The 60,948-nt window shown below is 43.2% G+C and overlaps 1 protein-coding gene across 4 annotated transcripts; it reads right to left on the bottom strand.

Moving 5' to 3' along the window:
* Positions 1-895: 895 nt before the first annotated feature.
* On the bottom strand, positions 896-52,054 carry LOC120060576 (MAGUK p55 subfamily member 2-like). Of its 4 annotated transcripts, none has more exons than XM_039009945.1 (12): positions 51,956-52,054; positions 49,896-49,913; positions 39,538-39,690; positions 39,042-39,197; positions 38,608-38,835; positions 16,198-16,329; positions 15,964-16,066; positions 5,525-5,593; positions 5,156-5,317; positions 4,701-4,903; positions 4,153-4,281; positions 896-1,072 (listed from the first exon to the last, which is right to left on the bottom strand). In XM_039009945.1, the coding sequence occupies exons 1-12, from the start codon at positions 52,052-52,054 to the stop codon at positions 896-898; spliced, it is 1,629 nt and encodes a 542-aa protein (XP_038865873.1). The 4 variants fall into 4 exon arrangements, with proteins under 4 accessions (XP_038865873.1, XP_038865872.1, XP_038865875.1 ...); XM_039009944.1 differs by having other exon boundaries at positions 5,525-5,621; positions 15,974-16,066; XM_039009947.1 differs by lacking the exon at positions 49,896-49,913 and having other exon boundaries at positions 5,525-5,621; positions 15,974-16,066; positions 51,914-52,054.
* Positions 52,055-60,948: the final 8,894 nt, after the last annotated feature.

Genomic DNA, 60,948 nt, shown 5'->3' with positions numbered 1-60,948 from the left:
GAAAAGTCTCATTTGAACTACATCTCCTGCTGCTTTGACAGCATGCCGGAACATGCATGCTCTAGCCGAGAACTTACTCGTTTCGTCCTGCAAATTGGCATTTATATTTCGATTTATATTTAAAAAAAATACTTTTACTGTTTATTGATGCCAAGTTGTGGAAAGAACTGTAGCTTGGATCCCTTCATCAAACAAACCTAAACTATTCGGTTTCACCAACAAAAAAAACATTTCCCATCAACAAATGCAGATCAATAATGTCAAGGAACAAAACTTATGATATGTCGGGTTGAATGTGTCCCTCGCTATCAAATAAGCGTTTAAAAGACATTTTTATCCAGGGTCTTCCATGTTCCGGCTGTGGGCTGCCATTGTAAATCACGCAGTAGCTAACTCACAGTAAGAAACCGTTACTTACAGGCTGTTTGATGTGTTGTATATTAGATTACACTTTTTTTTTTTATGAACACTGCCAGCCGTTACTTTTTTTAAATGCAAAAAAAAATAACTGTAGACCTGGCGAGCTGCCGAAAGATTTGTAGTTCTAATGAAACGGATTTTCACTTTTCGGCTTCATGCTTCTTCTTGGCCATCAAATACATTGAAAACCAGCATATGGTAGAGTATACAATTTAATATATATCTTAAATGACCACGTTTTCGTGACTTTGACGATGCAAATTTTAGGCTCATTTTTAGCCTACAAAACAATGGAAAGGGAACTAAAATTGACATAACTTGCACATCGTATAGCGTCACACGCTGCTGAGGGAAACTCCACTCCTTTACAATTTACTCTCTCCTAATTGGTCACACTCAACCTGCCAACTCCTCAGACCTATGACCCCTATTCTGACCTCCTGACCGCTAGCTCTGACCTCTGATTGATTGGCCTTTAGAAGACCCAGCTGACAGGAACCCACTGCTGCTCTGAGCTCAGTCTCTCCAGTGCCGTCTTCAGGCCGCAGAAGGCCCCCTCCAGGCTGTCGTTGATGATGTTCAGGTCAAAGTAATGTCCGTAGGCACGCTGGATCTTCTCGCTCTCATCCAATGTCCTCTTCAGCTCAGAGTCCTGCATGGGAGGAACAACATGGTGATGATAGTGGTGATAAAGGTCTATGATAGAGGTCTATGCCCAAACAGTTTGAGCTTCTATTTAAAAAAAAATTCTCTCCAGAAATAAGTCTCTCACTGTTGCCGCCTGTCATAGACCCCCCTCAGCTCCCAGCTGTGCCCTGGACACCATATGTAAATTGATTGCCCCCCATCTAGCTTCAGAGTTAGTTCTGTTAGGTGACCAAAACTGTGATATGCTTAACACCCTGGCAGTCCTACAATCTAAGCTAGATGCCCTCAATCTCACACAAATTATCAAGGAACCCACCAGGTACAACCCCAAATCCGTAAACATGGGCACCCTCATAGATATTATCCTGACCACCAAATACACCTCTGCTGTTTTCAATCATAATCTCAGCGATCACTGCCTCATTGCCTGCATCCGCTATGAGTCCGCGGTCAAACAACCACCCCTCATCACTGTCAAACGCTCCCTAAAACACTTCTGCGAGCAGGCCTTTCTAATCGACCTGGCCCGGGTATCCTGGAAAGATATTGACCTCATCCCGTCAGTAGAGGACACCTGGTCGTTCTTTAAAAGTAATTTCCTCACCATCTTAAATAAGCATGCCCCATTCAAAAAATGTAGAACTAAGAACAGATATAGCCCATGGTTCACTCCAGACCTGACTGCCCTCGACCAGCACAAAAACATCCTGTGGCAGACTGCACTAGCATTGAATAGTCCCCGCGATACGCAACTCTTCAGGGAAGTCAGGAACCAATACACGCAGTCAGTTAGGAAAGCAAAGGCTAGCTTTTTCACACAGAAATTTGCATCCTGTAGCTCTAACTCCAAAATATTTTGGGACACTGTAAAGTCCATGGAGAATAAGAGCACCTCCTCCCAGCTGCCCACTGCACTGAGGCTAGGAAACACTGTCACCACCGATAAATCCACGATAATCGAGAATTTCAATAAGCATTTCTCTACGGCTGGCCATGCTTTCCTCCTGGCTACCCCAACCCCGGCCAACAGCTCCGCACCCCCCGCAGCTACTTGCCCAAGCCTTCCCAGCTTCTCCTTCACCCAAATCCAGTTAGCAGATGTTCTGAAAGAGCTGCAAAACCTGGACCCGTACAAATCAGCTGGGCTAGACAATCTGGACCCTCTCTTTCTAAAATTATCCGCCGCCATTGTTGCAACACCTATTACCAGTCTGTTCAACCTCTCTTTCGTATCGTCCGAGATCCCTAAAGATTGGAAAGCTGCCGCGATCATCCCCCTCTTCAAAGGGGGTGACACTCTAGACCCAAACTGTTATAGACCTATATCCATCCTGCCCTGCTTTCTAAAGTCTTTGAAAGCCAAGTTAACAAACAGATCACTGACCATTTCGAATACCACCGCACCTTCTCCGCTGTGCAATCCGGTTTCCGAGCTGGTCACGAGCGTGGCTGAGGGGCACCCAAGGAATTAAACGATATCATAACCACCATCGATAAAAGACAGTACTGTGCAGCCGCCTTCATCGACCTGGCCAAGGCTTTCGACTCTGTCAATCACCGTATTCTTATCGGCAGACTCAATAGCCTTGGTTTCTCAAATGACTGCCTCGCCTGGTTCACCAACTATTTCTCAGATAGAGTTCAGTGTGTCAAATCGGAGGGCCTGTTATCCGGACCTCTGGCAGTCTCTATGGGGGTGCCACAGGGTTCAATTCTCGGGCCGACTCTTTTCTCTGTATATATCAACAATGTCGCTCTTGCTGCGGGTGATTCCCTGATCCACCTCTACGCAGACGACACTATTCTGTATACATCTGGCCCTTCTTTGGACACTGTGTTAACTAACCTCCAAACAAGCTTCAATGCCATACAACACTCATTCCGTGGCCTCCAACTGCTCTTAAACGCTAGTAAACCTAAATGCATGCTTTTCAACCGTTCGCTGCCTGCACCCGCCTTCCCGAATAGCATCACTACTCTGGACGGTTCTGACCTAGAATATGTGGACAACTACAATAACTAGGTGTCTGGCTAGACTGTAAACTCTCCTTCCAGAGTCATATTAAACATCTCCAATCCAAAATTAAATCTAGAATCGGCTTCCTATTTCACAACAAAGTCTTCTTCACTCACGCTGCCAAACATACCCTCGTAAAACTGACTATCCTACCGATCCTCGACTTCGGCGATGTCATTTACAAAATAGCCTCCAACACTCTACTCAGCAAACTGGGTGCAGTCTATCACAGTGCCATCCGTTTTGTCACCAAAGCCCCATATACCACCCACCACTGCGACCTGTATGCTCTCGTCAGCTGGCCCTCGCTACATATTCGTCGCCAGACCCACTGGCTCCAGGTCATCTATAAGTCTTTGCTAGGTAAAGCTTCGCCTTATCTCAGCTCACTGGTCACTATAACAACACCCACCCGTAGCACGCGCTCCAGCAGGTATATCTCACTGGTCATTACCAAAGCCAACACCTCATTTGGCCGCCTTTCCTTCCAGTTCTCTGCTGCCAATGACTGGAACGAATTTCAAAAATCGCTGAAGTTGGAGACATATCTCCCTCACTAACTCACTATCTGAGCAGCTTGCCGATCGCTGCAGCTGTACACAGTCCATCTGTAAATGGCCCATCCAATCTACCTACCTCATCCCCATATTGTTTTTATTAACTTTTTTGCTCTTTTGCACACCAGTATTTCTACTTGCACATCATTATCTGCACATCTATCACTCCAGTGTTAATTTTTTAAATTGTAATTACTTTGCTACTATTGCCTATTGTGCCCATTCAAAAAGCATCTCAGAGTAGGAGTGCTGATGTAGGACTGTACATCAGGTCAAACTGATACTATGACATGACCGAGACGGTAACAAGGGGTGATGTAACACTGAGATTAGTGGTACACAGTCAGAAATGAATTGGTGTTAATGGGCTTATTAAATATGATGAATTGCTAGGGTTAATGCATTTTCAACATACCAGTCATACATTTCAACGCGTTTCAAACAACATATTCTGCTAACTGGAACAATGATGTAGCTATGATACAACTGTCCAGTCTGTCTGGGACTCACCGTTAACTGCTTAGTCATCACTCCGGCTTCTTTGGCAGACTTATTCATGGCTTTGAGGACCTCGTAATCTGGAGCCTCAATAAACACCACGTAGGGAAGGAACTCTGATGTCCGCAGAACCTTAAGTGCCTGCAGAAAGAAATGAAATAGTTCAAAAGCAGTTTTAATAATAGATTATTAATAGATGCTAATGCGGTAACGAGCTAATCAAATTAGCTATGAACCACTTGGGAATATTGAGTCTCATTAAAGTATTCCATTCCTTCCATTTCATCTCCGTAATGCAAACCTTGGCTTTGGTTAAAAAATAAGAACGTTCTATAATAATCCTTTTACTTCACTGTTCTATGTGCCAAAGTTTGGCGGTAATGTAGCCAACAATCTCAATAAAACAATAAAATACAAAGGGGAGACCGAATTCTGTTGTCCTTTCAAAAAGAAAGAAAAAGGTTAAGATTAACCTCTTCTCTGGACATTGATGCAGAGAAAATGTGTCTGGAGTATTATACCGATGAATGAATTAAAGATGCCCAGATGCTATAGTCTACCTGTGGGTTGACATCCAGGATGCAGATCTTTCCAGCATCCACCACCTCATGGATGGAGTTGATCTTCGTGCCGTAGAGGTTCCCGTCGTACTCGCCGTGCTCCAGGAAGCGTCCGTTCTTAATGTCCATATCCATCTCAGTGCGAGTCATGAACGAATACATCTGTCCATCCTTCTCATCCACCTTGGGCTTCCTCGAAGTAACTGGAAACAGGTAGTAAAGAGAGATTGATGGTTGTTGTTGGGTTTTGTACATAAAAATATAGCAACTGACAAACACAGTGCTGAGCAACGCACACAGAATTAAAAAAATGTAGTCCTTGTATCTCATACAAATGTGAATACAGTATTTGTATTTGTAAATTGTTTTTTAAATATTTATTTAATATGGCACAAATCACAGAGGGTCAATGTCAATGGCTTGTCAGTGTTAAATGCTACTGTAGTGCTACTCACAGGGGATGGTGGTCCCGTAGCGCAGGGGGTCTGACACCAACAGTTTGTTTTTTAGACTACGGCGGCCCACTCCCTGTGCTCCAATCAGAACCAACGTCTTCCGGCGAAACGGGGAAACCTTGGCCACCTCCTCGTAGATCCTCAGCTCGTGCCGATCAAACTCTGAACAGGAACATATTCATATCCACATAATCAGTATTACTATCAGTATTACTTTACCTAGTGTAATTCACACACATAATATAGCATACCACATTGACAACCGTTTACACTTTTTTCTAATAGAGTTTACAAGTAAAGAATACAATGGCAGCAGTTTCAAACATTGTTACGTATACAAATTGTCATTTTGGCACAAAGAAAACGTACCTGCATTTTTGGTTGTCAGATACATCATCTTTTTTTTCTTCTTCGCACCCATTCCAGAACAAAGAGGACCTGAGAAAGGCAACACACAAAATGTTGTCTTCATTCAGTACTTCTCAACCCACTTAAAATTAGTCTTTATCAATTCAATGGACAGTACCTGCCAGGCAGGGTCGGTTTGCCTTTTACAATGTTGCTGTTCTGTATCGTAAATCAAGTCTGCAATATGGAGCCTGTACCACCAGAGGGGAGTATGCCAATGCATTACAGCAGGGGCCTTCAATGTTACCCAGAAACCCCCTCCCAGGCAAACAGCAACCCAGGGACCCCCTTCATATATTTGCAAAAAATAAAAAAAATCCCACGTCTTATCATTAGGTGACAGATAATGGCAAGGAGGACTAATCAACATTTTATAATGAATGGATTTAGTAGATTGTTTTTAATTATTTTGACCTCCCCACATTGGATTTGTTAGAGGAAGTGTAACTCTAACATAGCCATAGAGGAGAGAGAGTGACGTATGACGTAAAGGTAACGTAAGGGTAATGGCGGACTGAAGGGATTTATGTAGAGCACCTCAAGATAAAACATAATATTCGAAATATCTGCTAAATTAGACTAAAATATTAGCACTACTTAATCTGGTGAGTGATAACCTTCAATCTGGACAATAACACAAAACAAATCCTAAAACTAGAGACATTTATCGACAAATATTACGAAAACAGGCAACAACCAAACATGACGGAGAGTAAGACAGGGGAACCGATTACAAAACGAAAACGTGACTCTTCTACAGACACTGATGATTTAATATTCTCACCACCCGGAATGGTAAAGGTCGAAACCGATCTGTTAAAATCAATAAATGACAAACTGGGTATACTTGAATTAGTTAGTAAGGATATAAAAGAGTTGAAGGCAAGCCTAGAGATGAGTGATGAAAAAGCTGCGACATTGGAGAAGCAAACACACGCGCTAAAAGGGACAGTCAATAAGATTGAAACCGAAATGAATGGAATTAAAAAGGAGAACACCGTTCTGAAGGAAACCTTACTAGACATACAAACTAGATCCATGAGAGAGAATTTGGTACTTACAGGTATCCAAGAAAAAGAAGGAGAAGTTCCTGAATCTATAGTTAGAGAGTTCCTCCTTACAGCGCTTCAGATTCCACGCGAAGTTATCGACAAAATCCAACTTGAACGCGTTCACCGCTTCGGACAGAGAGGGCAGAGGTACGAACGCCCAATCGTTGCCAAATTTGCTTCATTTAAAGATAAAATAATGGTTAAAAGCCTGGGTAAAAGACTTGCTGGGACCAAAATTGGCATGAATGATCAGTTTCCGAAGGAAATTGCAGAACGGCGCAAAGTTCTGTATCCAATTTTCAAAGAAAATAGATTAAAAGCGAAACGAGTAGCTCTCGTCGTTGATAAACTATATATTGATAACCAGTTGTTCAGAGACACAAAGACTACTCCATGGTTATTTTAAAAATTACAAAGTTCTCATAGACGAGGGAAATAAACACAATTCAAGCCCGGTTACTGATTGTAACAATACAATAAAAAATATAGCTTTTCTATAAATCTTCACATATAACTAATTGAACACACAAGCACTAATTCAACATAGTGAAGATAAAAACTAAGTAAACAGAAGGCACAGTATGTGTGGATGGTATGGTTTGTGTTTATTTTTTATTTTATTTGTTATGTTTGGAAAGTTGAGTGAGTGAGTAATGAAATGGTTGCATATCCCAGAGCCAATGTATTGCTGTGAGCCGGGTATGAGAGGGCTTTCAATGTTGTTCAGATGATGGATATACTTTTATAATGAATTATACGTCTTATTTATTTATTGTCCTATCATGGAGAACTACATTTTTTATTTATTTTTTTATAAATTATATCTAATTATTTATTATCCTATTTTAATGGTACGGTCCATGGCACTATACCCTAGACACCCACCTGAATGACCCAGATACTAAGGAGAAGTCCCTAACTGTTTTATGTGCCCGCTGTAAGCGGTCTGTATGCAGCTAAAATGAGGTCAGAGACCAAGAGCAGCACTGCCCCCTCAAGATTCTGAGCCTGCTTGGCAGGGTTGGTCCTGCAAAGCCAAAGCCCCATAAAGGGAGAGCATAATATACAAGGAAATTCTCAAAGCTGCTAATGAGAACCTTGACGACCTTGTACCTAGCCGGTGGGGATTCCGGTGGGGTGCCCCCACCCAGGCAGTGGCAGTGCTGGCAACACTAGCTGCAGTAACCCATGGGGAGGGGGTCACACTCGGACATTCAGAGAGGGGGTATATTATTGTGGCCCTGGCGGCACAAAATCAAAGTCGGACTGCATGGAGATGCGTGGGGACATGGTCATGACGGGTGGCCGTATTGTGGGTGTTTCAGGAATAAGGTGTACATTTGACCTCCATTATCTAGGATATGACAATGGTAAATAAATCTCTCAATTTTTGCTAATTTTTTGTGCGGTCTTGCAGGCCTTCTCATGCAGCTGCAACTGCAAGTGCATTTGTAAATCATGACCCATCTTGAGTTGGGCTCTGGGATGGTGCAATTGTTGAGAAAGTGAGCTTATGGTTGTGTGGGGGTAAGGGCTGAGTGTGTGTGGGTGTATGTGTGTATCCCACAACTGTTGCGAAGGAAGAAGTAAAAGATGTTAGGGACAATAGAGGATGATCCACAGATATATATAATACAAATCGAGGTGAGGGCAATGGAAATGCATATGGTAATTGATCTTCTTCAATTCGGTAAATGGCACTGTATGCTCTTTTCAAAGAATGGATCCCAGTCGGTTCAGGGCTATGGGATACAGGGGGTCGAGGGTGGTCTACCGGGCATTGGGATGACAAGCCATCTCGAGATGAGGCCTTTTAGCGGGTGGAATAGTAGGGACCAATTGGAGGTTTACTTAGTAGAAATGCAAATATCATGGTACAACTATATAGACACTCAATCATTATGTTACTTTTTAATAGTACGTTTACAAAAATATATTCTGATTAAAAGAATGAAAGGTGTGTCTCATTATGGTAAGTGGTGAAATAAGTATAGCCAGTTACAATTGTAATGGCTTAGCAGATAATAAGAAAAGACGATCAGTATTTACCTGGCTAAAAGAGAAGGATTATAATATCTATTGTTTACAGGAAACCCATTCAACAGTTTTAGATGAAGTTTTGTGGAAAAAGAACTGGGGGGGCAAAATATATTTCTCCCATGGGCAAAGAAATTCAAAAGGGGTGATGGTTTTAATTAACAATAATTTTGATCCAAATGTGCAAATTGTCCAAACAGATCCTCAAGGTAGATGGATTATTTTAAATATGTTATTGGACAATAAACAAATATGGCTTGTTAACCTATACGGTCCGAATAATGATGATCCAAGCTTCTTTGAAAATATATATAAGAATTTATCAACTCTACAAGCAACACTAGACTCTATTATTATAGTGGGAGATTTTAATACGGTCTTAAATACCTCTATAGACCGGAAAGGAAATCACACTACAAACTATCACCCTCAGGCACTTAAGGAAATCATGAATGTCATGGATATATTGGAATTAGTGGATATATGGAGACTTAAATACCCTGATTTAGTGAGATATACATGGCGGAGGCTGAATCAAGCTAGTCGTCTTGACTACTTTCTTATACCATTCTCTCTGGCACCAAAAGTTAAAAAAGTGTTGATAGGGGACAGAATGCGGTCGGATCATCACATAATTGGCATATATATTTCTCTTACAGAATTTCCACGTGGGCGAGGATATTGGAAATTTAATCAAAGTCTACTAGATGATAAATTGTTTAGAACTAGGACAGAAGATTTTATAACTGACTTTTTCAGACATAACATAGGTACAGCAGATCCCCTTATTGTATGGGACACTTTTAAGTGTGCCTTTAGAGGCCATGCAATTCAGTACTCATCTATAAAACAAAGGGAATTTAGATCAAAAGAGTCCATATTAACAAAGGAAATTGAAGGACTAACAGTACAGTTAGATAGCAATAAAAACGGTACCATAGAGGCACAGAATAAGTTAGAGGAAAAACAAAAAGAAATGGAGGAACTTATTCAAGAAAGATCCAGTGTAATATATTATAAAAATAAAGCGAACTGGATGGAATATGGGGAAAAATGCACCAAATTCTTTTTCAATCTTCAATATAGAAATGCTACCAAAAAAAATGTATTAAAACTTGTTACAAATGATGGAGTCACGCATGATTCACCAAATGATATTTTGAAAGAGGAAGTGAAGTACTTTAAGAATATGTTTTCGTTTCAGGCTCCTCCATCTCCACTAACTGAAACTAATTGTATGGATTTTTTTCCTATTAATAATGTAAAATTAACATCTGTACAGAAAGACTCATGTGAAGGCCAAATTACAGAGGAGGAACTGCTTGATGCAATTGGGGCCTTTAAGGATGGGAAAACTCCAGGGCTGGATGGCATACCAGTGGAAGTATACAAAACTTTTTTTGATATACTCAAAGGACCATTATTAGCTTGTTTTAACCACTCCTATATAAATGGTAGATTATCAGACACGCAACAAGAAGGTCTGATATCGTTATTACTGAAACAGGACCCAAGTGGTATATATAAAGATCCAGTCCAATTAAAAAATTGGAGACCTCTTACACTTCAGTGTTGTGATGCAAAAATCCTAGCAAAATGCTTGGCGCATAGAATAAAAAAAGTTTTGTCAGATATTATTCATCCTAATCAGACAGGTTTTTTACATGGACGATACATTGGAGATAATATAAGGCAAGTACTGGAAACAATAGAACACTATGAAATATCGGGGACACCAGGTCTGGTTTTCATAGCTGATTTTGAAAAGGCTTTTGATAAAGTACGACTGGAGTTTATATATAAATGCCTAGAATATTTCAATTTTGCGGAATCTCTTATAAAATGGGTTAAAATTATGTATAGTAACCCTAGGTGTAAAATAGTAAATAATGGCTACATCTCAGAAAGTTTTAAACTATCTAGAGGAGTAAAACAAGGTTGTCCACTATCGGCATATCTATTTATTATTGCCATCGAAATGTTAGCTGTTAAAATTAGATCAAACATTAATATTAATGGATTAGAAATCCGTGGCTTAAAAACTAAGGTGTCATTGTACGCTGATGATTCATGTTTTCTTTTAAAACCACAACTAGAGTCTCTCCACGGCCTCATAGAGGATCTAGATACCTTTGCTATCCTCTCTGGATTAAAACCAAATTATGATAAATGTACCATATTACGTATTGGATCACTAAAAAATACACATTTTATATTGCCATGTAGTTTACCAATTAAATGGTCTGACGGAGATGTGGATATACTCGGTATAAAAATCCCAAAAGAAAGAAATGATCTCACTCCAATAAATTTTTATAGAAAGTTAGCAAAAATAGATAAGATCTTGCTACCATGGAAAGGAAAATACTTGTCTATTTGTGGAAAAATCACCCTGATTAACTCTTTAGTCATATCACAGTTTACCTATTTGCTTATGGTTTTGCCTACACCTAGTGACCTGCTTTTTAAATTATATGAACAAAAAATATTCCATTTTATTTGGAACGGCAAGCCAGATAAAATTAAAAGGGCCTATTTATATAACGAATATGAATTCGGAGGGCAGAAATTATTAAATATTAAAGCATTAGACCTCTCACTAAAGGCATCAGTCATACAAAAGTTATACTTAAATCCAAACTGGTTCTCTAGTAAATTGGTACGAATGTCTCATCCTATGTTCAAGAAGGGCCTTTTTCCCTTTATTCAGATTACACCTGCTCACTTTCGGTTGTTTGAAAAGGAAATAATCTCCAAAATATCCTTATTTTTTAAACAAGCCTTAGAAAGTTGGTTGCAATTTCAGTTTAATCCACCTGAAAGGACGGAACAAATAGTACAACAAATATTGTGGTTAAATTCAAATATAGTAATTGATAAAAAAACTGTATTTATCGAAGAAATGTTTAAAAAAGGTATAATTTTTGTGAATGATATCATAAATAGGACTGGTGGAGTTATGTCACACATGCAGCTCACACAGACATATGGAAATGTCTGCTCTACCCAAAATTACAACCAATTAATTGCAGCATTACCACAAAAATGGAAGAGGCAAGTAGAAGGGGAAAAAAGTAAGGAACTTGTATGTCGGCCCTGTATTAAAGAACATAAATGGTTAAAGAAAAGTGTGATAAATAAAAACATATACCAATTTCATTTAAGGACCAAAAAACTGACAGCTGTGCCATATAAATTGCAAAATAGTTGGGAAGAGATGTTCGATGTACCCATTCCATGGCACATGGTTTATGAATTGATACGCAAAACAACGCCGGATTCAAAACTTCGAATTTTTCAATTTAAATTATTGTACAAAATTCTTGCAACTAATAGAATGTTATATATATGGGGTATACAATCTTCCCAGCTCTGTAGATTCTGCTGTGAGGAGGCAGAGTCATTAGACCATTTATTTTGGTATTGTCCATATGTAGCTCGTTTTTGGTCACAGGTCCAGGAATGGCTGAAGAATTGCAACATTTGCCTAGAACTAACGCTACAGATAGCAATACTGGGGGATTTGAAAAGCCATAGTCAATCAATCAATAATATAATAATTATTTTAGCAAAAATGTTTATTTTTAATTTACAATCTGTAGAAGCTATGAGAATAGGAAGGTTCAAATCTTTTGTGAAGCATCACAGCACAGTTGAAAAATATATGGCAAATAAAAATCCGAAATGGATGATGTTGGAAGATAGATGGGAAGGGTTGAGTAGAACTGAAGGGTGGGACTAATAACAAGATAAACAATGTAGGGCATACGGGATCTGTGAAATGTGTATAGGTGCGGAGCTTTTGTGAAATAGCACAGTTACAAGTGGAAATAAAATTGGATGGACAACAGAAATAGAGGAAGGACTAAGAACAAACAAGAGAGAACTATTATAAAGTAGTCTGTGTCTGTAAAATAGGTATAAGATGTATAAATTGAAGGTAAAAGCAGAAGTGTTTATTAGTTTACTCCAATTGGGGGAGCGGTGGTAGGGTTGCGGGGAATAATAATAAAGGTATATTCTTTAAAAAAGTATGTATGTCTATATAGGTATGTGTATGTATATATGTATATATGTATGCATGCGTGTATGGATATATATATTTACCCCAAAAAATATGGGGGATTGGAAATGATGCAGACAATTACATTGGAAGCAACATTCTTTCCGCAATATTAAGCTGATCCACCCCAAAAAAAAGAAAAAAAAAAAAAAAACTCTAACATAGCCTATTAGCTAGAAAGGTAACTCCAGCTGTTTAGCTGTATAAACAAAGTTTAGCTATGTGTTGGCAAAAATGTATGTTCAAGCCAAGAAAGCTTATCTACTGTAGATAAGTAATTTAAAATGTGTTTATTCTGCTGTTTCTAGTGATATACGTGAAAACTTGAATAAAAAAATGTTAACTTTTTTTTGTATATATATCTATAATTTAAAAAAATGAAGACTCCCGGTTGAATACCCCTGCATTACAGAAAGGATGGCAGTTCAATTTGATTACAACAGTACACCTGGGAATCTCTGTCACTGCCCAGTCGTCTCTTCAGTGTGGGCTTAAAGGACATTTGTTTGAAGCAGAGACAACAATGAGCATGACATAACCTTTTGATATGTCTCTTTGTTCATGGATACAATTATGACTGTGATATTGACGCAGTTTATATATTTGTTGATGGAATGCATTAAAGGGCCGGACCTTTGAGAATGGACCACTTCTGCTTTTTAAATATGGCTCGATCACATTAAAATCATATACTGAATTCTGGTTCCAAGGGCTCAGTCAGTAGGACCATGGTGCTTGCAACTTGACTATTGTGTGTTTTATTCTTACATTGACTTGATACAATCAATACATGTGTTGACTATAAGTAGCTTGGGATAGGCATTTTATATACAGTCGTGGCCCCAAAACATTGCACACTTGTACTTTTTTCAAGTAACTCACAATTTTCCCTAAAAATAAGTTGAAATTTAACAAAGTATTTGGTCTCCACAATTCTTTATTTCACTGTTAATATTGCATAACCTTTGTTTTTATTCAGAACTTAATATATCCATTTAAATCAGAAAATAAACATAAATGACATTGACAAAAAAAAAAAAAACGTTTTCTGGAAGAAATTGTGCATATTTGAAAAAAGTGCAAAAGTGCCAATAGTTTTGGCCGAATATCCCCCACAAGTGTCCCATATTTGTCTCCTACAGGTCCAAGGACAGTCTTAGTGCCTTAGTGGACTGCCTGACTGCCACCTCCCTCTACTGAAGTGAAGAGCATGTGGCTGCAGGCAGGGCTGCAGGCGGAGTGGGGGACTCACCACCTACCACCTGTGCTAGTGTGCTACAGACAGAAAGAAAACACTACAGTATGAATGTGACCTGGCACCTCCTGTCTAGAATGAGCTTAATAAGGAACAACCTGCCTTTCTGAGTCATGTCTTTCTAAGTCTGCTGCTTTAAAAAAATAAAAAAAATATTAAGGGGTGGATCAGCTTAATATTGCGGAAAGAATGTTGCTTCCAATGTAATTGTCTGCATCATTTCCAATCCCCCATATTTTTTGGGTAGATATATATATCCATACACGCATGCATACTGTATACATACACATACCTATATAAACATACATACTTTTTTAAAAGAATATACCTTTATTATTATTCCCCGCAAACCCTACCGCCGATCCCCTAATTGGAGTAAACTAATAAACACTTCTGCTTTTACCTTCAATTTATACATCTTATACACATTTTACAGACACAGTCTACTTTACAATAGTTCTCTCTTGTTTGTTCTTAGTCCTTCCTCTATTTCTGATGTCCATCCAGTTTGATTCTATTTGTAACTGTGCTATTTCACAAAAGTTCCGAACCTATATACATTTTACAGATCCCGTATGCTTTACATTGTTTATCTTGTTATTAGTCCCACCCTTCAGCTCCATTCAACCCCTCCCATCTATCTCTCAACATCATCCATTTCGGATTTCTATTTGCCATATATTTTTCAACTGTGCTGTGATGCTTCACAAAAGAATTGAACCTTCCTATTCTCATAGCTTCTACAGATTGTAAATTAAAAAGATTTTTTTTTGCTAAAATAATTATTATATTATTGATTGATTGACTATGGCTTTTCAAATCACCCAGTATTGCTATCTGTAGCGTTAGTTCTAGGCAAATGTTGCAATTCTTCAGCCATTCCTGGACCTGTGACCAAAAACGAGCTACATATGGACAATACCAAAATAAATGATCTAATGACTCTGCCTCCTCACAGCAGAATCTGCAGAGCTGGGAAGATTGTATCCCCCATATATATAACATTCTATTAGTTGGAAGAATTTTGTATAGTAATTTAAATTGAAAAATTCGAAGTTTTGAATCCGGCGTTGTTTTGCGTATCAATTCATAAACCATGTGCCATGGAACGGGTACATCGAAAATCTCTTCCCAACTATTTTGCAATTTATATGGCACAGCTGTCAGTTTTTTGGTCCTTAAATGAAATTGGTATATGTTTTTATTTATCACACTTTTCTTTAACCATTTATGTTATTTAATACAGGGCCGACATACAAGTTCCTTACTTTGTTCCCCTTCTACTTGCCTCTTCCATTTTTGTGGTAATGCTGCAATTAATTGGTTGTAATTTTGGGTAGAGCAGACATTTCCATATGTCTGTGTTAGCTGCATGTGTGACATAACTCCACCAGTCCTATTTATGATATCATTCACTAAAATTATACCTTTTTTAAACATTTCTTCGATAAATACAGTGTATTTATCTATTAGTATATTTGAATTTAACCACAATATTTGTTGTACTATTTGTTCCGTCCTTTCAGGTGGATTAAACTGAAATTGCAACCAACTTTCTAAGGCTTGTTTAAAAAATAAAGATATTTTGGAGATTATTTCCTTTTCAAACAACCGAAAGTGAGCAGGTGTAATCTGAATAAAGGGGAAAAGGCCCTTCCTGAATATAGGATAAGACATTCGTACCAGCGGTCTAAGGCACTGCATCTCAGTGCTAGAGGCATCACTACAGACCCTGGTTCGATTCCAGACTGTATCACAACCGGCTGTGATTGGGAGTCCCATAGGGTGGCACACAATTGGCCCAGCGTCATCCGGGTTAGGGTTTGGCTGGGGTAGGCCGTCATTGTAAATAATTTGTTCTTAACTGACTTGCCTAGTAAATGTGTTCAACTTGAATAAATTGAGTGCTGTCTTTAGTGTGTAGAAGATGCCAAGCTCCTTTGTATCCTCCAGTACTTGTGTGGGTTATAATGCAGTATATAATATACAGTACCTGTAGTAACCAGCTCCAGATCTCTCTTGACAAAAGCCTTCCTCTTCTCCTCCAGTAGCTGGCTAGGAATGAGGCCTGCACTGCCCCCCACTAGGTGACATGCCTGTGATGGAAAGAATTCATAAAGTGGTTCTATCACTGCATTGCAACAAAAACATTTTTTTTTTTAACTATTTAGGATAAACATGATAAAGTGAAAGACTAAATAGTGGTTGTCCATTAGAAGTGACTGACCTGCCACCAGTTGAGGTCCTCCTGGTTGAAGAGCTGCAGGATGTCTCCACTGCTGAAGCCCAGGCCTGCCTCCTTACAGGGGATTAAGTTGTCATGGGACGGGGCGTAGTCAAAGTGACACTTCACATACGCCTGAGGAAGACGGAGAGGGAGCTCGGTGAACAGGTCAGAGCTTGAGTAGAGGTAAACACCATCTAAACATAATACATAATATCTAGTGCTCAATACACTGCCTACTTCAAAATGCTACGTTAAAACACTTTATTACAGTATTTGTTCACATGCCATACTACTATTAACACAATACCGGCCACCAGTGTGTGGTCTCAATGGTTCCTGGGGAATCGCTACAGTATCTGGTCAAGGCCATCTCAATCAGACAGCTTTGCTCACTTGAAACTCATTCATCTGTCTCTTTACTTTCCCAGACAATACAAAGCTAGAGCACCACCCCTCGAGCCCAACCCCTGTATCCCATCTCCTAAAAATGGAAGAGTCGGAAGGAGTTAGAGCCAAAACAGGTAGCCATGGCAACCATTCCCTATGCTCAACGGTGATTACTCATGGCAGCAAGTTGAAGTGTGAATGAAATGCTCCCCTCGGCCCCTGAGCTACTCTAGCCCTCCCATCACCCCCTCTACCCACCAGTGACTTTAGCAATGTGGAGGGAAATGTTGTCACTTGGAGTCACAGACAGGACACTGGGTAAAAGGAGTTTTCTACTTAGCTCGGTCACCTCAGCATACACCAGCACAGTACAGAGAGATGGTCGTTAATGTTGATACTTCGTAATATACCGGGCTGAACATCTCTTTAATGGACTGGATTAATTGAGCACTTAAGAGGAATGTATCATCCACTATCAATGTAGTGTAGCACCCACCTGCACAAAGCTCCTTATATGTAATGTTACAGTGTTTTGACAAACTGTTTATCTCATTGTTGAAAATGTGTTGTGATGATGGAGCAGTTTTGAGATGCAAGGGAACAGACAATAGCATCTTATCTGTCATCTCTCTCCCTTTCAGAGAAACCATTTTGCAGCAACTCTCGGTTTGGATAGCTTGAAGTCGCCTCCGGAGATCAAAATACTTCAAAATGGACCCTCGCCGGTCGCCAGGGAGCATTTCAATGCCGTAACCTCTAAGTCTTTTGTCCGAACCTTTTGAAATGCGCCAAATATAATTTCCAAAAGAATAGCCCAGGGACTGATTTCAAAATGTCAGTGGAATGGATTGTCACGCCCTGGCCATAGAGAGGTTTTTATTCTCTATTTTGGTTAGTCCAGGGTGTGACTAGGGTGGGCATTCTAGTTTCTTTATTTCTATGTTTTCTATTTCTTTGTTTTTGGCCGAGTGTGGTTCCCAATCAGAGGCAGCTGTCTATCGTTGTCTCTGATTGGGAATCATACTTAGGCAGTCATTTTTCCCTCCTTCAGTGTGGGATCTTGTCTTTGTTTTGAGTGCATGTAGTTTGCACGATGAAGTTGGTCGGTCATTGTATTGTTTATTGTTTTTTTGGTGTACATTTAAATTAAAGAAGAATGTACGCCTACCACGCTGCACCTTGGTCTCATTCCGACGACAGGCGTTACATGGATGGACAGTACAGAGCTGTGGGCTATTAGCATGCCATGAATTACTGCTATTTGAGAGAGGTGTTCAGTCCTGTGAGCTTTTCCTTGATCTCTGGGCCAGTTACCCAAGGTTCGCTGGTTCAAATACTCCAGCCGACAAGGTGAAAAATCTGTCGATGTGCCCTTGAGCAAGGCACTTAACCCTCATTTGCACCAGGGGTACTGTATTACTATGGCTGACCCTGCAAAAGAAAACCTTTCACTGTATGTATCCGGTGTATGTGACAAAACATTTTATTGTTATTTATTTCATTTGGGTCATGATGTCGCTGAGTACAATAAATCTCGCACACTCTTTCCCACTGGGCACACACTGGTTGAAACCACCGTGTTTCAACATCATTTCATGAAATGACATTGAACCAACGTGGAATAGACATTGAATTGACATCTGTACCCAGTGGGTTGACTACTCAGAGACTCTGGGTCCATTAGCTAGACTCCAGGGGCAAATGCTCACAGAGCTAAGGACACTATACTAACAAGGAATTCAAAGGCTGGTCGGAAGAAGTTCAAAGGGGACTAATAGTAACCAGTAATGTGTTTTAGGTGTATTCATTTAGGGTGCATGCACTATTTTGAATAACAATTTTTGTCAACTGAATGCTGAGTCTGTGGGTTGAAATGAGAGATTGAAACATTTTCCTTCAAGTTGGAACAGATGTACTGTACAGATCTTTTTCGGTGTTTTTCTGGCCCTTTTTGGTTTGCTCTCTCATCCTCACGGTGACTCCAGTAGCTCATTCTTTATTCATGAGAGAAAAGCCATTAGTAGGATTACACTTTCCAAATATTTTTCTCTCTCACAAAACTGGAAAAGTAAAATTGCCGGCGCAATTGTCAGGTTGACGTTTATTGTCATGAAGCTTGGCCTGCAGGCAGAACTGAGTGATTTCCACTAGATGGGCCAGCTACAAAGTCAAAATTGGATATATATATAACCTTAATCTAATGTTAGGGTTTGACATTAGCATTAGCAGTGTGGTTAAGGTTAGGGTTAAGGTTAGATTTTAAATCTGATTTTATGACTGAGGCTAGTGACCACTCTTGCCTCCAGATTCATGACAATAAATGCCACCATAGCACTCACTTGAGGACGTTGCATTGGATTCATATTCTTGGCAGGAGACACAAGGTTAAAGACTGCAGGAGGGAGACATTGGCTGTACAGTATTTTCTGAAAAACCAAATAGAATTTCATGTATATCTGAAAAGATTTGATAGGCTAAGTGGACTTTTTTGGCATATTGGATACACATATAAAATGCTTTCAGATATACAGAAGTCCCAAAACAGACATGGGCTAAGGTTACATTTATACTGAACCAAAAAATAAACGCAACATGTAAAGTGTTGGTCACATGTTCCATGAGCTGAAAAAAAATATCCCAGAAATTTTCCTAAAGCATAAAAAGCTTCTTTCTTGCAAATTTTGTGCACAAATTTGTTTACATCCCTGTTAGTGAGCTTTTCTCCTTTGCCAAGATAATCCATCCACCTGTCTGGGGTGGCATATCAAGAAGCTGGGGACAATAAAAGGCCACTCTAAAATGTGCAGTTTTGTCACACAACACAATGCCACAGATGTATCAAGTTTTGATGGATAGTGCAATTGGTATGCTGACTGCAGGAATGTCCACCAGAGCTGGTGCCAGACTATTGAATGTTCATTTCTCTATCATAAACCGCCTCAAATGTCATTTTAGATCATTTCGCAGGATGTCCAACCTGCCTCACAACAGCAGACCACGTGATACCACGCCAGCCCATGACCTCCACATCTGGCTTCTTCACCTGTGGGATTGTCTGAGACCAGCCACAAGGACAGCTGATGAAACTATGGGTATGCACAACTGAAGAATTTCTAAACAAACTGTCAGGAACCGTCTCCGGGAAGCTCATCTGCGTGCTCATCGTCCTCAACAGGGTCTTGACCTGACTGCAGTTTGGCATCGTAACTGACTTAAGTGTGCAAATGCTCACCTTCGAATAGGTACTGGTACGCTGGATAAGTGTGCTCACGGATGAATCCCAGTATCAACTGTACCGGGCAGATGGGGCCGTGTGGGTGAGCGGTTTGCTGATGTCAATGTTGGGAACAGAGTGCCCCATGGTGGCAGTGGGGTTATGGTATGGGCAGGCATAAGCTACGGACAATGAACACAATTGCATTTTATCTATATAAAATTTGAATGCACAGAGATACCGTGACCAGATCCTGAGGCTCATTGTCATGCCATTCATCCGCCGCCATCACCTCGTGTTTCAGCATGATAATGCCCGGCCCCATGTCGCATGGATCTGTACACAATTCCTGGAAGCTGAAAATGTCCCAGCTCTTTCATGGCCTGCATACCCACCAAACATGTCACCAATTGAGCATGTTTGGGATGCTCTGGATCAACAGCGTGTTCCAGTTCCCGCCAATATAGAGCAACTTTGCACACCCATTGAAGAAGAGTGGACAACATTCCACAGGCAACAATCAACAGCCTGATCAACTCTATGCAAAGGAGATGTGTCGTGCTGCATGAGGCAGGTGGTGATCACACCAGATACTGACTGCCCTACCTTTTTTTTCAGGTACACTATATGGCCAAAAGTGCTCGTCAAACATTTCATTCTAAAATCATGGGCATTAATACGGTGTTGGTCCTCCCTTTGCTGCTATAACAGCTTCCACTCTTCTGGGAAGGCTTTTGACTAGATGTTGAAACATCTGAATGGAAGCAAGCCGCGGGGACTTGCTTCCATTCAGCCACAAGATCATTAGTGAGGTCGGGCACTGATGTTGGGCGATTAGGCCTGGCTCGCAGTCGGCGTTTCAATTCATCCCAAAGGTGTTCGATGGGGTTGAAGTCAGGGCTCTGTGTAGGCCAGTCAAGTTATTCAGCACCATTCTTGACAAACCATATCTGTGTGGACCTCGCTTTGTGCACGGGGGCAATGTCATGCTGAAACAGGAAAGGGCCTTCCCCAAACTGTTGCTATAGAGTTGGAAGCACAGAATCGTCTAGAATATCATTGTATGCTGTAGCATTAACATTTCCCTTCGCTGGAACTAAGGGGCCTAGCCTGAACCATAAAAAACAGCCCCAGGCCATTATTCCTCCTCCACCAAACTTTACAGTTGGCACTATGCATTCGAGCAGGTAGCATTCTCCTGGCATCTGCCAAACCCAGAATTATCTGTTGGACTGCCAGATATATTTTTCTATTTATGCCAGTTCCTTTCAGCCAATTTGTATCTTTAATATATGGGAGGCAAACAATTTCCCTACCTTCTCCCTTTTTCACTTGCCGCCTCCATTTTTGTGGTGGTGCTGCAATCAGTTGATTGTACATTTGGATTGAGCAGATATTCCCATATATTTTCGATAACTGCATATGTGACATAACTCCTCCGTTTCTATTCATAATATCATAATACCATAATATAATTTTATTAATCAGTATATTTGAGTTTAACCATAACATTTGGTGTAATATTTGTTCGATATTTTGGAGGATAAAACTGAAATTCTAACCAGCTTTGTATGGCTGTCACACCCTGACTTTAGTTATATTTTGTTTTCTTTATTTTTTAGTTAGGTCAGGGTGTGACAAGGGTGGTTTGTTTAGTTTTTGTATTGTGTATGGGTTTTTGACTTGTCTAGGGTTTTTGTTTATCTATGGGGATTTTGTATGGTCTAGGGGTATGTAGGTTTATGGTGGCCTGAGTTGGTTCCCAATCAGAGACAGCTGTTTCTCATTGTCTCTGATTGGGGAGCCTATTTAGGTTGCCATTTTCCATGTTGGTTTTGTGGGTAGTTGTTTTCGGTTTTGTGTTGCTGCACCTTACAGGACTGTTTCGTTTTCGTTTCACTCTCTTTGTTATTTTGTTTAGTGTTTCTGTTCTAAATAAATAACATGACCAATTACCACTCTGTGCTTTGATCCGATGACTACTCTTCATCCGAAGACGAATATCGTTACAATGGCTTGTTTAAGAAAGGGTGATACTTTAAACAAAATGTCATTTTCAATTAGTCGAAAACGAGAAGTAATCTATATAAAGGCAGAAAGGCACTTTTTTAAGAAAGGATGAGCCTTTTTTAATAATCTACTGGAGAACCATTTGGGGTTTAAGTATAACTTATGTGCAGTATGAGTCAGAGGTTTAAAACAATTTAAAAAAAAAAAAATTTTAAATAATTTTAGCCCCCCAAACTCATATTCATTATATAAATAGGCATGTTTAATTTTGTCTAGCTTAGCATTACAAGTAAAATGAAATATGTTTTGCTCATATGATTTAAAAACAAGTCATCTGGAGTAGGCAGTGCCATTAGTAAGTAAGTAAACTGTGATAGGACCAAAGAGTTAATCAATGTGATTTTTACATAAATAGACAATTATGTACCTCTCCATGGTTGCAGAATCTTATCTATTTTTGCTAACTTTCTATTGAAATTAATTGTGGCAAGTTCATTTATATTTTTTAAGATGTGAATACCAATATGTATGTCTACTTCACCATCCGCCCATTTTATTGATAAACTACAAGGTTTTTTTAAACACTGTATTTTTTAACGGTCCAATACATAATGAGTGAGAGGTCATCCCTTTACACTTGTGTGTTAGGTTAGATTATTCGTTGGTTATTACTGCATTGTCGGAACTAGAAGCACAAGCATTTCGCTACACTAGCATTCACATCTGCTAACCATGTGTAAGTGACAAATAAAATTTGATTTGATTTAATATGGTACACTTGTCATAATTAAGTTTTAATCCAGAGAGGCTAGAAAAGTGATCAAGATCTTCAATGAGACTGTGCAGGGATCCAGATTGCGGACTTAAGAAAAAACGAGAGTCATCGGCATTCATTGACACTTTTGTTTTTATCCGCTGGATTTCTAACCCCTTGATGTTCTTGTTGGATCAAATTTTAATAGCTAGCATTTCAATGGGCATAATACATAGATATGGAGACAACGGACAGCCTTGTTTACCTCCTCTTGAAAGCTCAATACTTTCTGAGAAGTAACCATTATTTACTATTTTACATCTGGGGTTGCTGTACATAACTTTAACCCATTGTATAAGAGATTCACCAAAATTAAAATATTCCAGGCATTTATATATAAATTCTAGTCGTACTTTATCAAACGCCTTTTCAAAATCTGCTATGAAGACCAGGCCTGGTATCTTCAATGTTTCATAGTGTTCAATTGTTTCCAGTAATTGTCGTATATTATCTCCAATATATCGTCCATGTAAAAAACCTGTCTGATCAGGACAACAAAATATCTGGTAAAACCTTTTTTATGTGCAATGCATTTTGCCAGGATTTTTGCATCACAACATTGAAGTGTTAGAGGCCTCTTTATACTTACTTTCCTGTTTAAGTAGTAATGAAATCAGACCTTGTTGAGTAGCTGAAAGTCTACCATTTGTATAAGAGTAATTAAAACATGCTAATAATGGATCAAAAAAGGTCTGATATACCTCTACTGGTATACCGTCAAGCCTTGGTGTTTTTCCATACTGAAAAAATGTTATTGCCTCAAAAAGTTCCTCTTCTGTAAATTAGCTATCACACAGATCTTTCTGTAAATTTGTTAATTTTACATTATTATTATTATTAGGAAAGACATCCTTATAGTTAACATCATTCAGTGGAAATGGAGGAGACTGAAAACAAAACATATGCTTAAAATATTTTGCTTCCTCTTTCAAAATATAATTTGGTGAATCATTAAATAGTACCCGCAAAACACCAGTCTCAACGTCAACAGTGAAGAGGCAACTCCGGGATGCTGGCCATCTAGGCAGAGCTGCAAAGAAAAAGCCATATCTCCGACTGGCCAATAAAAAGTAAAGATTAAGATGGGCATAAGAACACAGACACTGGACAGAGGAACTCTGTTAGAGCTAGAAGGCCAGCATCCCGGAGTCGCCTCTTCAATGTTGACGTTGAGACTGGTACTATTTCATGAAGCTGTCAGTTGAAGACTTGTGAGGCATCTGTTTCTCAAACTAGACACTCTAATGTACATGTCCTCTTGCTCAGTTGTGCACCGGGGCCTCCCACTCTTTGTATTCTGGTTAGAGCCAGTTTGCGCTGTTCTGTGAAGGGAGAAGTACACAGCGTTGTACGAGATCTTCAGTTTCTTGGCAAATTCTCACATGAAATAGCCTTCATTTCTCAGAACAAGAATAGACTGACGAGTATCAGAAGTAAGGGAACACTCCCCTGAAATGGACAAAAATGAATGGGATGTTATTGGCACCGTACGAAACATATACACAATGTACAATACCACTCAATTGGACGTCGTTTCATTCAAAACTGATTGCAAATACCATATGGCAAATGCCAAGTGTAACACTGCAAAAATCCAATAGATGGCAAGTGCGCTCCACCATACATTTTCATATTGCAAATGTAACACAAGTCAAGACCCAAGAGTAAAAAGTTTGAAAATTTGGAAAAAAAATCAAGAACTTATCACTCCCTTAAAAAAGTGCTTTCTGAACCGTTTTTCGAAAGTCTTTCGATTTTGTTTTTGTCAATTACACATATATAAGAACTGTATGAACATACTTTTGTCAAATTTTATTATCCACATTTTTGTTTTTTTGTTTTTACTTGTCCATAAGGCATATGTTTTGTCCATTTGCAATATGATTTCATAGGAAGTCAAAAGTCAAAGTCAAAAGTCACTTTTGTTTTGTTGCCAAATGCCATAAGAAATGTCCAAATGCAATATGAAAGATTTGAAAGTGCCAAATCAGGATGTTATGTCCATTTGCCATGTACGATCATAGGAAGTCGGTTTACAAACCCAAAAGTCGGTGAACCATGTCCAAAAGGCATTTATACTGCCCAAATTATATATTGCACTATGTTAACTTTTTAGGGATAGGGGGCAGCATTTTCACTTTGCATGAATAGCTTGCCCAGAGTGAACTGTCTCCTACTCTGTCCCAGATGCTAATATATGCATATTATTATTACTATTGGATAGAAAACACTCTGACGTTTCTAAAACGGTTTGAATGATGTCTGTGAGTATAACAGAACTCATATGGCAGGCAAAAACCTGAGAAAAAATCCAAACAGGAAGTGGGAATTCTCGATTTTCAACTCCTCGCCTATTCAAATCCCAGTGGGATATGGTTCTGTTTGCACTTCCTACGCCTTCCAATAGATGTCAACAGTCTGTAGAACGTTGAATGAAGCTTCTACTGCGATGTTGAGCCGGATGGGAGCTGTTTGAGTCAGTGGTCTGGCAGAGTGCCAGGTCCTGGTCACGCGCATTCCACATGATATCGACTTGCGTTCCATTACTTCTATAGACACAAAGGAATTCTCCGGTTGGAACGTTATTGAATATTTATGATGGAACTAGGATTCCTGGGAGTGCATTCTGATGAAGATCATCAAAGGTAAGGGAATATTTATCATGTAATTTCGTATTTCTGTTGACTCCAACATGGCGGAGAAATGTTGTTTCTATCTGAGCGCCGTCTCAGATTATTGCATGGTTTGCTTTTTCCGTAATTTAAGGGTTAATGCCACATGGTTCTAACCCTAAATGTTCTCCCGATGTCACCCAAAAGCACCTGCAATTTAGGGCCAGGCTTCATTATGGGCCTACTTTTTTCATGCCATTGCAGGCTCTGTGTGTCTTTAAGCCCCGCTCTGTGTCACTCCATCCTTGCTCTGTGTGCGTGTGCGTGTGTGTGTGTGTGTGTGTGTGTGTGTGTGTGTGTGTGTGTGTGTGTGTGTGTGTGTGTGTGTGTGTGTGTGTGAGAGAGCTGTTCTTTTACATTTGTTGGGAGAAATGACTGATTTACAGTTCATGAGGGTTGCCTAATCACACATATAAAGTTTTGAAAAGATCTGACCTTTTAACCCTTCAAAACAGCCCCTATGACACCATTTTAAGGTACTTCCGGTTAACACAGGAAGCTGAAAGTGAACACATATCCTCCTTGGGGTAGGCTCTTATTGAATTTTGAGTTTTAAGTCTTTATGTTAAGAACTGAGTTATTTACAGAGGGTTGAATGAGTGTGTGTTATTTCAGAAAATCACAGAAATCTCGCAGAGCTCCGAAACCCACTTAAAAAAGATTCTTCTGAACACGCTGCAACTGGATCTGTAACTTTTTGGGGAGAAAAAACACATTTTTTGGAACATCACCAATTGTACATTGTACGATTTCTCTTAAATTACGATAGATAAATGGCTGGTTCTTTTTTTCCTGACACCGTAGGTTCATGTACTTTGACGTGAAGTGGTCAAATTAGCGATCTATTTTCGTTTTTAATCTGAGAAATATGGTCATAACTCAAAAAGCGTTGAGGCTCGACGCCATATTGTTCGGGGCCAACTGCCCATTATGCCAAACCTATGCTCACCAAGTTTTGTCTTCGAAGTCTTTTCCGTTTAGGAGAAAAGGCCACGTCGTGATTGGTGATGTTTTGTACATTTGCAATATGATTCCATTCGCCCTCTGGTGGGATTTACCGGGACAGCGGAAAAATTACAAAAATTAGAACATTTTATAAAACGGAAACCGAATGTCCGAGCGACTTCGTTCGATGACTTCCCGGAAGATCTGGCCCCCGTGCACGACCCGCCACCGTCCGCGAATTTTACAAACGTTCGCGGACGTCTAGTAAGGGACCGTACATTTGCAATATGGAGTTTCTCATCAACCATACAGCAAATGTCAAAATGTTCCCTTCAGGTATGAAAGGTCTTTGTTTCTGGCCATTTTGAGCCTGTAATATAACCCACAAATGCTGATGCTCAAGATACTCAACTAGTCTAAAGAAGGCCAGTTTAATTGCTTATTTAATCAAAACAACAGTTTTCAGCTGTGCTAACATAATTTCAAAATGGTTTTCCATGATCAAAATTATAAACTTGGATTAGCTAACACAACGTGCCATTGGAACACAGGAGTGATGGTTGCTGATAATGGGCCTCTGTACGCCTATGTAGATATTGCACTAAAAATAGCTGTTTCCTGCTACAATAGTCATTTACAACATAAACAATGTCTACAGTATACTGTATTTCTTAACAATCTGATATTATTTTCAAAATGGACATAAAAGGTGCTTTTCTTTCAAAAGCAAGGACATTTCTAAGTGACGTCAAACATTTGAACGGTAATGTATGTGAACAACAGCTTGTGCACGATATCTAAGGAAGTCTCAAGGTTTTGCTCGCCTGAGGTAGAGTATCTCATGACAAGCTGTAGACCACACTATCTACCTAGAGTTTATCTGTATTTTTCGTAGCTGTCTACATACCCCCACAGACCGATGCTGGCACTAAAACCGTGCTCAATGAGATGTATACCACCATAAGCAAACAAGACAATGCTCTTCCAGAGGCAGCGCTCCTAGTGGCCGGGGACTTTAATGCAGGGAAACTTAAATCAGTTTTACCTAATTTCTATCAGCATGTTAAATATGCAACCAGAGGAAAAACTATTCTAGACCACCTTTACTTCACACATAGAGACGCATACAAAGCTCTCCCTTGCCCTGCATTTGGCAAATCTGACCATAATTCTATCCTCCTGAATCCTGCTTACAAGCAAAAATTAAAGCAGGAAGCACCAGTGACTCTGTCTATAAAAAAGTGGTCAGATGAAGCGGATGCTAAACTACAGGACTGCTTTGCTAGCACAGACTGGAATATGTTCTGGGATTCTTCCAATGGTATTGAGGAGTACACCACATCAGTCATTTGCTTTATCAATAGTGCATCGAGGACATTGTCCCCACAGTGACTGTACGTACGTACCCCAAAAAGAAGCCATGGATTACAGGCAACATTCGCACTGAGCTAAAGGGTAGAGCTGCCGCTTTCAAAGAGCAGGACTCTAACCCGGAAGCTTATAAGAAAGGCAAAGCGTCAATACAGGACTAAGATCGAATCGTACTACACCGGCTCCGACGCTTGTCGGATGTGGCAGGGCTTGCAAACTATTACAGACTACAAAGGGAAGCACAGCTGAGAGCTGCCCAGTGACACGAGCCTACCAGACGAGCTAAATAACTTACATGCTCGCTTCGAGGCAAGTAACACTGAAACATATATGAGAGCATCAGCTGTTCCAGACGACTGTGTGATCACGCTATCCGCAGCAAGTAAAACCTTCAAACAGGTCAACATTCACAAGGTCGCAGAGCCAGACGGATTACCAGGACGTGTATTTCGAGCATGCGCTGACCAACTGGCAGGTGTCTTCACTGACATTTTCAACCTCTCCCTCTCTGAGTCTGTAATGCCAACATGTTTCAAGCAGACCACCATAGTCCCTGTGCCCAAGAACACTAAGGTAACCTGCCTAAATGACTACCGAACCGTAGCACTCACTTCCGTAGCCATGAAATGCTTTGAAAGGCTGGTCATTGCTCACATCAACACCATTATCCCAGAAACCCTAGACCCACTCCAATTTGCAAATCGCACCAATAGATCCACAGATGATGCAATCTCTATTGCACTCCACATTGCCCTTTCACACCTACGTGAGAGTGCTATTCATTGACTACAGCTCAGCGTTCAACACCATAGTGCCCTCAATGCTCATCACTAAGCTAAGGACCCTGGGACTATACATCTCCCTCTGCAACTGGATCCTGGACTTCCTGACGGGTCGCCCCCAGGTGGTAAGGGTAGGTAACAACACATCCGCCAACCTGATCCTCAACACGGGGGCTCCTCAGGGGTTTGTGCTCAGCCCCCTCCTGTACTCTTTGTTCACTCATGACTGCACGCCAGGCACGACTCCAACACCATCATTAAGTTTGCTGATGACACAACAGTGGTAGGCCTGATCACTGACAATGATGAGACAGCCTATAGGGAGGAGGTCAGAGACCTGGCCGTGTGGTGCAAGGACAACAAACCTCTCCCACCATGTGATCAAGACAAAGGAGATGATTGTGGACCTCAGGAAAAGGAGAACCGAGCACGCCCCCATTCTCATCGACGTGGCTGTAGTGGAGCAGGTTGAGAGCTTCAAGTTCCTTGACGTCCACATCACCAACAAACTAACATGGTCCAAGCACACCAAGACAGTCATGAAGAGGGTACGGCAAAACCTATTTCCCCTCAGGAGACTGAAATGATTTAGCATGGGTCCTCAGATCCTCAAAAGGTTCTACAGCTGCACCACCAAGAGCATCCTGACCGGTATAGCAACTGCTCGGCCTCCAACCGCAAGGCACTACAGTAGGGTAGTGCGTACGGCCCAGTACATCACCGGGCCAAGCTTCCTGCCATCCAGGACCTCTATACCAGGCAGTTTAAGAGGAAGGCCCTAAAAATGGTCAAAGACTCCAGCCACCCTAGTCATAGACTGTAGTCTCTGCTACTGCATGGCATGTAGTACCAGAGCGCCAAGTCTAGGTCCAAGAGGCTCCTAAATAGCTTCTACCCCTGAGCCATAAGACTATTTGCATTGCCCCTCTTTGAAACGCTGCTGCTACTCTCTGTTATTATCTATGCATAGTCACTTTAATAACTCTAGCTACATATACATATTACCTCAATTACCTAGACACCGGTGCCTCCGCACATTGACATTGACTTTGTACCGGTACCCCCTGTATATTGCCCCGCTATTGTTATTTACTGCTGCTCTTTAATTATTTGTTATTCTTATCTCTTACTTTTTTTGGGGGGGGGTGGGGGGGGGTGGGGGGTGGTAAGTAAGCATTTCACTGTAAGGTTCACACCTGTTGTATTCGGCGCATGTGACAAATACAATTTGATTTGATTTAACCAACATCTCCAATCTTGTCTCATTGATTGGACTCCAGGTAAGCTGACTCCTGACTCCAATTAGCTTTTGGAGAAGTCATTAGCCTAGGGGTTCACATACATTTTCCAACCTAATGCTAAATGTTGTATTCAATATAGACAAGATAAATACAATAATTTGTGTGTTATTAGTTTAAGCACACTATGTTTGTCTATTGCTGTCTTTTTTTTTTTTTTTTTTTTTTTTTTTTGGGGGTGGATCAGCTTAATATTGCGGAAAGAATGTTGCTTCCAATGTAATTGTCTGCATCATTTCCAATCCCCCATATTTTTTTGGGTAAATATATATATCCATTCACGTATGCATACATATACACATATATACATACACATACCTACATAGACATACATACTTTTTTTTAAAGAGTATACCTTTATTATTATTCCCCGCAAACCCTACCACCGATCCCCCAATTGGAGTAAACTGATAAACATTTCTGTTTTTACCTTCAATTTATACATCTTATACACATTTTACAGACACAGTCTACTTTATAATAGTTCTCTCTTGTTTGTTCTTAGTCCTTCCTCTATTTCTGTTGTCCATCCAGTTTGATTTCCACTTGTAACTGTGCTATTTCACAATAGCTCCGCACCTATACACATTTCACAGATCCCGTATGCCCTACATTGTTTATCTTGTTATTAGTCCCACCCTTCAGCTCCACTCAACCTTTCCCATCTATCTTCCAACATCATCCATTTCGGATTTTTATTTGCCATATATTTTTCAACTGTGCTGTGATGCTTCACAAAAGATTTGAATCTTCCTATTCTCATAGCTTCCACGGATTGTAAATTAAAAATAAACATTTTTGCTAAAATAATTATTATATTATTGATTGATTGACTATGGCTTTTCAAATCCCCCAGTATTGCTATCTGTAGCGTTAGTTCTACGCAAATGTTGCAATTCTTTAGCCATTCCTGGACCTGTGACCAAAAACGAGCTACATGCGGACAATACCAAAATAAATGGTCTAATGACTCTGCCTCCTCACAGCAGAATCTACAGAGCTGGGAAGATTGTATCCCCCATATATATAACATTCTATTAGTTGCAAGAATTTTGTACAATAATTTGAATTGAAAAATTCGAAGTTTTGAATCCGGCGTTGTTTTGCGTATCAATTCATAAACCATGTGCCATGGAATGGGTACATCGAAAATCTCTTCCCAACTATTTTGCAATTTATATGGCACAGCTGTAAGTTTTTTGGTCCTTAAATGAAATTGGTATATGTTTTTATTTATCACACTTTTCTTTAACCATTTATGTTCTTTAATATAAGGCCGACATACAAGTTCCTTACTTTTATCCCCTTCTACCTGCCTCTTCCATTTTTGTGGTAATGCTGCAATTAATTGGTTGTAATTTTGGGTAGAGCAGACATTTCCATATGTCTGTGTTAGCTGCATGTGTGACATTACTCCACCAGTCCTATTTATGATATCATTCACAAAAATTATACCTTTTTTAAACATTTCTTCGATAAATACAGTTTTTTTATCAATTACTATATTTGAATTTAACCACAAGATTTGTTGTACTATTTGTTCCGTCCTTTCAGGTGGATTAAACTGAAATTGCAACCAACTTTCTAAGGCTTGTTTAAAAAATAAAGATATTTTGGAGATTATTTCCTTTTCAAGCAACCGAAAGTGAGCAGGTGTAATCTGAATAAAGGGAAAAAGGCCCTTCTTGAACATAGGATGAGACATTCGTACCAATCTACTAGAGAACCAGTTTGGATTTAAGTATAACTTTTGTATGACTGATGCCTTTAGTGAGAGGTCTAATGCTTTAATATTTAATAATTTCTGCCCTCCGAATTCATATTCGTTATATAAATAGGCCCTTTTAATTTTATCTGGCTTGCCGTTCCAAATAAAATTGAATATTTTTTGTTCATATAATTTAAAAAGCAGGTCACTAGGTGTAGGCAAAACCATAAGCAAATAGGTAAACTGTGATATGATTAAAGAGTTAATCAGGGTGATTTTCCCACAAATAGACAGGTATTTTCCTTTCCATGGTAGCAAGATCTTATCTATTTTTGCTAACTTTCTATAAAAATTTATTGGAGTGAGATCATTTCTTTCTTTTGGGATTTGTATACCGAGTATGTCCACATCTCCGTCAGACCATTTAATTGGTAAACTACATGGCAATGTAAAATGTGTATTTTTTAGTGATCCAATACGTAATATGGTACATTTATCATAATTTGGTTTTAATCCAGAGAGGATAGCAAATGTATCTAGATCCTCTAAGAGGCCGTGGAGAGATTCTAGTTGTGGTTTTAAAAGAAAACATGAATCATCAGCGTACAATGACACCTTAGTTTTTAGGCCCTGGATTTCTAATCCCTTAATATTAATGTTTGATCTAATTTTAACAGCTAACATTTCGATGGCAATAATAAATAGATATGCCGATAGTGGACAACCTTGTTTTACTCCTCTAGATAGTTTAAAACTTTCTGAGATGTAGCCATTATTTACTATTTTACACCTAGGGTTACTATACATAATTTTTACCCATTTTATAAGAGATTCCCCAAAATTGAAATATTCTAGGCATTTATATATAAACTCCAGTCGTACTTTATCAAAAGCCTTTTCAAAATCAGCTATGAAAACCAGGCCTGGTGTCCCCGATATTTCATAGTGTTCTATTGTTTCCAGTACTTGCCTTATATTATCTCCAATGTATCGTCCATGTAAAAAACCTGTCTGATTAGGATGAATAATATCTGACAAAACTTTTTTTATTCTATGCGCCAAGCATTTTGCTAGGATTTTTGCATCACAACACTGAAGTGTAAGAGGTCTCCAATTTTTTAAATGGACTGGATCTTTATATATACCACTTGGGTCCTGTTTCAGTAATAATGATATCACACCTTCTTGTTGCGTGTCTGATAATCTATCATTTATATAGGAGTGGTTAAAACAAGCTAATAATGGTCCTTTGAGTATATCAAAAAAATGTTTGTATACTTCCACTGGTATGCCATCCAGTCCTGGAGTTTTCCCATCCTTAAAGGCCCCAATTGCATCAAGTAGTTCCTCCTCTGTAATTAGGCCTTCACATGAGTCTTTCTGTACAGATGTTAATTTTACCTTATTATTAGGGAAAAAATCCATACAATTAGTTTCAGTTAGTGGAGATGGAGGAGCCTGAAACGAAAACATATTCTTAAAGTACTTTACTTCCTCTTTCAAAATATCATTTGGTGAATCATGCGTGACTCCATCATTTGTAACAAGTTTTAATACGTTTTTTTTGGTAGCATTTCTATATTGAAGATTGAAAAAGAATTTGGTGCATTTTTCCCCATATTCCATCCAGTTCGCTTTATTTTTATAATATATTACACTGGATCTTTCTTGAATAAGTTCCTCCATTTCTTTTTGTTTTTCCTCTAACTTATTCTGTGCCTCTATGGTACCGTTTTTATTGTTATCTAACTGTACTGTTAGTCCTTCAATTTCCTTTGTTAATATGGACTCTTTTGATCGAAATTGCTTTTGTTTTATAGATGAGTACTGAATTGCATGGCCTCTAAAGGCACACTTAAAAGTGTCCCATACAATATGGGGATCTGCTGTACCTATGTTATGTCTAAAAAAGTCAGTTATAAATTCTTCTGTCCTAGTTCTAAACAATTTATCATCTAGTAGGCTTTGATTAAATTTCCAATATCCTCGCCCACGTGGAAATTCTGTAAGAGTAATATATATGCCAATTATGTGATGGTCCGACCGCATTCTGTCCCCTATCAAACACTTTTTAACTTTTGGTGCCAGAGAGAATGATATAAGAAAGTAGTCAAGGCGACTAGCTTGATTAAGCCTCCGCCATGTATATCTCACTAGGTCAGGGTATTTAAGTCTCCATATATCCACTAATTCCAATATATCCATGACATTCCTGATTTCCTTAAGTGCCTGAGGGTGATAGTTTGTAGTGTGATTTCCTTTCCGGTCCATAGAGGTATTTAAGACCGTATTAAAATCTCCCACTATAATAATAGAGTCTAGTGTTGCTTGTAGAGTTGATACATTCTTATATATATTGTCAAAGAAGCTTGGATCATCATTATTCGGACCGTATAGGTTAATAAGCCATATATGTTTATTGTCCAATAACATATTTAAAATAATCCATCTACCTTGAGGATCTGTTTGGACAAGTTGCACATTTGGATCAAAGTTATTATTAATTAAAACCATCACCCCTTTTGAATTTCTTTGCCCATGGGAGAAATATATTTCGCCCCCCCAGTTCTTTTTCCACAAAACTTCATCTAAAACTGTCGAATGGGTTTCCTGTAAACAGTAGATATTATAATCCTTCTCTTTTAGCCAGGTAAATACTGATCGTCTTTTCTTATTATCTGCTAAGCCATTACAATTGTAACTGGCTATACTTATTTCACCACTTACCATAATGAGACACACCTTTCAATTATTTTTATCAAAATATATGTTTGTAAACGTCCTATTAAAAAGTAACATAATGATTGAGTGTCTATATAGTTGTACCATGACATTTGCATCTCCACTAAGCAAACCTCCAATTGGTCCCCACTATTCCACCCGCCAAAAGCCCCCATCTCGAGTTGGGTTGTCATCCCAATGCCCGGCAGACCACCCCCGACCCCCCGCATCGCACAGCCCCGGACCGACTGGGATCCATCCTTCGAAAAGTGCACACAGCGCCATCCACCGAACCGAAGCAGATCCATTGCCAAATGCATTTCCATCGCCCTCACCTCGATTTTTATTTCATATTGCTGTGAATCATCCTCTATAGTCCCTAACATCTTTTACTTCTTCCTTCGCAACAGTTGTGGGATACACACATACACCCACACACATTCAGCCCTTACCCCCACACAACCATAAGCTCACCCTCTCAACAATTGCACCATCCCAGAGCCCAACTCAAGATGGGTCATGATTTACAAATGTACTTGCAGTTGCAGCTGCATGAGAAGGCCTGCAAGACCGCGCAAAAAATGAGCATAAATGTAGAGATTTATTTACCATTGTCACATCCTAGATGATGGAGGTCAAATGTACACCTTCTTCCTGAAACACCCACAATAAGGTCATCCATTTTGACCATGTTCCCAAGCATCTCCATGCAGTCCGACTTGATTTCGTGCCACCAGGGCCACAATAATATACCCCCTCTCTGAATGTCCGAGTGTGACCCCCTCCCCATGGGTTACTGCAGCTAGTGTTGCCAGCACTGCCACTGCCTGGGTGGGGGCACCCCACCGGAATCCCCACCGGCTAGGTACAAGGTCGTCAAGGTTCTCATTAGCAGCTTTGAGAATTTCCTTGTATATTATGCTCTCCCTTTAGGGGGCTTTGGCTTTGCAGGACCAACCCTGCCAAGCAGGCTCAGAATCTTGAGGGGGCAGTGCTGCTCTTGGTCCCTGACCTCATTTTGGCTGCATACAGACCGCTTACAGCATGCACATAAAACAGTTAGGGACTTCTCCTTAGTATCTGGGCCATTCATGTGGGTGTCTAGGGTATAGGGCCATGGACCGTACCATTAAAATAGGATAATAAATAATTAGATATAATTTATTTTAAAAATGTAGTTCCCCATGATAGGACAATAAATAAATAAGACGTATAATTCATTATAAAAGTATATCCATCATCTGAACAACATTGAAAGCCCTCTCATACCCGGCCCACAGCAATACACTGGCTCTGGGATATGCAACCATTTCATTACTCACTCACTCAACTTTCCAAACATAATAAATAAAAATAAACACACACCACACCATCCACACATACTGTGCCTTCTGTTTACTTAGTTTTTATCTTCACTATGTAGAAATAGAGCTTGTGTTCAATTAGTTATATGTGAAGATTTATAGAAAAGCTATATTTTGTATTGTTACAATCAATAACCGGGCTTGAATTGTGTTTATTTTCCTCATCTATGAGAACTTTGTAATTTTTAAAATAACCATGGAGTAATCTTTGTGTCTCTGAACAACTGGTTATCAATATATAGTTTATCAACGACGAGAGCTACTCGTTTCGCTTTTAATCTATTTTCTTTGAAAATTGGATACAGAACTTAGCGCCGTTCTGCAATTTCTTTCGGAAACTGATCATTCATGCCAATTTTGGTCCCAGCAAGTCTTTTACCCAGGCTTTTAACCATTATTTTATCTTTAAATGAAGCAAATTTGGCAACGATTGGGCGTTCGTACCTCTGCCCTCTCTGTCCGAGGCGGTGTACACGTTCAAGTTGGATCTTATCGATAACTTCGCGTGGAATCTGAAGCGCTGCAAAAAGGAACTCTCTAACTACAGATTCAGGAACCTCTCCTTCTTTCTCTTGGATACCTGTAAGTACCAAATTCTCTCTCATGGATCTAGTTTGTATGTCCAGTAAGCATTCCTTCAGAACGTTGTTCTCCTTTTTAAATTCATTCATTTCGGTTTCAATCTTATTGACTGTCCCTTTTAGCGCGTGTGTTTCCTTCTCCAAAGCCGCAGCTTTTTCATCACTCATCTCTAGGCTTGCCTTCAACTCTTTTATATCTTTACTAACTAATTCAAGTATACCCAGTTTGTCATTTATTGATTTTAACAGATCGGTTTCGACCTTTACCATTGCCGGTGGTGAGAATATTAGATCATCAGTGTCGGTTGAGGAGTCACGTTTTCGTTTTTGAATCGGTTCCCCTGTCTTACTCTCCGTCATGTTTGGGTGTTGCTTGTTTTCGTAATATTTGTCGATAAATGTCTCTAGTCTTAGGATTTGTTTTGTGTTATTATCCAGATTGAAGGTTATCACCCACCAGATTATTTAGTGCTAATATTTTAGTCTAATTTAGCAGATATTTCGAATATTATGTTTTATCTTGAGGTGCTCTACATAACTTCGTTCAGTCCGCCATTACCTTTACGTTACCTTTACGTCCGCCGTCTACGTCCTACGTCCTATTGCTGTGTCTTAGATGAAGATCAGATCAAATTTGATGACCAATTTAAGCAGAAATCCAGTTAATCCCAAAGGGTTCACATACTTTTTCTTGCCACTTTATATGGAGGCCAATTAGATGGTGGTCCGGTCGCATCCAGTCTCCTATTAATACTTGTTTTACTTTTGATGCCAGCCAGAATGAGACTAGGAAGTAATCAAAACGGCTAGCTTGATTAAGCCTCCTCCATGTACAGTGGGGCAAAAAAGTATTTAGTCAGCCACCAATTGTGCAAGTTCTCCCACTTAAAAAGATGAGAGAGGCCTGTAATTTTCATCATAGGTACACTTCAACTATGACAGACAAAATGAGAAAAAAAATCCAGAAAATCACATTGTAGGATTTTTAATGAATTTATTTGCAAATTATGGTGGAAAATAAGTATTTGGTCAATAACAAAAGTTTATCTCAATACTTTGTTATATACCCTTTGTTGGCAATGACAGAGGTCAAACGTTTTCTGTAAGTCTTTCACACACTGTTGCTGGTATTTTGAAGCCACTCCTGCGTTGTCTTGGCTGTGTCCTTAGGGTCGTTGTCCTGTTGGAAGGTGAACCTTCGCCCCCGTCTGAGCTCCTGAGCGCTCTGGAGCAGGTTTTCATCAAGGATCTCTCTGTACTTTTCTCCGTTCATCTTTCCCTCGATACTGACTAGTCTCCCAGTCCCTGCCGCTGAAAAACATCCCACAGCATGATGCTGCCACCACCATGCTTCACCGTAGGGATGGTGACAGGTTTCCTCCAGACGTGACACTTGGCATTCAGGCCAAAGAGTTTAATATGGGTGTCATCAGACCAGAGAATCTTGTTTCTCATGGTCTGAGAGTCCTTTAGGTGCCTTTTGGCAAACTCCAAGCGGGCTGTCATGTGCCTTTTAATGAGGAGTGGCTTCCGTCTGGCCACTCTACCATAAAGGCCTAATTGGTGAAGTGCTGCAGAGACAGTTGTCCTACTGGAAGGTTCTCCCATCTCCACAGAGGAATTCTGGAGTTCTGTCAGTGACAATCTGGTTCTTGGTCACCTCCCTGACCAAGGTCCTTCTCCCCTGATTGCTCAGTTTGGCTGGGCGGCCAGCTCTATGAAGAGACTTGGTAGTTCCAAACTTCTTACATTTAAGAATGATGGAGGCCACTGTGTTCCTAGGGGACCTTCAATGCTGCAGAAAAGTTTTGCTACCCTTCCCCAGATCTGAGCCTCGACACAATCATGTCTCGATATTCTACAGACAATTCCTTCGACCTCATGGCTTGGTTTTTGCTCTGACATGCACTGTCAACTGTAAGACCTTATGTAGACAGGTGTGTGCCTTTCCAAATCATGCCCCGTCAATTGAATTTACCACAGGTCGACTCCAATCAAGTTGTAGAAACATCTCAAGGATGATCAATAGAAGCAGGATGCACCTGAGCTCATTTTCGAGTCTCATAGCAAAGGGTCTGAATACTTATGTAAATAAGGTATTTCTGTTTTTTTATTTTTAATACATTTGCAAACATTTCTAAAAACCGGTTTTTGCTTTGTCAAGGGGTATTGTGTGTAGATTGATGAGGATTTTTATTTATTTAATCCATTTTAGAAAAAGGCTGTAATGTAACAACATGTGGAAAAGGGGAAAGGGGTCTGAATTCTTTATTTCGGGTAGCTATTTTGTCAACTATTTAACTAACTATTTAGCAGTCGTACGGTTTGGAGTTGGAAGCTGTTCAGGATCCTGTTGGCTCCAGACTTAGAGCAGCGGTACAGCTTGACGTGCAGTAGCAGAGAGAACAGTCTATGACTTGGGTGGTTGGAGTCTTTTGAAAATGTTTAGGGCCTTCATCTGACACTGACCGGTATAGAGGTCCTGGATGGCAGGTCATATGGTTCACTGTATGGGGTCACAGAGGAATCATGGGTCAACTCACCTGGCGCGGGGTGTGAGGCTCCTGGTAGCTGGGGAGGATCTTGAGCACCACACTGCCGCTGGCCTCTTTCAGCATCTGCTGGAGCACCTTGGGGTCGTTGCCCACCTCTTTCGCGTTCACCTCCTTGATAATGTCACCCACGTGGAGGAGGCCCTGCTGGTCGATCATCCCGCCGTGGAGGATGCGGGCGATCACCAGCTCTCCGCTCTCTACCCGAAACGTCACACCCTACAAAGGCAAAGATATAGCACTGTATTTTACATTGCCGTTTTTAACATCCATGACACTGAGTAGAAGGACTAACAAAGGCATAACAAGGACCGCCATTTTGTTTTTTCATTTCATTAAGAACCATACTCACAAACTCAACAAACAGTTGCACTGTAAGCCACTGTAGAGTAAGCCATTTCAAAATGCCCCTCACTGAGTCTTACCAGGTGCTCTCCAGACACCTTGCGGATGCCCACCATCCTGACTGCGTCTGGGGCAACAGGCTGGGTGTTGAAGGCAGCGTCCATGAAGGAACAGGGGCTGGGAGGAGGGGTCTCAAAGGTCTTGGATGCCACCGAATCATGGGTTTCCAGGAGAGACTGTGTGTGGACCAATAGGGGCAGAGGATAATGATGTTGATGATTGCATGACACATACTGTAGGATGGAATTGATCTAGTAAGATTTACAACTGATCTTAAGAAGACTGCATTCGATACATTAAACACAGTAACATGCCATCCATGGTAGCTACATCAGTTTGGTCAGTTTTCCCTCAATAAGGTAAAGTTCTTGGAGAATGGGTCAAAAAAGCTCACAGTAGGAGTGCTGATCTAAGATCAGTTTGCTCATTCAGATCATAATGAATAAGATTACGTGGACAGGAGGGAACTTGTCCTAGATCAGCCCTGATAAAAGCTAAAACATTGAGTGTTTAGACCTGGAAGTGTGGCTCCTTCAGTATGCGTGCCAGTTCGTCTGCAGCCTTGTTCCTGTGTGTGAGGGGAGTGAGCTCCTTCAGGATGTTCTGCACCAGCTCCATGTTGTTGTCACTCACCGCCTCCAGCTTGGACTCCTCCAGGTTCTCATGGGCCTGAGGGTAGCAGGGAGACGGGAACTGAAGGTAAAAAACGGTCTTGTTAATAACTAGCCATCTTTGGTGGTAATTTTAGCCTACACTATTTAGCAGACACTTTTATCAAAAGCGTGTGTGCAAACATTTTTGCATTCAAACCCATGACCCTGGCGTTGCTAGCGCCATTGTTTTACCAACTGTGCCACACAGCACACTTAGTACCAAATCAGAGCCAACTAGTGCCAAATCTCACAACGTACTTAGGCCATACAAATAAGTGCAAATAGTCACAGAGTATTCACCATTTACTCAGTTCTTTTCTAGCAATAAAGTCAATGAATTGTAAAAAGACAGGAAACCCCAAAATAAACACACAGTACAACTCCTATTCAGAAACAAACAACAAGCGTCTCAGAAGATAAGCATCTGCCCTAAAACAGTCAAATACGCTGTGTGTTTTCTCCCTGTGCTGTGGAGCATCAATATATATATATTTTTTAAATTAATATTTCACTTTGTCTCTCGTACCGAGGGCACTGGGCCCTCACCTTTTACCACGACTGGCCTCTGGCCCACCGCCCATGTGGAACTAGTGAACTGAATGATAATGTGTTACTGCCCATCAATCTCCAAATGTTTATTTTTGGCTCCCATTAACAGCAAACCCTTTAATTTAGAAGTTTGAAACGCCGCGTAGCGCGCACCAGATAAATGAATGAGGACACTCAGAAGACTACTCAAATAAGGATCTCTGTGCATAGCCGTCACAGTCTGCTGCTGCATAGAATAAAAAGACAGGATAGTAAATAATAAATGACCTATCGACCTGCTACGTTACTCCCAAACAGATTCAAATAGCCGTGTTGTCTTGTGGGTAGATTCACAGAGACAGTCATACTCCCATGGGCCTGTTGTCTAATCTCTGATCTGGCAGCCATGGGCTGTTTGTTTACGTGAGGGAAAGGAGAGCGCCCCTGCTGTTGAGAGACAGAGACACAGAGAGACACAGAGAGACACAGAGAGACACAGAGAGACAAAGAGAGACACAGAGAGAGAGAGAGAGAGAGAGAGAGAGAGAGAGAGAGAGAGAGAGAGAGAGAGAGAGAGAGAGAGAGAGAGAGAGAGAGAGAGAGACCCACACACATAAAGCTTCAGAGAGTGGCCCTTGGACAGCAGAACAACACAGCCAAAGGCAGGTTATGCCCCCATTGAATAGCTATCTTTGCCCTCTGCTGTTGTTGTCTGGCTTTGTAAGCTACTTCACAGGCAAATTGAAAAGATGGGAGGCTGAAGAATCCCAAATAGAGCAAAAGACCTGCAAGTCTGTTGTCATTTATTTAGATACAGTATCCACTCTTAGAAAAACGGGTTCAAAAAGGGTTCTTCAGCTGTCCCCATTGGAGAAACCTTTTGGGTTCCAGGTAGAGCTCTCTGTAGAAAGGGTTCTACAATGGAATCCAAAAGGGTTCTACCTGGGGAAAAATAGGGTTCTTCGAATGGTTCTCCTACGGGGACCGCCGAAGAATCCTTCTAGGTTGTAGATAGCCTTTTATTTTAAAAGTGTAGGCCACCTAAATACGTGCGTGAGAGCAAGAGCAAAGTGCGCATTTGTCATCTCATGATCTACAACTTCAATAGTTCTGACGACTCCAAGGTAAGGAGCCAAGCAGTAGCTGCCAAGGAAATGACTGATCGTAATGTACTGTGGTTTTGTGAATGGCTTTTGGCATAGCTGCTTCTGCCAATATCCATTCGCAGCATATATATATCTCACCCATCGTTTCGCTACACCCGCAATAACATCTGCTAAATGTGTGTATGTATGACATTTGATTTAATAGTACAGAATATTGCTGAATACACATAGTGCCCTGTTCAAAAGTAGTGCACTGTAAGGAATAGGGTGCCCTTTCAGATGAGGCCACGTAATATATTCCATTTATTCTTTACCGTGAATATTATACAATAGACCTGCTACTGTCTCAAGTCCTTGAACATAGACCAGTGTTCTTGCATCTGTGGATTAATCATTGATGAGGTTCCCCATCGATAGATAGACACAATGGGCACACACACAGATAATACATACATCATTCTCTCTCTCTCTCTCTCTCTCTCTCTCTCTCTCTCTCTCTCTCTCTCTCTCTCTCTCTCATTGATTATTTCACTTTTGTTTATTATCTATTTCACTTGCTTTGTAAATGTAAACGTTTGTTTCCCATGCCAATAAACTCTTACATTGAAATTGAGAGCGAAAGTGAGAGAGCGAGGGGCCCTGTTCTTTTCTTCAACTGGAGGCATTTGATGCAGTGCTCCCCGAAGAGCTCTCATCTTCGTATCTCTCCCAGAAAACTCTGTCTGCATGCTCTCTATAGGAGAGCGAGAAAGACCACACAGCACTATTGGGCCTGCGAGTCTGTTCTTTCTCTAAGCGCAAGGAAAAGAACACAGTATCCCCCAGGACATGGTATTGTGAAAGCTCAGAGCTTCTCTCAGTTCCTAGGCCTCAACTGCATTTGATTGGATGACGCAACAATTACGACTATGTTGTAATGTTTATAATTACAATGTTAATGTCAAGGTTGATTTGTTCATTTCATAATGAAAACAATTTTTTTTTGCATTGAATAATTTTGATGGTTGACTTTTCATTCTAGTAGCTCTTGTAAAAGTAAAATAGTTTTATACCTTACACGTTAACCCACTGTTCCCCGGGCGCCGAAGACGTGGATGTCGATTATGGCAGCCCCCCGCACCTCTCTGATTCAGAGGGGTTGGGTTAAACGCAGAAGACACATTTCAGTTGAATGCATTCAGTACAACTGACGAGGTATCCCCCTTTGCCTTTCCCTTCACTCGTGAGAATTTGCCTAAATAGGAATAAGGCCATATTTGGAATAAGGATAAATTGAAATGTTTTTTACAGAAGAAAAACATTTGCATAACCATGGTAACAATTCAAAGGGAACAGTTTGGAGATTATGGGAAAATTGTTAGACTAAATAAGTACACAACAGTTCACCTGACACAAGACTGAATGGAAGAATTACACTGTTGATTGTATGTGCATTTTACATTTACTGTACATTTGTTGATAACAAAATCTGAAAATACTCTGGATACATTTAGTAACATGATAAGAACATTCTTGGAAAATTTGGGGTAGGTGCAACTAATGTTCCTCTAAACTGTGCGCATGCACGGGCTCGCAGATCCCCCTGGATTGAGGCACAGAAGAAATATCAGCCCGCGCAGAGAAGCGCGAGATTGAACTACACTCAACTTTCTAGAGTTTTCCCCGTTTCTAGAGTTTTCCCCCTGTTAACACTATCAACTTTTCCCTTTACTGGGGGAATTGTGATCGAATCAATGCAATATTAGCCACTTTCAATGCAACATACCAGATGAAAACATACTATGCAAGACTTTGTCACGATCGTCTTTGGGTGAGAGATTGGACCAAGGCGCAGCGTGTGCAAAGTACATCTTCTTTTATTCAGAAGAGGGAAAAAACACGAAACGAACACTATACAACTAAACAAACAAAATAACAAACTGACGACCGTGAAGCTATAATAACAAAATGGTGCTGACACTGACCATTACACACTGACATAGACAATTACCCACAAAAAGCTAAAGCCTATGGTTGCCTTAAATATGGCTCCCAATCAGAGACAACAATAACCAGCTGTCTCTAATTGAGACCCAATTCAGGCAACCATAGACTTTCCTAGACACCTACACTGAACACTAAACCATCTCCTCTACTAAACCCCCTAAACCATACAACACCCTAGACAATACAAAAAACACACAAACTTCCCCATGTCACACCCTGACCTAACTAAAATAATAATGAAAACAAAGATAACTAAGGCCAGGGTGTGACATAACCCCCCCTTTAAGGTGCGAACTCCGGGCGCACCAGCATAAAGTCTAGGGGAGGGTCTGGGTGGGCGTCTGTCCATGGTGGCGGCTCTGGCACTGGTCGTGGTCCCCACCCCACCATAGTCACTACCCGCTTTCGTAGCCTCCTCCAACTGACCACCCGCCAACTTAACCCCACTGGATTAAGGGGCAGCACCGGACTAAGGGGCAGCACCGGATTAAGGGGCAGCACCGGACTAAGGGGCAGCACCGGACTAAGGGGCAGCACCGGACTAAGGGGCAGCACCGGACTAAGGGGCAGCACCGGACTAAGGGGCAGCACCAGGATAAGGGGCAGCACCAGGATAAGGGGCAGCACCAGGATAAGGGGCAGCTCCGGACTGAGGGACGGCAGCTCCGGACTGAGGGACGGCAGCTCCGGACTGAGGAACGGATCCTGGCTGGATGACGGCTCTGGCGGATCCTGGCTGGACGGCTCATGGCTGGCTGACGGATCTGGCTGCTCATGGCTGGCTGACGGATCTGGCTGCTCATGGCTGGCTGACGGATCTGGCTGCTCATGGCTGGCTGACGGATCTGGCTGCACATGGCTGGCTGACGGATCTGGCTGCACATGGCTGGCTGATGGATCTGGCTGCTCATGGCTGGCTGACGGATCTGGCTGCTCATGGCTGGCTGACGGATCTGGCTGCTCATGGCTGGCTGACGGATCTGGCTGCTCATGGCTGGCTGACGGATCTGGCTGCTCATGGCTGGCTGACGGATCTGGCTGCTCATGGCTGGCTGACGGATCTGGCCGCTCATGGCTGGCTGACGGATCTGGACGCTCATGGCTGGCTGACGGATCTGGACGCTCATGGCTGGCTGGCAGCTCTGGCAGATCCTGTCTGGTTGGCGGCTCTGGCAGATCCTGTCTGGTTGGCGGCTCTGGCAGATCCTGTCTGGTTGGCGGCTCTGGCAGATCCTGTCTGGTTGGCGGCTCTGGCAGATCCTGTCTGGTTGGCGGCTCTGGCAGATCCTGTCTGGTTGGCGGCTCTGGCAGATCCTGTCTGATGAATGGCTCTAGCGGCTCCTGACTGACTAACGGCTCTGACGGCTCGGGACAGACGGGCGGCTCTAATGGCTCTGGACAGACGGATGGCTCAGACGGCGCTGGGGAGACGGATGGCTCAGATGGCGCTGGGGAGACGGATGGCTCAGATGGCGCTGGGGAGACGGATGGCTCAGATGGCACTGGGCAGACGGATGGCTCTGGCCGGATGAGGCGCACTGTAGGCCTGGTGCGTGGTGCCGGAACTGGAGGCACCGGGCTAAGGACACGCACCTTCAGGCTAGTGCGGGGAGAAGGAACAGGGCATACTGGACCCTGGGAGCGCACATTAGGCCTAGTGCGTGGTGCCAGAACTGGTGGTACCGGACTGGGGACACGCATCTCAGGGCTAGTGCGGGGAGCAGCAACAGGACGCACAGGACTCTGGGGACACACAGGAGGCTTGGTGCGTGGTTTAGGCACTGGTGGTAAAGGGCTGGAGACACGCACCATAGGGCTAGTGCGTGGAGGAGGCACTGGTGGTACTGGGTTGGGGCGGGGAGGTGGCGCCGGAAATACCGGACCGTGCAGGTGTACTGGCTCCCTTGAGCACTGAGCCTGCCCAACCTTACCTGGTTGTATGCTCCCCGTCGCCCGACCAGTGGGAGTAGGGAGTAGGCGCAGGTCTCCTACCTGACTTCGCCACACTCCCTTTAAGGCCCCCCCCAAAGAAATTTTTGGGTTGTACTCACGGGCTTCCAGCCTTGCTTCCGTGCTGCCTCCTCATATCGCCTCCTCTCGGCTTTAGCTGCCTCCAGCTCTTCACGAGGGAGGCGATATTCTCCCGGTTGTGCCCACGGTCCCTTACCATCCAGTATCTCCTCCCATGTCCATGAATCCTGTGTAGGTGGGTCCTGTTGCCGCTTGACACGCCGCTTGGTCCTGGATTGGTGGGTAATTCTGTCACGATCGTCTTTGGGTGAGAGATTGGACCAAGGCGCAGCGTGTGCAAAGTACATCTTCTTTTATTCAGAAGAGGGAAAAAACACGAAACGAACACTATACAACTAAACAAACAAAATAACAAACTGACGACCGTGAAGCTATAATAACAAAATGGTGCTGACACTGACCATTACACACTGACATAGACAATTACCCACAAAAAGCTAAAGCCTATGGTTGCCTTAAATATGGCTCCCAATCAGAGACAACAATAACCAGCTGTCTCTAATTGAGACCCAATTCAGGCAACCATAGACTTTCCTAGACACCTACACTGAACACTAAACCATCTCCTCTACTAAACCCCCTAAACCATACAACACCCTAGACAATACAAAAAACACACAAACTTCCCCATGTCACACCCTGACCTAACTAAAATAATAATGAAAACAAAGATAACTAAGGCCAGGGTGTGACATAACCCCCCCTTTAAGGTGCGAACTCCGGGCGCACCAGCATAAAGTCTAGGGGAGGGTCTGGGTGGGCGTCTGTCCATGGTGGCGGCTCTGGCACTGGTCGTGGTCCCCACCCCACCATAGTCACTACCCGCTTTCGTAGCCTCCTCCAACTGACCACCCGCCAACTTAACCCCACTGGATTAAGGGGCAGCACCGGACTAAGGGGCAGCACCGGATTAAGGGGCAGCACCGGACTAAGGGGCAGCACCGGACTAAGGGGCAGCACCGGACTAAGGGGCAGCACCGGACTAAGGGGCAGCACCGGACTAAGGGGCAGCACCAGGATAAGGGGCAGCACCAGGATAAGGGGCAGCACCAGGATAAGGGGCAGCTCCGGACTGAGGGACGGCAGCTCCGGACTGAGGGACGGCAGCTCCGGACTGAGGAACGGATCCTGGCTGGATGACGGCTCTGGCGGATCCTGGCTGGACGGCTCATGGCTGGCTGACGGATCTGGCTGCTCATGGCTGGCTGACGGATCTGGCTGCTCATGGCTGGCTGACGGATCTGGCTGCTCATGGCTGGCTGACGGATCTGGCTGCACATGGCTGGCTGACGGATCTGGCTGCACATGGCTGGCTGACGGATCTGGCTGCTCATGGCTGGTTGGCGGCTCTGGCTGATCCTGTCTGGTTGGCGGCTCTGGCAGATCCTGTCTGGTTGGCGGCTCTGGCAGATCCTGTCTGGTTGGCGGCTCTGGCAGATCCTGTCTGGTTGGCGGCTCTGGCAGATCCTGTCTGGTTGGCGGCTCTGGCAGATCCTGTCTGGTTGGCGGCTCTGGCAGATCCTGTCTGATGAATGGCTCTAGCGGCTCCTGACTGACTAACGGCTCTGACGGCTCGGGACAGACGGGCGGCTCTAATGGCTCTGGACAGACGGATGGCTCAGACGGCGCTGGGGAGACGGATGGCTCAGATGGCGCTGGGGAGACGGATGGCTCAGATGGCGCTGGGGAGACGGATGGCTCAGATGGCGCTGGGGAGACGGATGGCTCAGATGGCACTGGGCAGACGGATGGCTCTGGCCGGATGAGGCGCACTGTAGCCCTGGTGCGTGGTGCCGGAACTGGAGGCACCGGGCTAAGGACACGCACCTTCAGGCTAGTGCGGGGAGAAGGAACAGGGCATACTGGACCCTGGGAGCGCACATTAGGCCTAGTGCGTGGTGCCAGAACTGGTGGTACCGGACTGGGGACACGCATCTCAGGGCTAGTGCGGGGAGCAGCAACAGGACGCACAGGACTCTGGGGACACACAGGAGGCTTGGTGCGTGGTTTAGGCACTGGTGGTAAAGGGCTGGAGACACGCACCATAGGGCTAGTGCGTGGAGGAGGCACTGGTGGTACTGGGTTGGGGCGGGGAGGTGGCGCCGGAAATACCGGACCGTGCAGGCGTACTGGCTCCCTTGAGCACTGAGCCTGCCCAACCTTACCTGGTTGTATGCTCCCCGTCGCCCGACCAGTGCGGGGAGGTGGAATAACCCGCACCGGGCTATGTAGGCGAACCGGGGACACCATGCGTAAGGCTGGTGCCATGTAAGCCGGCCCGAGGAGACGCACTGGTGACCAGATGCGTTGGGCCGGCTTCATGACATCCGGCTCAACGCTCAATCTAGCCCGGCCGATACGTGGAGCTGGAATGTACCGAACCGGGCTATGCACGCGTACAGGAGACACCATGCGCTCTACTGCGTAACACGGTGTCTGCCCGTACTCTCGCTCTCCACGGTAAGTACAGGGAGTAGGCGCAGGTCTCCTACCTGACTTCGCCACACTCCCTTTAAGGCCCCCCCAAAGAAATTTTTGGGTTGTACTCACGGGCTTCCAGCCTTGCTTCCGTGCTGCCTCCTCATATCGCCTCCTCTCGGCTTTAGCTGCCTCCAGCTCTTCACGAGGGAGGCGATATTCTCCCGGTTGTGCCCACGGTCCCTTACCATCCAGTATCTCCTCCCATGTCCATGAATCCTGTGTAGGTGGGTCCTGTTGCCGCTTGACACGCCGCTTGGTCCTGGATTGGTGGGTAATTCTGTCACGATCGTCTTTGGGTGAGAGATTGGACCAAGGCGCAGCGTGTGCAAAGTACATCTTCTTTTATTCAGAAGAGGGAAAAAACACGAAACGAACACTATACAACTAAACAAACAAAATAACAAACTGACGACCGTGAAGCTATAATAACAAAATGGTGCTGACACTGACCATTACACACTGACATAGACAATTACCCACAAAAAGCTAAAGCCTATGGTTGCCTTAAATATGGCTCCCAATCAGAGACAACAATAACCAGCTGTCTCTAATTGAGACCCAATTCAGGCAACCATAGACTTTCCTAGACACCTACACTGAACACTAAACCATCTCCTCTACTAAACCCCCTAAACCATACAACACCCTAGACAATACAAAAAACACACAAACTTCCCCATGTCACACCCTGACCTAACTAAAATAATAATGAAAACAAAGATAACTAAGGCCAGGGTGTGACATAACCCCCCCTTTAAGGTGCGAACTCCGGGCGCACCAGCATAAAGTCTAGGGGAGGGTCTGGGTGGGCGTCTGTCCATGGTGGCGGCTCTGGCACTGGTCGTGGTCCCCACCCCACCATAGTCACTACCCGCTTTCGTAGCCTCCTCCAACTGACCACCCGCCAACTTAACCCCACTGGATTAAGGGGCAGCACCAGACTAAGGGGCAGCACCGGATTAAGGGGCAGCACCGGACTAAGGGGCAGCACCGGACTAAGGGGCAGCACCGGACTAAGGGGCAGCACCGGACTAAGGGGCAGCACCGGACTAAGGGGCAGCACCGGACTAAGGGGCAGCACCGGACTAAGGGGCAGCACCAGGATAAGGGGCAGCACCAGGATAAGGGGCAGCACCAGGATAAGGGGCAGCACCAGGATAAGGGGCAGCTCCGGACTGAGGGACGGCAGCTCCGGACTGAGGGACGGCAGCTCCGGACTGAGGGACGGCAGCTCCGGACTGAGGGACGGCAGCTCCGGACTGAGGAACGGATCCTGGCTGGATGACGGCTCTGGCGGATCCTGGCTGGACGGCTCATGGCTGGCTGACGGATCTGGCTGCTCATGGCTGGCTGACGGATCTGGCTGCTCATGGCTGGCTGACGGATCTGGCTGCTCATGGCTGGCTGACGGATCTGGCTGCACATGGCTGGCTGACGGATCTGGCTGCTCATGGCTGGCTGACGGATCTGGCTGCTCATGGCTGGCTGACGGATCTGGCTGCTCATGGCTGGCTGACGGATCTGGCTGCACATGGCTGGCTGACGGATCTGGCTGCTCATGGCTGGCTGACGGATCTGGCTGCTCATGGCTGGCTGACGGATCTGGCTGCTCATGGCTGGCTGACGGATCTGGCTGCTCATGGCTGGCTGACGGATCTGGCTGCTCATGGCTGGCTGACGGATCTGGCTGCTCATGGCTGGCTGACGGATCTGGACGCTCATGGCTGGCTGACGGATCTGGACGCTCATGGCTGGCTGGCAGCTCTGGCAGATCCTGTCTGGTTGGCGGCTCTGGCAGATCCTGTCTGGTTGGCGGCTCTGGCAGATCCTGTCTGATGAATGGCTCTAGCGGCTCCTGACTGACTAACGGCTCTGACGGCTCGGGACAGACGGGCGGCTCTAATGGCTCTGGACAGACGGATGGCTCAGACGGCGCTGGGGAGACGGATGGCTCAGATGGCGCTGGGGAGACGGATGGCTCAGATGGCGCTGGGGAGACGGATGGCTCAGATGGCACTGGGCAGACGGATGGCTCTGGCCGGATGAGGCGCACTGTAGGCCTGGTGCGTGGTGCCGGAACTGGAGGCACCGGGCTAAGGACACGCACCTTCAGGCTAGTGCGGGGAGAAGGAACAGGGCATACTGGACCCTGGGAGCGCACATTAGGCCTAGTGCGTGGTGCCAGAACTGGTGGTACCGGACTGGGGACACGCATCTCAGGGATAGTGCAGGGAGCAGCAACAGGACGCACAGGACTCTGGGGACACACAGGAGGCTTGGTGCGTGGTTTAGGCACTGGTGGTAAAGAGCTGGAGACACGCACCATAGGGCTAGTGCGTGGAGGAGGCACTGGTGGTACTGGGTTGGGGCGGGGAGGTGGCGCCGGAAATACCGGACCGTGCAGGCGTACTGGCTCCCTTGAGCACTGAGCCTGCCCAACCTTACCTGGTTGTATGCTCCCCGTCGCCCGACCAGTGCGGGGAGGTGGAATAACCCGCACCGGGCTATGTAGGCGAACCGGGGACACCATGCGTAAGGCTGGTGCCATGTAAGCCGGCCCGAGGAGACGCACTGGTGACCAGATGCGTTGGGCCGGCTTCATGACATCCGGCTCAACGCTCAATCTAGCCCGGCCGATACGTGGAGCTGGAATGTACCGAACCGGGCTATGCACGCGTACAGGAGACACCATGCGCTCTACTGCGTAACACGGTGTCTGCCCGTACTCTCGCTCTCCACGGTAAGTACAGGTAGTAGGCGCAGGTCTCCTACCTGACTTCGCCACAATCCCTTTAAGGCCCCCCCCAAGAAATTTTTGGGTTGTACTCACGGGCTTCCAGCCTTGCTTCCGTGCTGCCTCCTCATATCGCCTCCTCTCGGCTTTAGCTGCCTCCAGCTCTTCACGAGGGAGGCGATATTCTCCCGGTTGTGCCCACGGTCCCTTACCATCCAGTATCTCCTCCCATGTCCATGAATCCTGTGTAGGTGGGTCCTGTTGCCGCTTGACACGCCGCTTGGTCCTGGATTGGTGGGTAATTCTGTCACGATCGTCTTTGGGTGAGAGATTGGACCAAGGCGCAGCGTGTGCAAAGTACATCTTCTTTTATTCAGAAGAGGGAAAAAACACGAAACGAACACTATACAACTAAACAAACAAAATAACAAACTGATGACCGTGAAGCTATAATAACAAAATGGTGCTGACACTGACCATTACACACTGACATAGACAATTACCCACAAAAAGCTAAAGCCTATGGTTGCCTTAAATATGGCTCCCAATCAGAGACAACAATAACCAGCTGTCTCTAATTGAGACCCAATTCAGGCAACCATAGACTTTCCTAGACACCTACACTGAACACTAAACCATCTCCTCTACTAAACCCCCTAAACCATACAACACCCTAGACAATACAAAAAACACACAAACTTCCCCATGTCACACCCTGACCTAACTAAAATAATAATGAAAACAAAGATAACTAAGGCCAGGGTGTGACAGACTTAGCATGCAAAACTACCTATAAAAGAGATTTTGTTGTAGGCAGAACACATCTGAGTAGAATTCTATTGCATTGACAGGCAAGACTCAGGAACATCCTCTACACAGACTGGTGTGCCATAACCAATCAGAGCTGCAGTAGGCCTATATGCAAATAGACCATTGCCATATATGGCTCTGTGCCATTGACTTTGAACTGGACTGTTTTAACAGAACGAGCGGTTGTGAGTAGATGTGCTTGTTTTGAGATCAAAGTGAGAGCTACATGTAGCCACGTGTGCACATTTGTACATTTGTTCACATCCTTTGCTAGCTAATTAGTTATTAGCCCAGTTATAGATACTTTGTTATCAGCAATGGGGAGAGTGATTGCTTCTTACAAGAGAACAAAATGTGTGCATTTTTCTAGACATCTTTGAAAAGCGAGTCAGGTAAAGAGCTTTTTTTTGTCTTAAAGGGGCAGTGTTGTATTTTGAGGCAGGCTTGAATAAGCTAAGTAGCCAATAGGCAGTGGGTAGCATAATTGTTACGATTCTCTGTAATAATGGTATGGGAATAATGATGCATTTTATTTTGTAAAGTGGTTTCTTGCATCAAAAAACACCATAGACAAGTAGGTATACTGTAGGTACATATATTCTCACCACGGGGCTCTCCATGATGCCTTTGAGGAAGATGAGGTCCAGGTCATTGGCCATGGTGGAGCTGGTGCTGTTACTCAGAGTGTCCATAACCTGCTGCATGGCTGAAGACAAACACAGAGAGGACAGTTAGGACTACAGGTTACTCACCGTTCCACTTTTCCAATGTGTGCAAAGCTGTCATCAAGGCAAAGGGTGGCAACTTTGAAGAATCTCAAATATAAAATATATTTTTTGTTTGACACTTTTTTGGTTAATACATGATTCCATATGTGTTATTTCATAGTGTTGATGTCTTCACTATTATTCTACAATGAAGAAAAATAGTAAAAATAAAGAAAATCCCTTTAATGAGTAGGTGTTCTAAAACTTTTGACCGGTAGTGTATGTACTTGCTGGTTTTACGCACCTACTAACCCTTTGGGAGAGTCCCATGGTTTTCTTATGATTAGTCTCACACACACATATACACACACACGCGCACACACACACACACACACACACACACACACACACACACACACACACACACACACACACACACACACACACACACACACACACACACACACACACACACACACACACACACACACACACACACACAGAGAGAGAGAGACAGACAGAGCAATTTCACCACTGTCATTCCCTTCCCTTTGAAGTCAGTGTTAACAGCATCTTACTTCCCTTCTTCCTCAGTCTCTCTCTCTTTTATCTCTCCGATGTAGTCACAGTAGGGAGAGACGGGGGGCAGCGGGAACTGTACAATCTGACAAAGTCACGTCGACAACTCTACTTGTATTACTAGAAAGGTTGGCAGTGCAGTTGGTCCACTGGTTTTACATAACAAAAGGGACGCATTAAAGTAAAGTTGACTGACTAGTGGCGTGTATTCATGGATGCCAAGGGAAGCCAGGCTTCCCCGAAAAATGTAACTAGAATTTTTTATTTTTTTTAACTCTCGTCTCTCTGTGTTTCATAAATGTCCTTCAATTCGCAAGAGGCTGAATGTCTCACTGGAGAAAGCATCAGAGCGAACGAAACAGCGCCCCTCTGTCTCAGTATGTGCAGCATATCTATCTGATGCTGTCTGGTCAGAAAGAGTATGACATTGTTGCCGCCGCAAAAGCCAGCAAGCATTTGGTCTCCCTTGATAAAAAAAACTAAAAAATAATAGCCAATCAGCGTTGAGCTAAACTGCATGAGCTCAGCTGTAAATGGTCCTGGGGCACCAAAAAAAAGTATCAAGGGAAGCCAGTTTGGATTTGGCTTCAGACCAATCACATTACAAGCAAAACGTCATTATTGACAGAAAGAAACTTGAATTGTTGCATCTCGTTGTTGTTTTGTTGTCCTCCGGTGGCTAGCTAGCTATCTCAAATCAAATCAAAGTTTATTTGTCACGTGCGCCGAATACAACTAGACCTTACAGTGAAATGTTTACTTACAATAGTGCAAAAAAAGGTATTAGGTGAACAATAGGTAGGTAAAGAAATAAAACAACAGTAAAAAGACAGGCTATTAACAGTAGCGAGGCTATAAAAGTAGCGAGGCTACATACAGACACCGGTTAGTCAGGCTGATTGAGGTAGTATGTACATGTAGATATGGTTAAAGTGACTATGCATATATGATGAACAGAGAGTAGCAGTAGCATAAAAGAGGGGTTGGCGGGTGGTTGGTGGGACACAATGCAGAGAGCCCAGTTAGCCAATGTGCGGGAGCACTGGTTGGTCGGTCCAATTGAGGTAGTATGTACATGAATGTATATCTAAAGTGACTATGCATATATGATAAACAGAGAGTAGCAGCAGTGTAAAAAGAGGGGTGGGGGGGACACACAATGCAAATAGTCCTGGAAGCCATTTGATTACCTGTTCAGGAGTAGGGCCTTCCTCTGACACCGCCTGGTGTAGAGGTCCTGGATGGCAGACAGCTTAGCCCCAGTGATGTACTGGGCTGTACGCACTACCCTCTATAGTGCCTTGCAGTCAGAGGCCGAGCAATTGCCGTACCAGGCAGTAATGCAACCAGTCAGGATGCTCTCGATGTTGCAGCTGTAGAACCTTTTGAGGATCTCAGGACCCATGCCAAATCTTTTTAGTTTCCTGAGGGGGAATAGGCTTTGTCGTGCCCTCTTCACGGCTGCCTTGGTGTGTTTGTACCATTATAGTTTGTTGTTGATGTGGACACCAAAGAACTTGAAGCTGTTTGGACCATTCTAGTTTGTTGTTGATGTGGACACCAAAGAACTTGAAGCTCTCAACCTGCTCCACTACAGCCCCGTCGGTGAGAATGGGGGCGTGCTCGGTCCTCCTTTTCCTGTAGTCCACAATCATCTCCTTAGTCTTGGTTACGTTGAGGGATAGGTTGTTATTCTGGCACCACCCGGGCAGGTCTCTGACCTCCTCCCTATAGGCTGTCTCGTCGTTGTCGGTGATCAGGCCTACCACTGTTGTGTCGTCTGCGAACTTGATGGTGTTGATGTCGTACCTGGCCATGCAGTCGTGGGTGAACAGGGAGTACAGGAGGGGACTGAGCACGCACCCCTGGGGAGCTCCAGTGTTGAGGATCAGCGTGGCAGATGTGTTGCTACCTACCCTCACCACCTGGGGGCGGCCCATCAGGAAGTCCAGGATCCAGTTGCAGAGGAGGTGTTTTTAGTCCCAGGATCTAAAATTGTTCCTTTCCTAAATTAGTCATGGACGGAGATAGGGATAGGGACTTGTGGATTTATTTTATTCTCCATACTGGCCAATGACTATAACGGCGATTCTGATCCAAACATAAATTCATACATTGTGTCCCTGGCCTGAGAGGATGGAAGTTCAACATGTAGCTAGATGTAATATGCTAATGTTAACTAGCTAGCCTGGCGTATCATTGCCCATGAAAGGAAGTTAGGCTAGAAAGAAAGTATTTTAGCCAGGTAGCATAGGAAAACAAAAAATAAAAGCATGTACTGTATGACAGAGTGATAGACTGTTTCATCAATATGAAAGAGAGGAGGATGGTATTGGCGTTTCTCTACAAGTTGGGTGAGTCGACATGTTTTTTCTACTTGCACGCACGTACGCACACACACCACACACATAAATCAGTACCATGGACAGCCACGTCATATTTAGCTAACGTTGATTGGACTAAACTGTTTTTGGTATCTTTTAGTTGTCACTGTATTAGACTAAGCATACATGATTAGATGATGTTGAAGTTGAAGTTGAAATGGTGCTGGAATGGAGGAGGCAGCTCCTGTTTTCTTTGCAACTTGCGGTAACTCTCTGTGGTTCTAAATCAATAGTTGTTTAGTCATCCGAAAATGTCAGAAACATGACCTTGCTTGACCCTACTGTAGGTCATGTTACTGCTTGTTACACGCAATATGTTTTGTGGACTTCATTGGATGTTGCTCTCCGGTTTTGTAATGAAACAACTGTGTGGTCGTGACGCTCGTCTGAAGAAGTGGACCAAGATGCAGCGTGGGGTAGGTTAATCATATTCTTTAATGATAACCAGCAAAACCAAGAAAGAGAAAACCAACGAAACGTCGAGCCTTGTAGGGCTCAACAGCAACAATACAAGAACAAGATCCCACAACATAGGTGGGAAAAAAGGCTACCTAAGTATGATTCCCAATCAGAGACAACGATAGACAGCTGCCTCTGATTGGGAACCACACTCGGCCAAACACAAAGAAATACAAAACATAGAATGCCCACCCCACATCACACCCTGACCTAACTAAATAGAGAAATAAAACGGTTCTCTCAGGTCAGGGCGTGACAGTGGTTGAATTGTTTTCTACCACTGTGTCTTTTTATTGTCTCAGCGTTAGGCCTAGAGTGGTTCTTCTTTTTAAAAGTTGCGGCACAGCTTGCGGGGTGCCACAGATTTCTATGGCACGTTATTTAAGCGTCAGCCATTGTTGCCAGAATGACGCAATTTACCACAATCTGCCACCATCTACCACAAATGGTTGTGGCATAAGCTCAAAACTTTTAAAGGAAGAACCACTGTATACAAAGCCTAACGGCATCAAGGCATATTAACTAATTATAGATTATAGAGCAAACAACGCAATTATCACAACACATAGGTTTGATTTTACCCACGTACCGCTCCTGTGACTAACTATCACTGACTGACTGATTTTTATTTAACCAGGTATGTCATTGAGAACACATTCTCTTTTACAATAACAACCTGGCTGACTGAACGATGGAGTCAGTGGCTTTTGTTCTCAGAACTTTATTCATCCCTCATTTTGTTGGATAGCTTTTTGTTCATCTTCACTGTCTTGTCCCATCACCAACAAATAGCAATGCAACAGACATGTCAATTGTTAGAGAAGTCACAGTGGGAATCCACTAAAGTTATTTTGCCCATGTCATCACTTCCTAAAAAGGCATCCCTCTCTAACGAGGGTGTGATATGTCACTCAGAGAGGATCTGTCCAATTGTAGCACAGCTAAGCAGTTTAATTAGCTCCCTTAGGAGTGCCTGTGCTGCAGTTTGGAGACACACAGACCCTGGATCATGCCTCCCACTATAATATTGTTTGCTCCTAACCTCAGATCTAGGATCAGATTACCCTCTCCTCAATCCTAACAAGATGCTAACCTTAACAAGATCCTAACCTTAACAACACATCCGTCACACTGATCCTCAACACAGGGGCCCCTCAGGGGTAATGCTCAGTCCTCTCCTGTACTCCCTGTTCACTCATGACTGCACGGCCAGGTACGACTCCAAAACCATTATTAAGTTTGCAGACGACACAACAGTGGTAGGCCTGATCACCGACAACGACGAGACAGCCTATAGGGAGGAGGTCAGAGATCTGGCCGTGTGGTTCCAGGACAACAACCTCTCCCTCAATGTGATTAAGACAAAGGAGATGATTGTGGACTACAGGAAAAAGAGGACCGAGCACGCCCCCATTTTCATCGATGGGGCTGCAGTGGAACAGTTTGAGAGCTTCAAGTTCCTTGGTGTCCACATCACCAACAAACTAACATGGTCCAAGCACACCAAGACAGTTGTGAAAAGGGCACGACAAAATCTATTCCCCCTCAGGAGACTGAAAAGATTTGGCATGGGTCCTCAGATCCTCAAAAGGTTCTACAGCTGCACCATTGAGTTGCATCACTGCCTGGTATGGCAACTGCTCGGCCTCCGACCGCAAGGCACTACAGAGGGTAGTGAGAACGGCCCAGTACATCACTGTGGCCAAGCTTTCTGCCATCCAGGACCTCTATACCAGACGGTGTCAGAGGAAGGGCCTAAAAATTGTCAAAGACTCCAGCCACCCTAGTCATAGACTGTTCTCTCTGCTACCGCACGGCAAGCGGTTCCGGAGCGCCAAGTCTAGGTCCAAGAGGCTTCTAAACAACTTCTATGCCCAAGCCATAAGACTCCTGAACATCTAATCAAATGGCTACCCAGACTATTTGCATTGCCCCCCCCCTCTCTTAAACCGCTGCTACTCTCTGTTATCATCTATGCATAGTCACTTTAATAATTCTACCTACATGTACATACCTCAACTAACCCCTGTATATAGTCTCGCTATTGTTATTGTGCTGCTGTTCTTTAATTACTTGTTACTTTTATTTCTTATTCTTATCCGTAATTTTTTAAACTGCATTGTTGATTAGGGGGCCATAAGTAAGCATTTCACTGTAAGGTCTACAATACCTGTTGTATTCGGCGCATGTGACTAATAACATTTGATTTGATTTGATAATCATTGGGGTTATGAAAAACATCTGACCCCATATCAGTGGTTACGAGTAACTTCTACTAATTCCACCTCACTCCATAACACTAGCTCTGAAGGCAAAGAGGGGACTAGAAGACATCAAATATAGAGAGGAGAGAAGTTGTGTATCTTTTCCATTACATGAGGATCAGTGTGACACAAGGTCAAAAGTGACAAGTAGTTCTGTACTCACATCACTATAGAGACATTTCACAGCAAGGCTGTAAGGAGCTCTGTCAAGGTCAGCCATTCATTGTACATCAGACACAGCCTTGACTTGTTAAGATAAATGGAAGTCACATACGTACACTATCGTCTTCTCTAAATCCTCCAGCATGCCACTTTTTAAGAGGAACACACTATGAATCACACACACAAATGATTATTTTTCATTTTTTTACCTTTATTTAACTAGCCTAGGAAGAGTGAGTTAACTGCCTTGTTCAGGGGCAGAACAACAGATTTTTACCTTGTCAGCTCGGGGATTCAATCTTGCAACCTTCCAGTTACTAGTCCAACGCTCTAACCACTAGGCTACCTGCCACCCCAATTGACGGACGACGGATCTGTTACCACATAATCAGAACGATACTGTTCATCTTCAAGCGAATACAAGCAACTGTCTGTTGCGTAACCTATCATTTTTTAACACCTGTCCTATCATTACAGACCTCTCCTCAATAATAGAGGAAATACCGTACACCTGGCTACCGTGTCAGCATGCACTGTGCCCGGCCCGCCACAGGAGTCGCTAGTGCGCGATGGGACAAGGACATCCCTGCCGGCCAAACCCTCCCCTAACCCGGACGACGCTGGGCCAATTGTGCATCACGCCATGGGTCTACCGGTTGCGGCCAGCTGCGACAGAGCCTGGACTTGAACCCAGAATCTCTAGTGGCACAACTAGCACTGCTATGCAGTGCCTTTGACCACTGCGCCACTCGGGAGGTCCTACTGTAGTAATACTGACCCTTGACAGGTTCTGCAGCTTCAACACTTCCACCCCCAGGTGTCAGCAGCAAAACATGAGGATTAAAGATGCAGCCCTTGTCTTGATTTGGCTTTCACAAGACAGGAAGGAAGACAGAAAGAGAGGAAGTAAGGCCATAATTAAAAATCCAGTCTCCATCTGCTTCCCTAAACAAAGAATTATGTGTGCAGTGGTGAAGGCTCGTTATCCCTCCCCTCTTCCCCCTAAACCCCTACTGTCATCTGGAGATCTGGAGCGGAGGTTGCCAGATTGGAGAACAGATCAAACTGCCGACCCAGCTTTTACAGGCCCTGTATAATTCTCTTTAATAACCAACACTCACCACAGTGTGCCCACTCTACACTTTTACAATAAATGTTGGTTCTACTACTTTGCTTCGGCTTCACACAGGGTTTGTTTACACTTTAGTTTACTGGGCCCTCGCTTGCTTCTCTCATATTACCGCGCTTTCTCCCTCTCGCCTTTTCAGTCTCGCTATCTCTCCCTCTCTCTCTCCTCACATTCCCGTCAGTTCCTACAATTCTGACAACATCATGTAACGCTACATAGTCGGCTCTTTCAATGGATTGAATAAGATAATAAGGAGAGCTAGCTCACAGACAGGGGAAATATGTAGCCTAGCCATGCTTTTCGATGAGGTTTTCTGCTGTTTTGGAATAGGTTTGATGTCTAGGCAAATTACGAGCGAAATGTGACGCGATAAGAGAATAAGGGACCTATTGTATTATTCAGAAAGATTATTAAAAATCCAACTTGGCCAACTTCTTGTGTCTCGCTGCGTGTCAGTTGCCAGATTGGGTTGCCTCGCTCACTTTTCCTGACACACTACAACAAAAAGTGTAGTAGTTTCAAGTTTTATTAGTCGCTTACTTGCAGGTTCTTTCTCGACAATGCGACAACAATAAAAGATAAGAATATGAACATAAAGTAAATCGTTCAGTAAAATAGAATAAACATTTGAGCATAAGTATAATACAGGAAGGCACAATTTATAGTCCAATATTTACCCTGTTTTGGGGAAGGGGGGGATTGAGAGGCAAGTGTTTCAATTGTGCAGTATTTAGCAATCATACTGTAATAAGAGTCTGGCAGCAGCAGTTGTGATGCGTTTGTAGCATGAACGTGTGTGTGTGTGTGTGCGTGGTGTGTGTGTGTGTGCGCGTGTGTGCGGGCGGTCAGTCCAGTTCTGATGGCTTGTAGATAGAAACTGTCCCTGAGCCTGTCGGTATCAGACCTCACGCTCGGATACAGTCTGCCCGTATAAAAAAAGAGACATAATAGAAAAAGAATAACACAAGGAATAAATGAACAATGAGTAACTATAGCTTGGCGACATACATATAGGTAGGGATAAAGTGGCAAGGCAACAGGATAGATAATAAACAGTAGCAGCAGCGTATGTGATGAGTCAAACGATTTAGTGCAAAAGGGGTCAATGCAGATAGTTAAATAGTTAACCAATAGCAACTGGACTAACTATTTGTCTTAGCATGGTGGATGTTTCGTTGCCGATCCTCACCACCTGGGGGTGGCTTGGGGGTAGACGCTGTTCAGGGTCCTGTTGGTTCCAGGCTAGTACCGCTTGCTATGGTTCCAGACATCGGTACCGCTTGTCATGCGGTAGAAGAGAGACCAGTCTATGACTTGGGTGGCTGGAGTCTTCGACAATTTTTAGGGCCTTCGTCTGACACCGCCTGGTATAGAGGTCTTGGACAGCAGGGAGCTCGGCCCCAGTGACGTACTGGGCAGTACACACTACCCTCTGCAGTGCCTTGCGGTCGGAGGCCGAGCAGTTGCCATACCAAGCGGTGAGGCAGCCAGTCAAGATGCTCTCAATGGTGCAGCTTTATAACTTTTTGAGGATCTGAGGCCCCATGCTGAATCTTTTCAGCCTCCTGAGGAGGAAGAGGCGTTGTCCTGCCTTTCTTTACGACTGTGTTGGTGTGTGTGGACCATGATAATTCCTTAGTGATGTGGACACTGAGGAACTTGGCCCACTCCAATACAGCCCCCTCGATGTGGATGGTGGTGTGCTCGGCCACTCCATTTCCTGCAGTCCACGACTGTTGTCCTGGCACCACACTGCCAGGTCACTGACCTCCTCCCTATAGGATGTCTCATCGTTGTCGGTGATCAGGCCAACCACCGTCGTGTTGTCAGCAACCTTAATGATGGTGTTGGAAAAGTGTGTGGCCACGCAGTCGTAGGTGAGCAGGGAGTACAGGAGGGGACTAAGCATGCACC

The sequence above is a fragment of the Salvelinus namaycush genome, chromosome 16 (assembly GCF_016432855.1).
Source record: "Salvelinus namaycush isolate Seneca chromosome 16, SaNama_1.0, whole genome shotgun sequence".
Classification (NCBI taxonomy): Eukaryota; Metazoa; Chordata; class Actinopteri; order Salmoniformes; family Salmonidae; genus Salvelinus; species Salvelinus namaycush.
This window is presented reverse-complemented; position numbering and strand designations above follow the sequence as displayed.

Excerpts from the sequence above, each read along its gene's own strand:
- LOC120060576 (XM_039009947.1), bottom strand. The coding sequence starts at position 52,054 with ATGCAGCAGGTTATGGACACTCTGAGTAACAGCACCAGCTCCACCATG. Across the intron at positions 39,691-51,913 it reads TATACCTACTTGTCTATGGT|GCCCATGAGAACCTGGAGGA; the intron begins GTTTTTTGATGC and ends TGCTACCCTCAG. Across the intron at positions 38,836-39,041 it reads AGGTGTCTGGAGAGCACCTG|GGTGTGACGTTTCGGGTAGA; the intron begins GTAAGACTCAGT and ends TTGCCTTTGTAG.